Source organism: Schistocerca cancellata, chromosome 10 (assembly GCF_023864275.1).
Source record: "Schistocerca cancellata isolate TAMUIC-IGC-003103 chromosome 10, iqSchCanc2.1, whole genome shotgun sequence".
Lineage (NCBI taxonomy): Eukaryota > Metazoa > Arthropoda > Insecta > Orthoptera > Acrididae > Schistocerca > Schistocerca cancellata.
In genome coordinates this window covers 210,928,520-211,000,608 of record NC_064635.1, presented here as the reverse complement: position 1 = coordinate 211,000,608, position 72,089 = coordinate 210,928,520, and positions in this window count along the sequence as shown.

Sequence of the window (72,089 nt, the reverse complement as noted above, 5' to 3'; positions counted from 1 at the left end):
GGGGGGAGGGAGGAAGGGGGAGGGGAAGCCCGGGGGAAGAGGGGTGGAGGGAGGGGATGGGGGAAAAGGAAAGAGAAGGGAAGAGAAGAGAAGGGAGGGAGGGTGCCGAAAGGAAAGGACACCGGAAGTGGGGGTCGGGGCAGGGTCAAAGTTGATAGGAGGGGTAGATGGAGGGGACGAGGACATCATCAGGGAGGGGGAGCTGGCGGAAGCCACCTTGGGAGAGGGTAAGGAGGGTGGAGAGATGGAGACCGGGTGGGACGCGGGGATACAGGCGCGGCAGCGGGCGGGGGTGGGAGAGGATCGGGGATACGAGCGGGTGAGGAGGATCGAGTTTACGGGAGGTGTACAGTATCCGTATCCTTTCAAGGAAAAGGAGGAGGTGGGGGAAGGGGATGAGATCATACAGGATCCGCGTGGGGGAGGGGAGACGGATGCGATAGGCAAGGTGGAGAGCATGGCGTTCAAGGATTTGGAGGGATTTATAAAAGGGAGGGGGGGGGGCGGAGATCCAGGCTGGATGGGCGTAACAAAGGTTAGGGCGGATGAGGGATTTATAGGTGTGGAGGATGGTGGAGGGGTCCAGACCCCACGTGCGGCCGGAAAGGAGCTTGAGGAGACTGAGTCGGGAGCGTGCCTCGGCTTGGATTGTCCGGAGGTGGGGAGTCCAGGAGAGGCGACGGTCGAGGGTGACGCCAAGGTACTTAAGGGTGGGAGTGAGGGCGATAGGACGGCCATAGACGGTGAGATAGAAATCAAGGAGGCGGAAGGAAGGGGTGGTTTTGCCGACAATGATCGCCCGGGTTTTGGAGGGATTGTCTCACCTCAGTGAACTTTAGTATTTCAAGTGCCGGCCGACCCCCGAAACTTCTGAGCGCCGTTGGCTGCAGTGCCTTTTCTTATTTTCTGTTGTGTGTATTTGTATGGCTCATAGCCGATGGTTTTGAATCAAAATTCGTTTTTAGTGGTGTTTTAAGTCATGGGCCTTCAGTCGCTTTAAAATTAAAGTTGCTCGCTTAGATTGTTTGAGGCCTTCAGCCTAATTTAAGATAAGGCTGTGTTGTTTAAATTTATTTCACCTTGAGTTTTAAGTCAGGGGGACTCAGCCGTTTTTAAATTAAGGATCTTTGTCTTTCGAGCATCAGACTGTTTGCCTTCAGCCTAATTGAAGATAAGGCCTTCTGCCTTGTGTTTTTTTTTTTTATTTACTTTTACCTTGAGTCTTAAATGATGGGCCTTCGGACGTCTTCAAATTAACGTAGTAGCTTTTCAAGTGTTAGATTTTTGGGCCTTCAGCCAAGTTATAGAACGTCCTTAACGCTAAGCCTTTTGCCTTCTAAATATTCTCTTTGGCGTCTGAATTTTGAGTTAATGGCTTTTGGCCGTTTTTTTTTTAAATTAAAGTGTTTGTGATATTAAGGCATAACATAGTGTGGCGTATTCAGCCGATAACTAAGTTCAAGAATTCATACTGTAATGTTTGGTCAAATAAATGAAGTTCGAGTGTAACTGACAGCCGCTCATTTTGGCCGCTTTCCACAATTCCGACTACCTGTCCTGTCCTGCCGATTTAGCAGGGAGTTTGAGTGGTATACATTAATAGAACCTCAATATCCGTGAACGTGTAATAAGACACGTGTCCGCTTAGGAAGGACATCAGCCTATAAAAAGCTCACCAAATTGAAGAAACTCACTCTTGACAGACTGGCACACATCAAATATTGGAGAAATTAATTCTATTAATTTCATAGGACGGTAACACAAGCTTTTAAAACCTTTTAAAATGGTATACACGAGGACGAAGGAAGGAAGATCTGGTACTGTCGACATCGAGGTCATTAGAGACGCTCGAATTGTGTCCAGGTCGGGGAAGGGAAGCGGCAGCGTACTTGCAAAGGAAACGTCCAGACATTTGCCTCGTGCGATGTAGGGACATCGTGGAAAACCTAAACCGGGCTGGCGAGGTGCGGGTTTGAACCGTCGTCCTCCCGAATGCGAGTCCAGCGTGCTGAGCCGTGCGCCACCTCGCTCGCCCGCCAGGCAGCGCGACAACCCTCGAGCGACCCAGCCACGCTTCCACGAGGTGGCGCCTCTGTGAACCGCGCTACGCTGACAGAATTGTTTCTAGCGACCTCGTATTTTATGCCACAATATTGTAAAATGTTATTCACTGACATTTAATTCTAGCAAATGGTAACAAGAATGACACATTTTCGTGAATCTTCAATGGTCCGTTGCCTTAAAACGAATAACGCCGGTAATACGCGATTATACCGCTAAAATAACTACATACGAAAATTCTAAACAACAATTAGACGTTTCCCGTAGTTTTACTACAACAAATTGCACAAATAATGATTCGTTCTCGAGACATTCAAAGTGCTGGTGCTTAGAAACAGCATATATTCATAGGGTATGATGTACAATATAAGATCCAACGAATATGGACTTTTAATGATCACGACAAATACAATATGGAGTCTTTATTTCAACTTGTGACGTAGCGAGCGTTTGTGGTCCCTAAAGGTTCTACTTTACGTAGTTCGTTGCCAAAATGTCGCAGAACTTATTTTATGTTTCACGTGACTAAAAGGCTCGTCAGCGTGAAATACCGGTAGCACAAAGTAACGCCACAAAACTGGCAGAGCGCCACGGCAGCTTTAGGTACTGTACCTCGTCCCGCGTGCCGACGGCTAAGGAGCCGAAACCGGGCGAGGTGGTACTGCTGGAGGACGGGATGCGGCGCGAGGCCGCTGTCCAGGTCTGGATTCCGGGCAGGACAGCCCGTGTCCGGGATGCGGTCGCACACGAAGCACTGGCTCACAGCTGGCACTTCTCCACTGCGTGCAGCGCCGCGCTGATACAGTCATCCTGGAGTAATCCAGTTTCCAGTAGACGCCCGAAGTCACTGAGCTGTCTGACCGACCCATTCCGTTGTTACTGGATCTCTAACGAGAACACAATACTCCCTGCTTTCTTTTATGCTGGTGCATCATTCTCTGGTGTTATCTACTGGTCAATTCTGTATTATATACAGGTGCCTGGGTACGTTTGGGCAGATAGCGTAGTTTGGTGCCAACGGCTTTGTCGCAGTCTAACACTTGTTCCCGTTAAGCTTGGCTAACACTCGGACGGGTGATCGTACAGGTCTGCCGAGAGCTGTTGGCAAGCGGGCTGCAATCAGCCTTGTGGGGCCAGCACAGGAGCTACCCGAATGAGGAGCAGCGGCTTCGCTCACGAAAGCCGACAACGACCGGCAGAGCGGTGTGCTGACCACGTGTCCTTCCATATCCGTATCCAGTGACGCCTTCGTCTGAGGATGACACGGCGGTCTGCCGGTATCTTTGGGCCTTCCGAGTTGCGTTGCACGGAGACAGAGAGAGAGAGAAGTTTGATAGCATGACGTACACAAAAAGTTATCAGACTCATCCTGCAGTATTGTATTAGGTGCTTAGTGTTTCCGATAGAAGGTTATTTTCAAAACTTGCTATGTTTCTGTGCGTGCTTATTGATAACTTCCTTAAACCTCGATTACATTATATGAATTCACTGAATTATTTCTGTTGTGGACTGACAAGACAGCCAGTCCACAGTGACGGGTAACCGAAAGGCACGCGTTTACTAACGCAGGCTTGCTTTAGGTCTGAAACAGGATACGTAATGAATGCTATAAAGAAAAGTACGTAGCTGCTGGAATACTTAACTTTAATCCATAATTTGTATACAGCATTCTTGATGATACAAGTGAGACTCTCTCTAGAAATGGTTAATGGCGCCTTGCTAGGTCGTAGCCATGGACTTAGCTGAAGGCTATTCTAACTATCTCTCGGCAAATGAGAGAAAGGCTTCGTCAGTGTAGTCGCTAGCAAAGTCGTCCGTACAACTGGGGCGAGTGCTACTAAGTCTCTCTAGACCTGCCGTCTGGTGGCGCTCGGTCTGCAATTACTGACAGTGGCGACACGCGGGTCCGACATGTACTAATGGACCGCGGCCGATTTAAAGCTACCACCTAGCAAGTGTGGTGTCTGGCGGTGACACCACAATTTCATTCCGAAAAAATACAAACGTGAGGGTACATTAGTCGTAGTAAGCGTGCTTAAAATACACACATCAAAGAAAGTTTGCCGGCCGAAGTGGGCGTGCTGTTAAAGGCGCTGCAGTCTGGAACCGCAAGACCGCTACGGTCGGAGGTTCGAATCCTGCCTCGGGAATGGATGTTTGTGATGTCCTTAGGTTAGTTAGGTTTAACTAGTTCTAAGTTCCAGGGGACTTTTGACCTCAGCAGTTGAGTCCCATAGTGCTCAGAGCCATTTGAACCAAAGAAAGTTTTGCATTACCCCAGTTCCCAGAACTCCTGAAGATAAACGTTGACTGTGGATACCGTATCAAAGACGTAGTCCCTTTGACTGTTCAGAGATGTCACTAAACCCGCTCAAAGATGTAAACAACGATGCACGAGCAGCGCCTATTAGACGGAGAGGGTCCGACAGCCGATCAGTTCCAGTCATTCCACCAAAAACGAGGTAAACGGCTCGTATTGTTTGTAGTTCAACCATGCCTGGACAGCCAATATCGCCGTTTGCATTGTTACATTGTGCCAGGCAGGGCTTTCAACAAGGGAAGTCTCCAGGACTCTCGGAGTGAACCAAAGCGATGTTGTTCGGACATGAAGGAGATACAGAAAGACAGGAACTGTCGATGACATGCCTCGCTCAGGCCGGCCAAGCGCTACTACTGCACTGGAAGACCGCTACGTATGGAATATAGCTCGGAGGAACAATGACAATAACGCCAACAAATTGAATAATGCTTTTCGTGCAGCCACAGGATGTCGTGTTACGACTCAAACTGTGCGCAATAGGCTGCACGATGCATGACTTCACTCCCGACGTCCACGGCGAGGTCCAACTTTGCAAACACGACACCATGCAGCACGGTACAGATGCGCCCAATAACATGCCGAATGGGCCGCTCAGAATTGGCGTCGTGTTCTCTTCACCGATGAGTGTCGCTTATGCCTTCAACCAGACAATCGTCGGAGACGTGTTTGGAGGCAACCCGGACAGGTTGAACGCCTTAGACCCACTGTCCAGCGAGTGCAGCAAGGTGGAGGTTCCCTGCTGTTTTGGGGTGGAATTATGTGGGGCCGACGTACGCCGCTGGTGGTCACGGAATGCGCCGTAACGGCTGTACGATACGTGAATGCCATCCTCCGACCGATAGTGCAACCATATCGGCAGCATATTGGCGAGGCATTCGTCTTCATGGACCACAATTCACGCCCCCATCGTGCACATCTTGTGAATGATTTCCTTCAGGATAACGACATCGCTCGAGTAGAGTGGCCAGCATGTTCTCCAGACATGAACCCTATCGAGCATGCCTGGGATGGATTGAAAAGGGCTGTTTACGGTCGACGTGACACACCAACCACTCTGAGGGGTCTACGCCGAATCTCCATTGAGGAGTGGGACAATCTGGACCAACAATGCCTTGGTGAACTTGTGGATAGTACGCCACGACGAATACAGGCATGCATCAGTGCAAGAGGACATGCTACTGGGTATTATAGGTGCCAGTGTGTACAGCAATCTGGACCACCACCTTTGAAGGTCTCGCTGTATGGTGGTGCAATATGCAATGTGTGGTTTTCATAAGCAATAAAAAGGGTGGAAATGATGTTTACGTTGGTCTCTATTCCAATTTTCAATAGAAGTTACGGAACTTTCGGAACCGAGGTGATGCAAAACTTTTTTTGATGTGTGTATTTAGTGTTGCACGACATTGGATGACCGAACAGCCAACAGTCAATATTTCTTACTGGGGAAGGTGTTTACATATCAAGAGCTGATGGCCACATTACAAACTGGATGGTGATCTGCATACGTAGGAGTTGTTAACTTTCCTCTTACTGTTATTATCTTGACTTTTTAATCCTACGTAATACACTCCTGGAAATGGAAAAAAGAACACATTGACACCGGTGTGTCAGACCCACCATACTTGCTCCGGACACTGCGAGAGGGCTGTACAAGCAATGATCACACGCACGGCACAGCGGACACACCAGGAACCGCGGTGTTGGCCGTCGAATGGCGCTAGCTGCGCAGCATTTGTGCACCGCCGCCGTCAGTGTCAGCCAGTTTGCCGTGGCATACGGAGCTCCATCGCAGTCTTTAACACTGGTAGCATGCCGCGACAGCGTGGACGTGAACCGTATGTGCAGTTGACGGACTTTGAGCGAGAGCGTATAGTGGGCATGCGGGAGGCCGGGTGGACGTACCGCCGAATTGCTCAACACGTGGGGCGTGAGGTCTCCACAGTACATCGATGTTGTCGCCAGTGGTCGGCGGAAGGTGCACGTGCCCGTCGACCTGGGACCGGACCGCAGCGACGCACGGATGCACGCCAAGACCGTAGGATCCTACGCAGTGCCGTAGGGGACCGCACCGCCACTTCCCAGCAAATTAGGGACACTGTTGCTCCTGGTGTATCGGCGAGGACCATTCGCAACCGTCTCCATGAAGCTGGGCTACGGTCCCGCACACCGTTAGGCCGTCTTCCGCTCACGCCCCAACATCGTGCAGCCCGCCTCCAGTGGTGTCGCGACAGGCGTGAATGGAGGGACGAATGGAGACGTGTCGTCTTTAGCGATGAGAGTCGCTTCTGCCTTGGTGCCAATGATGGTCGTATGCGTGTTTGGCGCCGTGCAGGTGAGCGCCACAATGAGGACTGCATACGACCGAGGCACACAGGGCCAACACCCGGCATCATGGTGTGGGGAGCGATCTCCTACACTGGCCGTACACCACTGGTGATCGTCGAGGGGACACTGAATAGTGCACGGTACATCCAAACCGTCATCGAACCCATCGTTCTGCCATTCCTAGACCGGCAAGGGAACTTGCTGTTCCAACAGGACAATGCACGTCCGCATGTATCCCGTGCCACCCAACGTGCTCTAGAAGGTGTAAGTCAACTATCCTGGCCAGCAAGATCTCCGGATCTGTCCCCCATTGAGCATGTTTGGGACTGGATGAAGCGTCGTCTCACGCGGTCTGCACGTCCAGCACGAACGCTGGTCCAACTGAGGCGCCAGGTGGAAATGGCATGGCAAGCCGTTCCACAGGACAACATCCAGCATTTCTACGATCGTCTCCATGGGAGAATAGCAGCCTGCATTGCTGCGAAAGGTGGATATACACTGTACTAGTGCCGACATTGTGCATGCTCTGTTGCCTGTGTCTATGTGCCTGTGGTTCTGTCAGTGTGATCATGTGATGTATCTGACCCCAGGAATGTGTCAATAAAGTTTCCCCTTCCTGGGACAATGTATTCACGGTGTTCTTATTTCAATTTCCAGGAGTGTACATATCAATAACTTTTGTAGTATCGCGCGCTACAGCGACAAATTTATTGAAAGACAATTTCCTTATACACCCTGACTGTTAATATAATCACTGCCATTCATACCACTATCAGTCGATCTAGGCAGTTTGCCATTTTCAAGTGCTTTCTCGAGAACAGCGTTCCATATTTGTCAACGCTTCAAAAAACATCACGAACATACGAACGTAAAGACAAAGACTTCTAATGCATCGCGCAGAACGATTTTCTACGCTGGTTGATTTGACACTGTGCGGTCAACTGTAAACAGCAATTCAGTGATATGCGACGGACAGTCATCAATTGGCATCTGATCGCGCCTATGAATTTGAGACGTACACGTAGCACCTGACTGTTAGGTACCTTTCGACGTCGCGGTTAAGGTTACCACCGCAGCAGCAGAGACAGTGGGCGCTGCCCAGGTATTCACTTGCAGCTGTGAGTCGACGCGGCGTCTCGCCTTCTGCTCAGTGTTTATGACGTCACGTCTCCTGAAATGTGTGTCGTTCAGTGAGATGCGATGTTCTGGGTACATTCTGTGGCGTATGTCGATACTGTCTGCAAAGTGTACTGCATATCGAGTCAGCAGCAACGAAGTAATACATCTGAACGTCACGCACGATGTGGCAGTTGTTAAAACGTCCCCAGGTTTATGAGGTCACATTTCCTGAACTGTTAGTCGTACAATGATCTTACATGGCAGGTAGCATCAGCGGCGTAGACCGATACCGTCTGCGAAATTTATCACCAATAGCGTTAGTACTGAAGAAGTAATAAATTATAACGTCATACCTCTTGCAGTACTTTTACTGCACGAACAAGGGAAGAGTAGTGAACGATAACGTTTTTTTGTTTTCATCATTTTGTACGAACGGTGTGAGAGAAAAATTTACTTAAAGGTTTGAAATTACGTATAAAGTTTGTTGCAAGTCTCGCATACTGGACGAATAAAGCCTTGGAATTCACGTGTCACGGGTTACGCTTCTTTTTTCCTCCCCCATCCCTTTCATAGGTGGTTAGTACCCACTCCCACAGTGATTGTTGCCTAACAGTGAGGTATACGTGTACCAATTTTGGTTAAAATCGGTCCAGTTCTTTAGGAGGAGATGTGGAACGAAAACACACACACACACACAATAAGTATGAATGTATTGTTACGTATCGACCCTGTGTCACGCAGCTAGCCGCAGAATTTTGTAACTGCGAGACCTCGTTCACTTTGTGTTCCTTGCGGGAGTTTCGACAAGTGCGAAACGAAACGACAGCGTTTCGTGACGTCAGCAGGTCAGGCGGAAAGCAGGAGACCAGCGCTTTGCGCGAACTGGGTAGCAGGAGGTCAGTGAAGCAGTACGACCGCGTCACCTCGTTACGTGAAGTAAGAAACCGAGTCGCTAATGCACGAAGTCGTACTGCTTGTCGTTACTGTTCACTCTGTCGGTATAACAAATGTGTTAAGCAAACAGGGCGCGATATGGATCGGTGATACATTCGTATTAGTAAAGTCTACGCAGTCAGTACGAGTGACGTCGAGCAACACCAGCCGATATTTCACTCTACAAATACTCCGGCATTTGAGTTCAGAGAGGAGGCGGTCAGAAGGATCGACGGTGTACAGGACTCCGTGACACAGTATTAGCGCTGGGTATAAGTCTCCTGCTCGCTCGCAGCACCGCTAGCAGGCGCCGGAGAGATGTGTTCCACCGGTCACGAGTTGGCCGCGGCCTGGGGGCCCTCCCGTGTCGACTGGGGCCGCGACGCCAGCGTCCCCCACGCTCCAGCGGAGCCACGGGGCACTTGTCGACCACGACCACGCGGCAGCCGTCATCGCGGTTCGGGAATGGATCGAGGACCTCCGAGGCCGGGCAGGGTGGGCCACATACGCACGTGCCACCTTCTTCGAGTGCTTAGGGTGGAGACTTCCTGAGCAGCTGCCCGGCGTTCGCGGCGCACGCGGACGAGCAGCGGCACAGGACTGCCGCAGCATCGCTGAAGGAGAGAGAGCTGTACTGGGGGAAATAAAGGGCTGAAAGCCCCTCTTCTTCGTCCACCGGCGTACACAGGTGACAACCACCTCCTCTTCTCTGAAGATCCGGCAAGTGACGAACTGGGAGAGTCCCTCCTGACACACCATCCGTCTGCCACGCGTCCCAATAGCCGCCACCAAATATGTGGACGCTTACGTAATGTTATTTACTAACGGACTGTGCAAAATGAAGTAAAAACTTTAAAATCAAACATTTTCGAGCATTGAAATTCACGAGATGTTAAGTTGTCGCACGTAATTGCGCACTGTCTGGGCATTTATTTGTTACATTTAAAGCGTTCCGCTATACGTAACACTCGCCTAAAATTCTGTTAAAACCTTATGCTACGTCATCGGTTCGTTCATCATATTCTCCTGCTATTTTTTATGTGTACAGAGTGTCCAAACAAACACCGTCAAACTTTACCGACAGGTTCCTTACACTGAAACAAGAAGAAACTGTCTAGCAAAGAAAGGCTCTAAGGCGCATAGCTTAAGTGGTATCGACACTTACTCATCTCCAGTAGTATGAAACCCATCTCCTTCTGCTGCGAACTCTTTTGGGAGAAGGTGGTATGGACCGAAAAAAGAAAAAAACTGTCTGATAATCATGGGCTCTAAAATCCGTGCCTTAAAAGCTACCGGCACGTGCTCAATACAAGACATGTGTCTCACACTAGCCAAGAGGACCAAGTCCTCATAGCTCTTAAGATATGGATTTTGGAAGCCATGTTTACTGGAACTTTTTACTTATTTCTGTATAAGGAAGTTGTCCGTTAAGTATGTAGGTGTTTTTTTTTTGGGATACTCTGTGTATACAGACACACGTGCAAAAATGACACCGACGATAGATAGAGTCAGGTTGAAACACCCCCGTTTAATTCCTGTATTGGATTTTGGATAATTTACCGAAGCCGCCAAACAGTTAATTATTATGATTATATGACCGTGTGCTTAATGGATGAAGGCTATCGGTTTTCCTGCTGTGGTTTTTGGGGTATTTCAACCGAGTGCGGCTGTTTTGCGACTGAATAGTGGAATGATTGAAAGTTTGTCTATTATTAAGGACCACAAAGGTAGCGATGTACAAACTGATATATATTTCCTACTAACACACAAATTCTGAGGCAGTTGCTACCTTCGCCTTACACGTCTAATTACAGTTATATGTTTTTATTGGTTGCTGATTTTCAGTGCTTCGTCACACGCAATGCTGATGGCTAACATCCACAACAATCCTCACTGCAGTCCGTGGTTGTTGCTGGCCGACGCGGTTGACGCGAAACACGTAATTCGACACTTGTCACCTCCTGTTTCACATCACTCGCGAATCGGTATCGATGAGGGTCCACCCCACTACGATTAGGGGGACGCGCTCATCTGTCACACTTCGGTGATTTTACTCGACCACCATTCTTGCCCGTCTCTCCAGCACTACTTCTCACTCCCGTGCTACTCTGCACTCAACAACCGTCTCACTGCCTCCTGCAGCGCTCGTCAATCGACTCCTGTCTACTATCGACCTGGGTGTCGGATACTAGCATCTATGCTTCTGGGATCACGGATCCCATACAAGGTGCTAAGCCTCCAGCGCATGTCGACAGCCTCGAACACCTGGGCAGTGACGGCTGTTCGTCGGTGTAACTTTCTGTAAACCGGACAGCGTCGCATCAGCCCAGGCAGAACACTGTTCTGTGCAGTATACGTATTACGAATTCTTTTGTTCACGTACGTATGCAGCTTCGACAGCAACATTGTTTCAAACGAATAGCCGAAAACAACTGATCGGAGTATCACTGCGGTAACTGTTTAACAGGCAGGGTCGACAATGGCATTATCGTTGTACATAAAACATTCGCTACTGCAACAGAACTGCCCAACCGAAGTCATATTCAGTTAGGAAGCGAGCGCGTCCGAAGGAACTCGAGGAGGAATTTTGGGCATCTCGATCGAAGGCGCGGCCGATGAATAAGTGAGCGGGCGGTGGGCGGAGGGCGCCCGAGTGGACGAGCCGCCCGCCTGGGCATCGATTGCGGGTGGGGGCGGGGGCGGGGGCGGGGGCGGGCGTTGGGGGCGGGGGCGGTAGGCCGCCCCCCGGGCATTGGGTTTCGGCGGCGGCCGTCTCCACAAAGCATTCCGGACCATCGGCCGCAGGAGGTCGAAGGCACGCGTCCTACACAATCCCACAGCGGAGTGCATTAAAACGCCGTCCTGGCGCCATTCTGGGTGGTGACTGTGTCGAAAGCTCAGGAGGCATCGCTCACAGCACCGAAGCGCTGTTGTGCAACCAGTCACGGGCGTAGCTCAGAAGCACACCGTGTTTCTGGCAGTTGTCTGGCTGCTCAGATGCGGCCCACGACGAATTCCTCTCCTGCGCCAACCTCTTCATCTCGGAATAGCTGACTCTTACACACTATTTCCTAAATTATTTGCTGCATATACTCCAGTCTGAGTCTTCCCATACCGTTTATAATCTTTACAGCTCCCTCTATTAGCATGGATGTTATTTCCTCACGTCTTAACACATGTCCTATCATCCTGTTCCTTCTTCTTAGCAGATTTTCCCACGTATTCCTTTTCTCAGCGATTCTGCGGAGAACCTCCTTATTCCTTACCTTACCAGTCCACACAATTTTCGTCATTCTCCTGTAGAATCACGTCTGAATTCTTAGACTCTCTGCTGTTTCGGTTTTCCCAGAGCCCATGTTTCGCTATGCTTGAGACGCACATTCTCAGGAATTTCTTCCTCAAAGTACACATCTCTTGGCTCGGAATGCCCTTCCCGCCAGCTTTTGATGTCCCGTTCGCTTCATGCGTCATGGATTATTTTGCTTCCAAGGTAAACAGAATTCCTTAACTTTGTCTGTTTCGTAGTCCCCAATATTGATGTCAAGTTTTTCGCTGTTCTCGTTTGTGCTACTTCTCATTACTCGCGTCCTTTTTCGGTTTGCTCGCAATCCATATTCTACACGCACTACATTGTCCATTCCATTCAACACGCCTTGGAATTGTTCCCTACTTTCGCTAATGATATCACTGTCATAAGCGAATGTTATCATCGATATCCTCACAAACTGACTTTAATCACGCTTCTCCAACGTATAGATTAAACAGTAGGGGTGGAAGGCTAAATCCCTGTCTTACACCCTTTTTATACCCGACCACTTCGTTATTCCCTGTTGGTTCTTGTATATATCGTACATTAATCCGTCTATCCTCATAGCTCACACCTATTTCTCTCCGAATTTCGAGCATCTTATATCATTTTAGTTGCTGAAAGCTTTTTTTTTAGGTCGATAAATCCTATAAACGTGACTGGATTTTTAAGCCTTGCTTTTATTATCAAATGCGACGTCCGGACTGCCTCTCTGGCGCCTTTAGCTTTCCCCAAAACAAACTGATACGTCACGAAACAGATCCTGAGTTTTCTTTTCCATTCAAATTAATTACTGAATGAAAATATAAATCTTGACCTTCAAGCTGCGTTCATAAATTTAAACACTGTTACAGTCGTAACTACACAGAAAATAGCATCACTGTAGCGGTATATATTTTTTTTAAAATTATCTACATATTTACCCCGATAAGAACAAAGCCGTTAACCGATCTCATATGTGTATCGAGACATTCGACGAACGACAGTCAACACCTTTAATTAAAAACCTGAAAAATAAAGTTACGTTTTCTTATCGGTACGGTAACACACTGAAATCCCCGCTCCTCATTACCGTAGCAGGCCGCTAGATGGAGCGAAAACAATATGGTGTAGAGTATTGATGACGTGGAGTATCGCTACGATACTTCTATTTCTAGCTGTCAAGCGGAAGAAAGCTGCAACAGGCAGATCCTTAAGATACAGTGGTTTGCTGCCTTTAGAACTTATCTAGAGTCCATGGGGCTTGCCAGATCTAGCACTCTTTTGCCAGGTTCCGCCGCATTACGCCACAGTTGACGTATAGGCTGTGGACACATTTTTGTATTCTAATTTGATGAAACACAGTGAAACAACTTGTTTTACTGACTTGTTTTTTGCTTCCTTGTCTCTCTCCAGAACTGTTCTCGAGTCCCTAACAGTTTTAGTTGTCGGATCAGAGTACGCTTTCGATTCTAGGTTTTGAATACTCAGATTTGCAACTATGTTCCTTCTCAATATTAGCTTACACGTGTTGCCGAGGCTTGGGTTTCGATGGTCTCAGAATTTATAGCTATATGTTTTATACGGTTTACGTAGGTCTAAAGGTAAAACACGGCACATACTACAGGGGGGCGTACGTTCCCACACGATACTCACATTGCCAAGCTTGCCATTCTTCCAGGATTTTCAATACATTGTATCAGTTTCAGTTTGCCGTTTGACATACTACAATGTAACTATTCTCACTTTCTCTACAAGCTACAATTTTTTTTCTACAACCTCAACTGTAACATCACGTTTACATGTTGCGTATTCCCCCTATCTTTTAACGGATGTTCCTTAGTTCGTCACCCGTGTTTCCACAGGGCTTGCTGAAGTTTAGCACTTTTTGACTCGGCGATAATACATTTTTGTGTTGATGACATGAGTTTCATTACTCTGGTTTAGCCGATCTACACTCCTGGAAATGGAAAAAAGAACACATTGACACTGGTGTGTCAGACCCACCATACTTGCTCCGGACACTGCGAGAGGGCTGTACAAGCAATGATCACACGCACGGCACAGCGGACACACCAGGAACCGCGGTGTTGGCCGTCGAATGGCGCTAGCTGCGCAGCATTTGTGCACTGCCGCCGTCAGTGTCAGCCAGTTTGCCGTGGCATACGGAGCTCCAACGCAGTCTTTAACACTGGTAGCATGCCGCGACAGCGTGGACGTGAACCGTATGTGCAGTTGACGGACTTTGAGCGAGGGCGTATAGTGGGCATGCGGGAGGCCGGGTGGACGTACCGCCGAATTGCTCAACACGTGGGGCGTGAGGTCTCCACAGTACATCGATGTTGTCGCCAGTGGTCGGCGGAAGGTGCACGTGCCCATCGACCTGGCACCGGACCGCAGCGACGCACCGATGTACGCCAAGACCGTAGGATCCTACGCAGTGCCGTAGGGGACCGCACCGCCACTTCCCAGCAAATTAGGGACACTGTTGCTCCTGGGGTATCGGCGAGGACCATTCGCAACCGTCTCCATGAAGCTGGGCTACGGTCCCGCACACCGTTAGGCCGTCTTCCGCTCACGCCCCAACATCGTGCAGCCCGCCTCCAGTGGTGTCGCGACAGGCGTGAATGGAGGGACGAATGGAGACGTGTCGTCTTCAGCGATGAGAGTCGCTTCTGCCTCGGTGCCAATGATGGTCGTATGCGTGTTTGGCGCCGTGCAGGTGAGCGCCACAATCAGGACTGCATACGACCGAGGCACACAGGGCCAACACCCGGCATCGTGGTGTGGGGAGCGATCTCCTACACTGGCCGTACACCACTGGTGATCGTCGAGGGGACACTGAATAGTGCACGGTACATCCAAACCGTCATCGAACCCATCGTTCTACCATTCCTAGACCGGCAAGGGAACTTGCTGTTCCAACAGGACAATGCACGTCCGCATGTATCCCGTGCCACCCAACGTGCTCTAGAAGGTGTAAGTCAACTACCCTGGCCAGCAAGATCTCCGGATCTGTCCCCCATCGAGCATGTTTGGGACTGGATGAAGCGTCGTCTCACGCGGTCTGCACGTCCAGCACGAACGCTGGTCAACTGAGGCGCCAGGTGGAAATGGCATGGCAAGCCGTTCCACAGGACTACATCCAGCATCTCTACGATCGTCTCCATGGGAGAATAGCAGCCTGCATTGCTGCGAAAGGTGGATATACACTGTACTAGTGCCGACATTGTGCATGCTCTGTTGCCTGTGTCTATGTGCCTGTGGTTCTGTCAGTATGATCATGTGATGTATCTGACCCCAGGAATGTGTCAATAAAGTTTCCCCTTCCTGGGACAATGAATTCACGGTGTTCTTATTTCAATTTCCAGGAGTGTATATTGGAACGGTTTATGTATTATTAATATTTTTCCAGCAGAGGTATGCTGTTTATACAGGTTGTTTGCAGTCTGATGCATTTCCTTTTCTGATCCTCCCTTTTCGGTTCATGTCAGTGTCTTAAGTCACATACAGGTAGGTTGAGTCTACACCATGACCACTGTTGGTGCCTTGTGCAACCAGTTCCTTTCTTTTATTATTGGTCTACATAAAGTAGACATAAAGTAGATTCCCAATAATAGTTGCAGACTAATGTACGACATATTTGAGAGCTTTAAAATTTCTGATCGTTTGTTTCATTTACAATTACAGTATGGTCCTTGTTAGCATCTGTGTTTGCCTGTACATCAGCATAAATTAACATAACTTCCTTGTTATGCCTTAACACTGATATTATGCAGTGCTTTCATGTGCACTGAAACTATGGGAAACAACTTTACGAACCGTACATAATAGTAGGTTGTGATTCATGCAATTTCGCTTACTGTACCAGGTGTATAACGACACGTGACATTGTTTTAGTGGTCTTCGACGTATAAAGGAATATTTCTTCACACATACGTCTTATTTGATTATTAACGTCAACTCTCCAGGTTGCACTGGAACCGCGCGATTCTACTATTCATGGCGCAGCGTGCATGTTTTATGTTTCATTTTAGTACCCTTGCGGTTTTCCCAAGTCTTGTACGATGTAAAGTTAACAATGCCTTGACCTACTCACTGGCTTACTTTCATTCTTTGAGTTGTAACCATGATGCTTGCTACATTACATTTGTTGACGATGTGGTATTCATATAGTGGGTTCCTTCCCCCTTAACCTGACTTTATAGTACATCACGGATGTCTGTTTTCGCGCTTCAGCGCCTTTCTTAGTTGATGTTATGTTGTTTCCAATTACGCACTTGTACCTCTTATCCCTTGCTACTACCCGACATAGTGTGTCTGGGATATTCCTTGACAATCACATTCTAATTCAAACACCTACTTACGACGTTACTGACTGAAATACACTGAGATGCACGAAGTCGTGGGACAGCGACATGCACACATCCAGATGGCGCTAATATCGCATACACAAGGTATAACAGGGCCAACGGCCTCGCCGCAGTGGTAACGCCGGTTCCCGTCAGATCGCCGAAGTTAAGCGCCGTCGGGCTGCGCTAGCACTTGGATGGGTGACCACACGGTCTGCCTTGTGAGGTAAAACTGAGGAGGCACTTGATTGAGAAGTAGCGGCTCCGGTCTCGTAAACTGACGTACGGCCGGGAGAATGGCGTGCTGACCACACGCCCCTCCATATCCGCATCCAGTGGCGCCTGTAACTCAGGATGACACGGCGGCCGGTCGGTACCGTTGGGCCTCCCCAGGCCTGTTCGAACGGAGTTCAGTTTAGTAAGGTTTAAAAGGCCAGTGCACTGGCGCAGTTGTCATTTGTACTCGGCTCATTCAGGTTAAAATGTGTCCGATGTGATTATGGCCGCACGACAGGAATTAAGAAACTTTGTTGTGGTCTTCAGTCCTGAGACTGGTTTGATGCAGCTCTCCATGCTACTCTATCCTGTGATTAAGAAACTATGAACGCGTATTTCGGAAATAGAGAATTCATTATTCTGAGATCCACAGAGTCAAGAGCGTGCCTAGAACACCAAGTTTCAGGCTCACCACGACCTTCACATAACGATCGAGAGCAGTGGTCTTTGCATAGAGTTGTCGGTACTCACAGACAAGCAACACCGCGTTAAATAGCCACAGAAATCGATGTGAGATGTACGACGGACGTATCTGTTAAGTCAGTGCGGCGAAATGTGCTGTTAATGGGCTATGGCAGCAGACGACCGACTCGGGTGCCTTTACTAACAGCACGATATAAGCCGAAGCAGCTCTCCTGGGCTTCTGACCGTATCGGCTCGACCCTACACGACTGGGAGACCGTGGCCTGCCCAGGTGAGCCACGACTTCAGTTGGTAGAGTTCGAGTGTGGCGCAGACCCCACGAAGCCATTGTCAACAATACAGTGTGGCAAGCTGGTCGTTGCACACCAATCTTCTGGTCTGACTGAACCAGTCGTTCGACTATTTGTAGCCACACAAACGACGATGGAATTTTTATGGATGACAATGGGCCGTGTCACTGGGCCACAATTGTTCGCGAATCGTTTGAAGAACAATCTGGGAGAGTCGAGCGAATGGATTCTTGTAGATTGGGAAGAGAGCCAACCCGGTTTTGAGAGGAAGCCGAAAGGCACGCGTTTTAGCTCACGCAGGCTGGCGTGAGGTCTGGAACAGGTCAAGGAAATTAGACTAGCAAAAAAGGACGTAGCTGCTGGAATACATAACTTTAATCCATAAATGGTGAACATCGCTCTTGACGATACATGTTTTACAACATCAATAGTAACTGGTAATGGCGCCTTGCTAGGTCGTAGCAAATGACGTAGCTGAAGGCTATGCTAACTATCGTCTCGGCAAATGAGAGCGTATTTTGTCAGTGAACCATCGCTAGCAAAGTCGGCTGTACAACTGGGGCGAGTGCTAGGAAGTCTCTCTAGACCTGCCGTGTGGCGGCGCTCGGTCTGCAATCACTGATAGTGGTGACACGCGGGTCCGACGTATACTAACGGACCGCGGCCGATTTAAATCATATGGCTCTGAGCACTAAGGGACTCAACTTCTGAGGTCATCAGTCCCCTAGAACTTAGAACTAGTTAAACCTAACTAACCTAAGGACATCACACACATCCATGCCCGAGGCAGGATTCGAACCTGCGACCGTAGCGGTCTCGCGGTTCCAGACTGCAGCGCCAGAACCGCGCGGCCACTGCGGCCGGCTGCGGCCGATTTAAAGGCTACCACCTAGCAAGTGTGGTGTCTGGCGGTGACACCACATGGACCAGCTGACATTACTCTCATCCAGCGTTTAAGGGGCATAATCAGGTACAAAATCTTGCAACGGCAACACTTTCGCAATTACAGACGTCGCTGCAGTAGGCCGCGCTCGAGGAGCTCCTGTACACGGTGGTAGGGGGCGTCCCGCCACTCTTGCCGCCTCACTGTATTTCATCGTACACCCTAACGTAGATATTTGCTTTAGGGTTCATTGGATGACGTAGTTGGAAAACGTATGATCTATTGATTGCCCTCGTTACAGCCTTCACTGTTTCCTTGCATTCTGTTCTGTTGGACAGCATGTAGACGTTTCTACAGAGTTCTCGATTCTATACGAACTAGATATGCATTTTACATCTACTGGATACATTCGTTTGTCCATCTTCACTGCCATCACCTGTAACGTGTTGCTTACATATTTTTGTTAAATTACGACACAGCTAATTACATATAACTAGTTCTGTACCACATGTATGGATATTAATGAATAACTTTTGCTTTCCTACGCGCCTTTACATACCCCACACCAGAATCTGGTATTTACTACGCTTTGCTCGTTTCTTTTCTGATCGTAGGTCACACTATTCTCTGCGTTACCTGTGTAAGTGCTTCGTGTCTTTAGTTTTCTGACTCAGGTGAATCTTTTTTGATATACTGTGACTATAACGGGTGCATTTCTTCAGACTTACAGCACACTGTATCACACCTGCCTGCCAGCAGAGTTCGCACTTCCTGATAATGTTGTTCGCGACGGCTTGCCTATGATATTTTAACACTTCCTATATAGTGGCAATTGCTTACGGTGTATTAAATTAGATTCACAATTTGTTTCATTAGAAAGTTTTTATTAAATAGGCGGTACCTTATGAATCTGTGACTGATACATTATTTTCACGTAACAGTAAATTCTAGTTTTTATTAGTATATGTTACATTGTGATACAGGTAATTAACGTGAAGTTCACATCTGATAAATGGTTTTACATTTTACTACTACACGACAACATATGAAAAATATTTCAGCTTCACATTGTACTCATCAGTATACGACTGTGATTGTTTTGCTGCAAGCGATTCACGGATACTGACATTAGCATTTCATACTAGTTGTATGTCAACATGTGACATCGTAGTTATCTACCCGACACGTAATTTTGACATGCGATCAGTTGGTTCACTTTGCTGTTGAACAAAATATATTTATCTTGTCCCCTGGTTTCTATTCATATAGTGTGCGACAGTTCTCTCGTTTTAGTCCTTAATTTATGATGGACATTGAGGTCACATCTTGTGTAGTTTGAGTTTTGTTGAATGTTTAGTTAGAGCCACCGCACAAGTAATGATGGCCGATGTTAGGATTTATCGATAGTGAATGTTATATACCAATGGGTGAGCAAGTCCGTCTGAAAGTGACATTATAAATGCCTAAATTGTGCTAGGAAACGTGCTCTCTCCCTGATCAAACAACAGAAGTAAAAGCTTCGTGTCGCTTGCTCACCTGCTGCTAATTAACGCCTGGTAGCGCACTGACGGTTTCTTCGCATTGCTAGAAATGACTTGGCTGATCACCCAGGATGACCAACTCCGGAACTCAGAAATACACAGCCAAGACATCGAGTCCACCCCACAGGGCACACGCCTGCCTGCCGCCGCCTACACGTTGAGCGAGCCAGAGCCAGTAATTATTCAACATTTACGCCCTTTAGCCAGTCCGAATGAAAAACAGAACGTAGCCACTTTCTGCTCCCGCTAATAAGTTGCTGCTTCCTGGCAGGACTTTTCATTTCCAGGCCACGGATGGTGGAAAGTTACTTGTTCTTCTTCCTTTGACACATTAGGCCTATCGCCTATTACGGTACTCCATATCTCGTATGGCGTTCCTAAAGTTCTCACTGCACTGCCTTTATAGCTGTCAGCCTTTACCAACAGTCTTCCTCCACACCTACTCTCAGTACATTGCTTTCATTTTCTGTTATTCTATTTTTTGCTTCAGTTTGGATATTCCTACATTTTTTCTAATATCTTCAACTCTTTAACGATCATCTGTTGTACATCTTTTCAGTCTTCTTAGAAACATCGTTTCTTGAACACGTATTCTGCTTTCTTGGTAGTCTTGTGATCCATGCTTCACTTCCATAATAAGTGTTGAGACCGCTACGGTTTTGTAAAACTTCGTCTGGGATTACTTTTTTAGCTTTATTCTGCAAATTTTTAAGAGTCTTTCTACATGCGGAAGTAAATTTAATTCGTTTTTGGTCAATGTCGTCGATGTGTTCGTATTTGATTGTCGAATGCTAGATATTGAAAATGTTTAGCTTGCTCCGAGGTTTTATTACTCAGCATTGCTTTCGATCTTACTGGTTGTATACCTTTACATTGCGCATCACTTCCGTTTTATGTACAGATAATTTTAGGTTGTACTCTGAGACTATCTACTGAAATTTAGACAATCATCTGCAGGTCATCTTCACTCTCTGCTACCAGTGTTAGGCCATCTCCGTATGGGATTGCATTTACTATAGGGAAGGAATCCATTTCTATACACCATTTTCCGTTTACTGATCACTTCATCTATGAGTATATTAAAGAATATCTGCACTAGAGAACGTAAACTTGGTTGGCAGGTGATTTCGTGAGAGGAAAATCCTCAGAGCAACGTACGAAATCCACCTCCTTTGACGCATCAGTGTGCATTGCAATTTACTGCTGTAAAAAATACTGCTGAAAATGGATTTAAACGCGACACTGGATGCGCTTGTGCTAGGCTAGTACGTCGCGTCTCCGTGCGTGTGCGCTGGTAACGTTCCGTCCCAGCAGGCAGGAGGATTTACGGGCAGCCCAAGCCAGCTCCGCCAGTTCCGGCGCGGCGGGCGACACCTGAGAACACAACACGACGCGCAGCCGGCAGGGCTCTGCGGCTTCGCCCCCCCCCCCCCCCCACCCACCGGTCACAGGGACGGGCGGCCCTGATCCGCGCCGTTGCCCGGACGCTTCCACGTATTCGCGCCTGCGTGCAATTGCGTGACGATCAGTTTCGCTTTAGGAAAATTAAGGTACCAGAGAGGCATTTCTCACGTTGCGATTGATCATCAAAGCAAGACCTGAAAAAATCGAGACGCGTTCGTAGGACTTGTTGACCTACAAAAATGAAAAAGGTGCAACGCGTTCCAAATTCCCAGGAAAATACTTGTAAGCTACAAGGTAAGGTGAGTTATATACAAATTCTACAAGCAAGAGGGAATGATAAGAACAGAAGACGAAGAACGAAATGGTAAGGTTAGTAAGGACGTAGCATAGCGCTGCGGTCTTTCTCCCCTACTGTTCAGTTTACATATTGAAAAAGCAATCATGGAAATGAAACAAAGGTTCGAGACTGGGGTTACTATGCATGATTCCCGATGAAATTTCTATCCTCAGTAAAAAATGGTTCAAATGGCTCTGAGCGCTATGGGACTTAACAGCTATGGTCATCAGTCCCCTAGAACTACTTAAACCTAACTCACCTAAGGACATCACACAACACCCAGGCATCACGAGGCAGAGAAAATCCCTGACTCCGCCGGGAATCGAACCCGGGAACCCGGGCGTGGGAAGCGAGAACGCTACCGCACGACCACGAGCTGCGGCCCTATCCTCAGTAAAGATGGAGAAAAATTACAGTATCTGTTGTGCGGAATGAACACCCTAAATAAGCACCGAACCCGGATTAAGAGTAAACCGAAGAAAGATGATAGTAATAAGAACTAGGAGAAATGAGAACAGCGAGAAACTTAACATCGGAGTTGCTGATCACGAAGTAGATCAAACTACCTAGGCAGCAAAATAACCCACGTCGGACGGAGCGAGGAGGACATATAAAGGAGACTAGCAGCGACAAAGAGAGCGTTCTTCACCAAGAGCAATCACCTGTTATCAAACATTGAAAGGTCTCTGTTGGATTCCTTTCATGTTAATTTCTTAAATCTGTTGTCATTTATGGCATAAATTCCTCTTCTAAATTTACTGTGGTGTTTCTGACTATCTGGGAGGAGACTGAGCAGTGAAACGTGTTACTTTTACACATAAACAAGAACGATCTGTCACACTACTACACTTTAAAACACAGTTTATATGTAATTCATGTCGCACAGTCTCATACGGAACCTACATCCGCTTTCTTTTATATACTGTATATGATAAGATACTGTCATCCCCCTTCCCTTCTGTGTGAGAGGATGAATGAGCAAATTATGTACTTCTAGTTGCATGCTTGAGGGTAGCAGACAAGCCTGTCTGCTAGAGAACAGTAGGACCAACGTCGGAACAGGTAGCTACGCTTTCTAAAAGCAAAGAGGTTTTATCCTTAGTATGGTCCTGTCCGTCATTTATCATGTTGGTATAGGAAGCTGCCCCTCTGGCCACTTCCGTTTTGTATTTGTGAGCCACCCTCAGAAAGGGACCAGGTCAGTCTGTCCGTGGCGAGCGTCTGAAGTGGTAAGATCTCCGGCTAAGCGCGTGTCTGCTACGTCCGTAGGACAATGGATTTCTTAAGTTCAGCCTAACTGAAAATTTAATCACCTTTATTTCAGGTTTAGTTCTAAAATATCTAATGTTATCTTAAACTGCAACGCAGTGTATTTCGAGTGTGAAGTTCAGAATATCTTCCAGTAGTTACTTTGTCACTACTTTGTGAGTAAAGTGGAACCACGTGTTGATCAGTAACTCTAACTAAGATCATCAATCTTAAATGTGAATGCGCGTGAGATTATAACGTCTCGTCTTGACAATATTTTTCAATTTAGCAACTTTTCTTTATGTTCAACCCACGTGGGGTGTAATTTTTGAGACCAGTACCACGTGCTTATACAATTGTTTGACCCATCAGGCCCGCATCTCGTGGTCGTGCGGTAGCGTTCTCGCTTCCCACGCCCGGGTTCCCGGGTTCGATTCCCGGCGGGGTCAGGGATTTTCTCTGCCTCGTGATGGCTGGGTGTTGTGTGCTGTCCTTAGGTTAGTTAGGTTTAAGTAGTTCTATGTTCTAGGGGACTGATGACCATAGTTGTTAAGTCCCATAGTGCTCAGAGCCATTTGATTTTTTTGACCCATCAGGTTAATAGTAAGACGTTAGTAACCAGTTCGAGGTTTTTCTTTTGTAAATTGCTTTTCGATCTAATTTATTTTAATTATCAAAATTATTGTGGAGTTACACTCTTTCTGTAAACCAAGTTGACCACGTGAAGCATGTGGTGTAATCATCAAAGTAGCCCTCAGCTATTCTTTTCGGGAAGATTTCACAGAGAGTTAGTATGTATTTAGTATACCAGTGTGTGGTAATTACATGACAGACAGGATTGCGCTACGAACGTAACTTCTTTGGGTGAAAATTGAATCGGTTGGTTGTGGTTAATTTCCTCTTGCATATGTTTCAACGTTCTTCGTGTCTTATTTTATGAATGCAGTGTTGTATGTAGTCTCCCAATCTTGGCTCCCTATTTGATGTGTTCCGTAAGATTACAAACTCACATTTACACAATCCTACATAAGTCACGTTTAATATGCTGAAATTTCAATGATCAATGTTAAAATAAATTTCCAAATATAAACTGATTTATTTCTTTTTATTTAAATTCTCTTTTATATATATATATCACCGGCTGTCGTATGACTATTAAAAGATTATAATTAATGTTAGTCTGGTTTGGAATTTGGTAAGCTAGACTCGATACCTGGTGAAACAGTTGCTCAGTAATGCAAGGTTAACTTCCCCAGACAGCTCACAGCTTTTTAAGCAGCTTTTATTGTCTATCAGCACCGCTTTCATAGCAAATTAAAGCAACAACGTTACAACATACGTTTTAATTTCAGGGAGAAATTTCTGAGAATGTACGTTTCCAGCACAGTGGTAGTGCAACAAGGGCTGTCCGAAAACCGGAAAAAAAGACAGTCGAAGTATTTGAGTTGTGGTAATACAAGCAGATGTTGAAAATTAAATGGATTCGTAAAGTAGGAAATGAGAAGGTTCTCCGCAAAATGGGCGAGACAAGGAATATATAGAAAACACTGACTGGAAGAAGGAACAGGGCGACAGGCGATCTGTTAAGACATCAGAGAATAAAGTCCATGATGCTAGAGGGAGCTGTAGAGGGTAAAAACTGTAGAGGAAGACAGATATTGCAATACATCATGGAAATCATGGACATAGGACGTAGGTTGCAAGTGCTACTTTATGATGAAAAATTTGGCACATGAGAGGAATTTGTGACGAAAATCATGAAACCAGTTTTATTTTCTACTTTTTGCCATTCCCATCCTAGCAGAATTCCACACAGTCCGTGCCACTGCTGCGAAGTCTCGCCTCGCCTCCCAACGTGGGACTCAAAACACAGCGCGGTGTTGGCCGTTTTACTAATCTAACTCTAGTCAGGTGGCATACGTCAATGACGCCACAATGCGTCCATACACAGCTTAAAGTCTGTAGATTACGCTAATGCAGTCGTGTTAATTACACTGTTCGAACTGTTGCTGTAACAAAGCACTGCGAACAACTTCGATTGTGAACCTCGTATGATCAAATCTGGTAACTACGTAAGGTCTTCGTAAAATGGGCTACACGTAATGTCCCACCCTAAGACCATCGCGCAGCAAGAGTGGCGTGTTGTCGGATGAGAGCACATGTTCCGGGTCACTTGCACACACACACGTGTGCCACGGGACATCACAGTGTGGAAGTCAAATGGCGCAGTAGGTGGTAACGTATTGAACAGTTTAGGTACGCGGGACAGTACGCCTGTTGTGAGAAAAACCTCTAAACTGAACAGAGATTCAATGTGAAATCATGGCGGTATATGGACAAATGCAATATCGCCTGCGGCCGTAGCGAGATAGTGACCACAATTGATGGAGGACGCACAGACGTAGATGTAGATGATGATGATGATGATGATGATGGGGAAATCCAGATGTTCCATCTTGCGATTTCCATCTTTTCGGCAAGCTGAAAGAGCAGCTGTGTGGAAAGAAAGTTTCCAACGATGAGGGCGTTCACACAGTTCCGTAAGCAACGAGCGGGTTTCTACCGTCGAGGAACTGAACGACTGGTACTTTCCGAACGTTGTTTACACAGACTTGATGTGTTAAAAAAAAAAAACAGTGTCATGTATCTGTGTTACTTTGATGTGTAGTGCGGCATTTAATAAAAGCTGTTTCCGGTTACCTAACACAATCAGTCAGAGGAGAGCTCATTTATAATTTTGTATTGTAATCTTCTTTTGAATACCAATTTATTTCCCGAGATTGAAATGTGAACGCAATTACGGGAGTACTGGTTTCGGCGAAATGTCTTGCCATCCTCAGGTCCATAAAACTGGGCAGTGGTAGCTACACTATATAATGCTTGCACCACTCTTGTTACATGAGGATTATACAGTACGAATAAAAAAGTCTAGGCATTATACCTGGCATGTCACAGTACTGACTCGACATTTTCATGCATATAGTATAGTCCTCATGTGACAGAATGGTGTAAGCACTGTAGGATGTAACGAACACTGCCCGGTTTTATGGATCTGATGATGATAATACATAGCGCTGAAGCTAGTAGTTAAGTATTTGTGTTTAATAGCAATCTAGGCCAATAAATTGGTTTTCAAAAGACGACTACAATACATAAGTTATTTGGTCTTCCATAATAATGTGTAGCTTACTTTATGAACTTCCCTCATACATTCCTGCGACCAGACTGATGATGATGATGATGATGTTTGCTTTGTGGGGCGCTCAACTGTGCGGTCATCAGCGCCCGCACCAAATCCCAATTTTTTTCACAGTCCAGTCTGGTGAATGATGAGGATGATGATGATGATGAAATGATGAGGACAGCGCGTGCACCCAGTCCCCGGCCACCGTCCCAACATGACAAATGGTTTCCAACAGCACAACACCCCTGGTGACACGACGAACAATGTACCTCATTGCTTTCCCGTTGCTCATTTCTTCAAGCGTCATTTCTGTGCTTTCTTTGAGGTCATCTTTCCACTTTCTCTTTTGTTTTCTCCACATTTTTGACCCCTTCCGAGCATTACGGTTTTTTTTGTAAATCTTCTGCTCTCGTGACCTGTCCAAATTACATTGGTGTCATCTGGAGTAGTTTGGACTCTATATTTTCCGTCCATGAAATTCTCAGCATACTTCTCGAAAGCTGCATTTCAAAAGGATCGATTTTTCGTACGATCCGCGATCCAGCTTTTCCATTGTCCACGACTGACGTCCGTAAAAACTGTAGGAAAGAGGTAAATTTCAGTCGTCTTTATTCTGATCGGTACTGACAGTTTCCTTTCATCAACCAACCTGCTTAAATTAATTGTAGCAGCTTTTCCAAGTTGTAGTCCCGCTCTCCTTGTAGCTTCAAAGTTTTTGCATATTCTCGCTGTATTTTAACTGCTGTTTCTCGGCTTTGGTTCAGTTTAAGGTACTCTGCTATTCCCAAAAAGGTTAGTAGTTACCACTTTTTTTTTCTTTTTTCAAAGGAAGACGCGCTAGTAGTTAGGCGATGCTTCCTAACGACCCGGAAGCAGCAGAGGAAACAGGAGAGGCCAGTGTTTCCTGCCGCTGACGACACTCGAGGCGGCTTAACTAGAGCCTGCTTGCTAATGGGAGACCCAGCAGTCAGCCCCGGTCGCTTCCGGCCACCGCAAACAGCGCAACACGACACACTGGACGGCGCAGCCAGCTTCCACACTGTGTGGGGCGTGGTAGCAGAACTACGAAAGCGCCAGTACGATTTATGTAAGGCGTGACTGGCAGACTGGAAGAAACGATCTACGTCTACATTCATACTCCACATGCCACAGTACGGCTCCCGGTGGAGGGTACCTCGAACCAGTCATTTCGTTTTCTGCTCCACTCGCAAATAGTGCGAGAGAAAATCAACAGTCTACAAGCCGTGGTGGTGGTGGTTAGTGTTTAACGTCCCGTCGCCGAGGTCATTAGAGACGGAGCGCAAGGTCGGGTTAGGGAAGGATTGGGGAAGGAAATCGGCCGTGCCCTTTCAAAGGAACCATCCCTGTATTTGCCTGAAACGATTTAGGGAAATCACGGAAAACCTAAATCAGGATGGCCGGAGACGGGATTGAACCATCGTCCTCCCGAATGCGAGTCCAGTGTCTACAAGCCGTAAACTCTCTCATTTTACCTTCTTAGTCTCTACGCGAAATGTAGGTTACTTCAGTGGAATCGTTCTGCTGTCGGCCTCAAATGCCAATCCTCTATAATTAATAATGCCTCGCGAAAAGAACGTCGTCTTCCCTCCAATGAATCCCATTTGAGCTCGTAAAGCATCTCCGTAATACTTGCGTGGTTGATAGGATCTACCGCAAACAGCACGCCTCTGCATTGCCTCGACGTCTTCCTCTCAATATGACGTGAAGGGCGTCCCAAACACTCGAACACCACTGACTCTGCACCTTCCCGAAACTCTGCCAACCAAATCACGCCGAACATTCGCCTTCCCTACTAGCGACCTGACGCGGTCATTCCACACTCCACTCCGCACGGCTACGCCTTTGCAGCATTGCGCCCAGATACTTAATCCGTGTGACTGTGTCAAGAAGCACCCTACAAATGCTGTACTCTACCGTTACCCGATTTTCTTTCCTACTCGCCCACATCAACATAATTTTTTTCTAAATATAAAGCAAGCCGTTATTCATCATACCAAGAAGAAGTTCTGTCTAAGTAATCTTGTATCCTGCTACAGTCGTTCAACGAAGACACCTTCCTGGTGTTTGGGTTCTGGACAAATGTAGGAACACGCGAAATAATGTTCACCCTACGATTTATCCTAAAAGACAGTCTGAAGAAGGCTAAATGCACATTTACCTAGATTTCGAATAAACTTCTGATAACATAGACTGAAATACGCAGTCTGAAATTCTGAAGGTAAATACCGGGAGCGAAAGTTTATTCGTAACATATGTAGAACACAGGCTGCAGTTACAAGAGCCGAAGGACATGAAATGGAGATAGATAGCAGTTGAGAATCGTTGAGACAGGGTTGTAGACTAATACAGCTGTCAATCTGTACATGGAGCAAGCAGTAAATAAAACGAAAGAGGAATTTCGAAAGGGAATCAGAGTGCACCTAAAAGAATCAAATCTTTGAGGTTTGTCGATGACATCGTAATTCTGCTAAAGACATCAAGGAAAGTAAAAGGAGAATAATGGAATGTACCCAAATTAAATCAGGCGATGCTGAGGGAAATAGATTAGGAAATTAAATATTCAAAGTCGATGAACTTCACCGTTTGGACAGCAACCTCATGATAGTCGAAATAGAGAGGTAATTATAGCAATTAACTATTTAACATATTTGAAATTTTCTTTTGTATTTTGCATGCTTACTGCGTCTTGTACAGAACACTTATCTTGCGCACAAGCTGTAACATAGTCGCCAATGAAACAGATCCAGGAAGTGTATATATTTCTTTCTTTTAATCTGTGATCAAACTTGTTGTCCTTATAGTATCGATTTCAGACAGTGGTGACCAGTGTAACAGCTAAGGTGATAAAAGACAGTTGGAACACTTTGACGTTAATGGAGTGCGGAGGGATAAAGGTTGTGAATTCGTTACATGTGATTTAAAACTGTAACAAATCACAGCTATAAACACCAGTTACAGAAAATTAACATTGACGGAAACCACTGTTATCGGAAAGCAATAGTTCAGCTTATCCATACAGTTCACTGAATGCCCATCGCCCGCAATAGGCGTGCTGCAGTTCAAAGATAAGTGACGGAACGAGGAGAACACCGCCTCCGCTAAAGTGAGTGGTACGCTTAATGTAACGTAAAAATCATTTACATAATACTGCAAAAGTGAACTGAAATTGGCACGAATTACTCAATAAGATGGCAAAAGCCGTGAAATCTTCAGGTGCAAAATTCAGAAATGGCAAGTTTATCGAAAGGAGAATCCGAAGAAGAAAAATGCAGCAACATTGTCTGTAGAAAGAAAGGAAGCCCACAGGAAGAGAATGAAAGAAATATGGGCACAAAGGAAGGTAAATGCTACCTCTAAGTACTTTGCGCAGTTTCAATGGCCTGATTCGCAAATAAAAATTATGAACCTGATTCGCTGCTCAGCAGGCAGTGTCATCTTCGACTTCAGAGGCGTCACTCGCAATTAGACGGTGTAGTCCTCAGTGCCAGGACCACATCTCCACGGTACTTTAGCCCGTGCAAGCTCTTCCCCTCTTCATTATTACCGCAATCTACATCCACTGCAACCTGCTTACTGCAGTAAAACCTCGCCCTCTATAGTAAGTAACCCCCCCCCCCTCCATAAACACAAACCAAACACACACGCGCACACACGCAACTAAAAAACTGATGATTCCTTGATGTTTCAGGGATGTGTCTCATCTATTTGTTATTTATTCGCTCTATGAGACTATCTTCAGTATTATTCTACCGTAATGTGAAACGCTTCATTCATAGCACAAAAACGGCGAATATATACATCGTGTCCGGTAAAGTAACATAATAAATATGTCATGAAGTATAGCACGACACATTCCATCATGTCATCCAACATGGCATTTGTCACATAGTGCAATATGACACAACGTGTCATTAAAGTTTAGGATGCATGCATCCCCACTCTGGGATATGCCCTATTATAGACGTTCCCCCCGCTCCCAAATACTTCCTATTGTAGGTGCATCCCACTCTCTAGAAGTACATGAATTTGTGTCTGTTTGTTGTTATACGCCTAGCCATAGATGTAACAGGGGATGGATCTTGGAGAGAAATGCCCCCTCGGGGAAAAAATAAACCCTGATCCCACCCATAGATCAAAATAATGTTTTATCGTCTCCTGGAGAGAAATTCAAAAAAGTGGTTCAAACGGCTGTGAGCACTATGGGACTTAACTTCTGAGGTCATCAGTCCCCTAGAACTTAGAACTACTTAAGCCTAACTAACCTAAGGACATCAGACACACCCATGCCCGAGTCAGGATTCGAACCTGCGACCGTAGCGGTAGCGCGGTTCCAGACTATAGCGCCTAGAACCGGTCGGCCACAGTGGCCGGCTAAGTCGAAAAGATAATTCCCTTCTTTCACATCCCTAACTCTTTCCAGGGCTTTTTCTCCTTTCTTGTGCTATGATAACAGAATGTGTCATTCTGGTTTTAGTCTACGATAGTTCTGACATTAGACTGCCATAGCTTGGCAACCGATGAAAACTTTTGTTGGCTGATGCGACATAGGTTTTGTTATTGTGCTTCCAACTATGTCGCTTATATCGTTTCAACGCATAAAACTTTCACAAAATAGAACGACCATTAATCACACGTATTTATCTACTTTGTTAAAAAATTAGAACCAATTCGCATAAGTGTGAAGCATGGAAGCAGCGCGAGTAAAAAAACTCACAAAAAACATGTTTTTGCGCGTAAAATGAGAAAGAAGAGAACTTTTTGAAATTGAGTTTTCAATTTTATGGTAACAGCACTTTTTTTTTGTTCACCTCAAGCCGTTTCGTTTATGTGCCACATTTAGCTCGCATTTAAACCATCGTATCTCGACAACGGATGAAGATTATTGGATAAAAAGCTTTCGTGCGAAGTTTTAACCGATTCGTAGAAGCTTGAAGTATAGAAGTGGCCACGTTTGAAAAACCTTCCAGAAAAATATATTTTTGGATGTCTGCACATAAAATGCGAACGGTGCACATGCAAATGATGTCATTAGCTGATTATTAATTTCAACTCAATTTAAATATTTTGCAACGGAATTAGGCAATTCGTATAATTTGCCAGCTACGTTTCGTCGTTCAAATGTTGCTTAAACTGTAAGATAGCTACATAAGACAGATGTTCGAATGGCTATGCAAATGGCCGCTGGTCCGGACCAAACCAAAAACTAGCTACCCCACGTTCTCGGGTCAAACAGGAACCCAGCACCGAGACCCCCTCACCCACGCCGCGATTCCACGAGCGCCCTAACCACAGCTCCACATTTCAAAACATTCTACCTTCTTCTCGCCTGAGGTACCTATCGTCTACGCTCTACTTCCACACAAGGAAAACCCCTTCATAACTTAAAACTTGAGTTTATATTAGATTGTAAGAAATTTATATTAAATTTTAACAAATTCCGCTTTTACAGAAACTCTTTTCTTGCGATTCCTAGTCTACTTCGGCCATCATCAGTTATTTTGCTACGCAAATAAAAAAGCTCATAGATTATTTTTGGTGTCTCGTACCCTAATCTGATTCATTCAGAATCGTCTCATTCACTTCTCAGTACACCCGTGTTTTACTTTTGTTCACGTTCATCATGTAACCTCTTTCAAGAAACTGTCCATTCCATGCAACTGCTCTTCCAATCGTTTGATGCGTCTGACAGAATTACAAATGTCATCGGCAAACCTCTATTTCTTCTTCGTGAACTTAAATTGCCTATTCATACATGTCTCTGGTTTCCTTTACTGCTCGGCTGAACTTACAAACTGAACAACATCGGGGACACGCTAAAAAAGTGTCTCACTCCTTCGCAATTATGCCATTCCTTTCATGTCGTTCGGTTTTTGCAGTTCAGTCTCGTCGCAGTACAATTTTAAATTACCTTACGGTCCCTGTATTTCATCACTGCTATTTTCAAAATTTCAAAGATTGTTTCCTGATGAGGACATCTTACTGCACGATGTCTAATTCCATATCATTGTCAATATATTTTAGATAAATGACAGTATCGTCGTAAATATTGAAATCCTTTATTTTACAGATCGATTTTGGCCACTGAATATGGTCACATAGTTACCGAAACCCATCTGTAAAATAAAGGATTTCAATATTTACGACGATACTGTCATTAATCCGATATATATTGTACTCAGTGGTTCGTACGCAGATATGGGAATAAGGAACTATTTTACCTACGGGATACGTGGATTCGAAAATCCTTTTCGTGTGAAAATAAAATTCACTACACTTCACTTTGTTAAACAAAGTCGGTTTGGTGGCGCAGTGGTTAGCACACTGGACTCGCATTCGGGAGAACGACGGTTCAGTCCCACGTCCGGCCATCCCGATGGTTTTCCGTGAGTTCCCTAAATCGCTGCAGGCAAATGCCGGGACGGTTCCTTTCAGAGGACACGGCCGACTTCCTTCCCTAATCCGACGAGACCGATGACGTCGCTGTCTGGTCTTCTCCCACAAAACAACGCAACCCGAGGAATGTCGGTCTTTGGAAAGTCGTCGAAATACACGTGTCGGTGGGTCCTGTCATTCTGTTGTGGATTGGCAAGACAGCCAACCCACTATGAGGAAGTCGAAAGGCACGCGTTTAAGCTCACGCAGGCTGGCGTGAGGTCTGGAACAGGACAAGGTAATTAGACTTTGGAAAAATTGACGTGGCTGGTGGAATACTTAACTTTAATCCATAAATGGTGAACGTCGCTCTTGACGGAACATTATTCATAATATCAATAGTAACTGGTAATGGCGCCTTGCTAGGTCGTAGCAAATGACGTAGCTGAAGGCTATGCTAACTATCGTCTCGGCAAATGAGAGCGTATTTTGTCAGTGAACCATCGCTAGCAAAGTCGGCTGTACAACTGGGGCGAGTGCTAGGAAGACACTCTAGACCTGCCGTGTGGCGGCTCTCGGTCTGCAATCACTGATAGTGGCGACACGCGGGTCCGACGTATACTAGCGGACCGCGGCCGATTTAAAGGCTACCACCTAGCAAGTGTGGTGTCTGGCGGTGACACCACACATTCCACACTGCCACAGACAAGATGGGTGCGAACCAGGATTGTGCGACTGACCTGAAGTATTTATAACTGGTTTCTCCCCTCGTGGCATCGCCGGCGAACGCGTCAACGTGTGGGAGGGAGGGAGGGCGTCGAGTACCCCAGCGGCCGCGTCGACCGCCGCGCACCGTGTGGTGTGTGAGTCAGTGTTTAGGGCCGAGGCGAGCCGCGCTAACTGCCCGCGACGTCATCCACGTCTGTGTTCCGCAAGTCTCCGTGTGACGGGCGTCGTAGTGTGCTTCTCCTAACTCTCTCTCTCTATCTATCTATCTATCTCTCTCTCTCTCTCTCCCTCTCCTATCTGCGGAAAAAGGCAACTGACTCTAAACATTAAAAAATTAGAGGTCCTCCACAGAAGTTCTAAAATCATTTCAGTTACACGATATATTACGCAAATTTAAATGTTGTCCGTTCAACTAAATAACTGGGGATTACGGTTATGAGCAGCTTAAATTGGAACGACAACATAGTAAACGTTGTTGTGAAGGCGAACCAAAGACTGAGTAATATTGGTGGAATACTTAGAGCAGACGTAACAGGTGTACAGAAGAGACCGCCTACACAAGGCTTGCCCGTTCTGTGTCGGAGAACTGCTGTCCGGTAGGGCACCCGTGCCAGAGAGGATGGATGGACGACAACGATGATGTTCAGTGACGAGCGGCTCGTTTTGTATTATCGAGAAATAAGGGAGGCAGTTTCACGGATTTGATAACGCGAGTTAGGGTGGTAACAGTTAAACAAAGCCGTTTCTCGTTGCGATGAAATCATTTCAGGAAATTTCAATAACCAGCTTCCTCCTGCGACAGCGAAAATATTTGTTGCCTCGCACCTAGACTGGAAGTAATGGCCATCGTAGTCCATCCTCCTAAAATAACAGAAATCAGAGGTCGCATGGGGAAATTTAGGAGTTTGCTTTCCCCACCTGCTGTTCGACAGTGGAATGGTAGAGAGATAGTATGGAACTGGATTTCTGAATCCTGTGCCACGCACGTAACTATGAATTGCATAGATGCTGATGTAGACGGAGATGTTCCATGCGCCAGGTGTGTGAGCCTCCGCATGACTTTGATTTCTCTAATTTTCTGATCGCAAGCCGACAAATTCCTCTTACCTCGTATCAAAACTAAATATACGTCAAGTTAAATGCACCGGCATTTATTTAAGGGGCTCCGGAACGCCCTATACTTGCAATGTTAAAATAACGCTTATAAATTACATCTTTCCTCACAAAGTATTTGAGGTAGGAAGTTGAACATTTTACAGATTATTTATTGGAATATCGGCTACAACTTAACACAGGGATTTTACAAAATTTTAGTTCAGTTATTAAAGATGATTTTTTTTCAATTGTAATGAAAATTCACAACATTTTTTGCAATTTTTTATTTATATATTCAAAAATATACAGTTTTTTGGAAAAAGGCTGTGTTAAATTATGCAGAAGGTACTGTGTAACATTTACTGAAAGTTTGAAACAAATATGTTTGGAGGATCCTTAGAAAACATGTAATTAGTATGAGAAAATAAAAGTTTTGGGAATCGAGCGACAAAGATTGGATTAACTTTTTAGTGCATTCCACGTCCATAGGATGGATTATCTTCATCCTCTGCAAACTCCTCCTCCAGCTTCCTCTTGCTCCTCCTCCTGTTTACTCTTGCTTGTGTTTCTAGACTCTTTACAGCCCTGTCTGCAGCCCGAAGGCGTTCCTTGTCTAAAGCAAGCATCGCTCGTACCATGTTAGAACCTATCTTCATTCCCATATTTCTAAATACCTTGCACCTTACAATGTTGCCATCATTGAAAGTCGCAACAGCATCATACACACCAAAGTGAAGTGTTTCTATTCCAACAAATACAGTCTTGGGGATTCTCGACCATATAACACTATTTACACTTTCATTGGGGTTTTGAGTTTTTCCGTGAATACACTTTTTCAACAGTTCAGGTGCTGCTAAGTCTCTGAAAATAGGTTTTATCACCTCCATTATTGCATGAGGCAGACTATGCTTATGAGTGTACAGTTCACCAGTTAGCAATCCTTTGTTATATTTACACCAACTGTCTTCTTCTTTGGGACACAAGCTATGTTGGGGATTTTCATCGGTTGAAGAAGTATGAAAAAAAAGAGCCCAAACAGCCTTCTTCATTTCGTCGACACTTTGTGTATTTTGCCTAATAGCCATTCCATAATAGTTCTGTATTTTGTCAATTACACTGTCAGTTAACCTTCCCTTCCCATCCAACCCTTTACCATCACTGAGTTTTTGTTTTTTGTACGAAGCTTTCAGTCGCCGAAGTCTTGTTCCCATTCGCTTCTGTACGTGTCCAATACACTCAAATTTCTGCACTACAACATCATCACCATAGGGCTTCAGTCCTTGAACGGACGTTAATATTGACACCATTTGACAGCAGTTTAACAGCGCCACAGTGGGTCACGCCCATGAAGAACACATTTCAAAAAAAGTTTAAAAATAGTTGTAGTCTTCGGAATTGAATAAATTATATATCTATTAAAAGGTAATAGTCTGCAGATTCAGAAAACGCAAAAAAGTAAAAATTGAACTTTTCATGATTTTGAGCCTTTCCGGAGCCCCTTAAGATGAGGCGGATTCACAAGAGATGGCACGGTAAACTCCCCACTACGCGGGTGCTAACTCGCGACCAGTCGTGGAGGTGAAACACCAGGGTCGCTTCAGTGCCCTGAGGAAGTCCGTTGAAATATGGTCGAAACATTGACTTTACAGTTTATAATTAAAGAATAAAGCGTTACCACACCCACAAAATATTTGAACATCACTTAGTACACAGGACACGGGAATGACTTGTATTTTTTCTAATTACTAGGAACGCTGCGCTCCTCTAGAGACCGACGGTACACTGCTGCTAGAAAAAGGGTTAAGTTATTCGGCATACTCTGCGTAGAATCGAACTTGTATCCCTTCAAGTCCTCTGTTGAGCGATTTCAATTGTTTTTATATTCCTTCGACACTTGTTTCGATATGTCATTTTGTCATTCGTGAGACAGTTTAAGGGAGGGACTACAGTATGTTCTTCCTCTGTGAAGAAAAATTGTTTTTGTGCTTCACTTAGGATTTTCCGTCAAGTCGATAGAGAGAAATTTACTTGCATATTCATTGAACGCTACGCGCATTGCCCTCCTTATTATGATTTTGGCTTCATTAAGGTTTTCTTTGTCCGTGATGCTTTGCCTACTTTTAATTTTGCAGTGAAGCTCTCTTTGCTTTCGTAGCAGCTACCTAACATGGTTGTTGAACCACGGCGGGTCTTTCCCATCCCTCACGATTTTGCTCGGCACATATCGGTCTAAAGCGTATAGCACGACCTCTGTAACTGTGTCCATTGGTGCTCAACATTGCCAGTGCTGGAGATGACCTGTCAGGTGACCTGAAATCTGTCTCTTGTCGCTCTCTTGTCATACCGTTTACATATATAATGGCCTTATGATTGCTCATTTCAGGTTTCACGCCAAGTCTAAAACTTCGGGTCTGTTTGTTACCAGAAGGTGTACGATGTTATCTTCACGAGTCGGTTCGCTCAAGGCAGCTTTCGGATAAGGCACTAAGATCGATTTCATATGATTGTCTGCCCAACTACTGGTCCTAATCACTTGAGTCTCCCAATCTGCAGCTGGTAGGTTAAAATCGCCACCTATAACTACGACATGACCAGGAAATTTACACCAAATAAACTCGGAGTTTCCCCTCAAATGTACGGTCACTACTGCTACTGAGGGAGGGGGTGTATAAAAGCACCCGATGACCATGGTCAGCCCATATTCAGCACTCCGACACCCCGAAAACAAGTCCTACGATGCCATCGTAATGGCGACAGGAGAATTTACGGAAGTAATAGACTGTCTGTCTGTAACAAAAAAAAAGGAAGTTAGGGAAAGATCTTAAAAATGGTTCATAATGTGCCATTTACAAACATAAATCATTTTATGAAAATGATCTTAGCACATTTAGCGCAATTGATACTTACTGAATTTACAATACTGTGAATTAATTACTCACAAAAGGAAACTGTTTTGTTGAAATTAGTAGAGGTAATGTAAAATGTATCTGAAAATACAGTGCATAAGAACTACACACATAACGCCGGCCGCGGTGGTCTAGCGCTTCTGGCGCTGCAGTCCGGAACCGCGGGACTGCTACGGTCGCAGGTTCGAATCCTGCCTTGGGCATGGGTGTGCGTGATGTCCTTAGGTTAGTTAGGTTTAAGTAGTTCTAAGTTCTAGGGGACTTATGACCTAAGATGTTGAGTCCCATAGTGCTCAGAGCCAACTACACACATAATAAAAAGTTTTGCATCTCCCCGGTTCCCAAAACACCTGAAGACAGACGTTGACTGTGGATATTGTACTACAGACACAGTCCCTCTGACTGTTCAGAGATGTCACAAACCATCCCAAAGATGTAAAGAAACATGCATGAGGAGCGCCTATTAGACGGAGGGGGTCCGACAGCCGATCAGTTCCAGTCATTTCACCAGGAAGGAGGCACACAGCTCGTATTGTCTGCAGTTTAACCATGCCTAGACGATCAATACGGCGGTTCGATCGCATCCACATTGTTACTTTGTGCCAGGAAGAGCTCTCAACAAGGGAACTGTCCAGGACTCTCGGAGTGAATCAAAGCGATGTTGTTCGGATGTGGAGGAGATACAGAGAGACAGGAACCGTCCACGACATGCCTCGCTCAGGGCGCCCAGGGGCTACTACTGCAGTGGATGTCCGCTACCTACGGATTATGGCTCGGAGGAACCCTGACAGCAACGCCACCATGTTGAATAATGCTTTTCGTGCAGCCATAAGACTCAAACTGTGCGCAATAGGCTGCATGATGCGCAACTTCATTCCCGACGTCCCTGAGGAGGTCCATCTTGGCAACCACGACACCATGCAGCGCAGTACAGATGGGCCCAACAACATGTAGAATGTACCGCTCAGGATTGGCATCACGTTCTCTTCATCGATATGTCGCAAATACCTTCAACCAGACAATAGTCGGAGACATGTTTGGAGGCCATCCGGTCAGGCTGAACGCCTTAGGCATACTGTCCAGCGAGTGCAGCAAGGTGGATGATCCCTGCTGTTGTGGGGTGGCATTATGTAGCGCCGACGTACGCTACTGATGGTCATGGAATGCGCCGTAACGGCTGTGCGATGTGTGAATGACATTCTCCGACCGATAGTGCATCCACATCGGCAGCATATTGGCGAGGCATTCGTCTTCATGGACGACAATTCACGCCCCCATCGTGCACATCTTGTGAATGACTTCCTTCAGGATAACGACATCGCTCGACGAGAGTGGCCAGCATATTCTCCGTACATGAACCCTATCGACAATGGCTGGGATAGCTTGAAAAGGGCTGTTTATGGACGACGTGACCCACCAACCACTCTGAGGGGTCTACGCCGAATCGCCATTGAGGAGTGGGACAATCTGGACCAACAGTGGCTTGATGAACTTGTGGATAGTATGCCACGACGAATACAGGCATACATCAATGCAAGAGGACGTGCTACTGGGTATTAGAGGTACCGGTGTGTACAGCAATCTGGACCACCACCTCTGAAGGTCTCGCTGTCTGGTGGTACAACATGCAATGTGTGGTTTTCATGAGTAATAAAAACGGCGTAAATGATGTTTATGTTGATCTCTATTCCAATTTTTTGTGCAGGTTCCGAAACTCTCGGAACCGGGATGGTGCAAAACTTTTTTTGATGTGTGTAAAATATGGTGAGGTGGTGCATGATCAAGATGACTTCAGCAGCAATTTAGTCAATCAGTATGCAGTTACATTAAAATGGTCACTGACGCCGAGGGTGCATTAATTTTTCGTTGTACCGTGACCACAGAATGATTTTTTAAAAAGTCAACCCATTTTATTCGTAATTTTCGTCTTTGCACTGTTTGTGTCGGCCTCTTAAGTTCTTTGTCCATTCTTTTCTACAGCTTTTCTAAGTCTCCTTACGATCATACAGGACTTTATAAAGCTGCACCGTTTGCATGAGATACCACATAGGTCCAAGATATGTGCAAGCGCTTGGCCCCTGAATGTGGCGGCAACCCATCTGGCAGCGGTGTTTCGCTGTAGCACTTATCTCCAGGGGATTCCTTGTCTAGAATAAGGGCCTTCGGGTTAATTATTCGGTGCAGGGAAGGACAAAAGAATGGAAAAGAACAGACTACCTTTTCCTAGGCAGGCCTTTATCGACATCATTCACCTTTCGTTCGCCTGCCACTTTCACATTGCTATTAATTACAATGTTGATCTCGAAACTTTACTAGCACGAACTGTACCCGTGTAGTGGAAGGTCATCATCATCATCATCATCTTCTTCTTCTTCTTCTTCTTCTTCCTCATCATCTCCCTGTACTTCTTCTTCCTGAATGCCAAACATTGCTATGGTCAGCAATATAATATTTAAGTATTTATATGCGTGAAACCTTCAGGTTCGTCACTTTGTACTGTGTGTCTTGCAAGGCGACATTAACGACTGACCGTCTTAATGCTTATGGGACCCGAAGGTCGCTCTGACATCAATATAATGAAGCAGTGTGGCATCATTAAAAATGGCCTTTGGACAGAAGAAGAGTAAAACAGGTTTACTATTCGTCCTGATTAGCTTAAATTTTTAAAATGAATGTTTCGGACGTGGATTGAAAATTTGGCTAATAGTCGGATGGTTTACTCTAGTAACCGATACAGTCAGATCAGAGGATGGTTCATGTTGACCCGAAACCGGTCGTTTAAAAAATTAATCCAGTCAAGACAGGTAATAAATCTGTTTAAAAATCAGTGTTTGCAGATTTTTTCTCCAAGGACATTATGTGTATGTTTGAAAAGATAGGAAGATTCCGGAACGTTTTTAAATTTATTTGTACGGTCTATAGTTGAGGATGTAACAAAAAAACTGGTAATTATAATATGCTGCTTCGAGTCTCGTAAGTAGCAACATTTTTAATTTTATGCAAATTCCATATTTTTAAACAAATAGAAATATTAATTAACAAATATTGAATCAATTTTTAATAATATTTTTATTAACTCGTTGCAGAGAAATATATTAAAATTTCTCACAGGCAAGAGAAATGCATTTTTAAATGGAGAAAAGAAACTGTGTGGGCAGTTCAGATCTGCGCCGCAGATTTTTCGTTACACTTTTGGGATAAAATCGTAACAAGTGTTTCATATTAATATGTAATTTAATTACCAATCTCTGTAATACAACGATTGCAGTGTAGTGTACCGGCTACCCAAGAAATAAATCATAAGTTTACACTTTCACTGACTGCTGTATGCCCGATGGTCCTGCTACGAAATCGCTTTGCGCCGTCTTCTCGTTTCGTTTTCGACGCTGCCGTTGCTCTCAGATTCTGGACTTTGTAGGCTTTTTAGATTCTTTTCGACACGAGCCTGTGATCTGACTTATGACTCTTGCGAGGCAAGTTTCCTTGTTATTTTCAGTTTAATGCCAATTTTCACTTTTATTCAGGCGAATGTTTTTCTCTTAGTTTGTGTCCTAGTACAGCTCGGTAAGGTGTCCCAGCTGAACGCGTATCCAGGCTACACCAATTTATAGCTCTACGCAAAAGGTGATGCATTAAACAACACGCATGTGCATACATTGCTGCGATGACGTCACAGGCCAACATACTGCGCGACAAACACCTACAGGCATCGTCTATCTGTTGTGGGTTCAACTATTGTTTACGCTTTGTTAGTCTCGTAGTTACTAGCGATTCAAACTTGACGGTGTTTTGTCACAAAAGAAAATTCGGCCGACGAGCGAATGGACGTTTTCACGTGTGAAAATTTATTTACATCAGTAATACTGTTCGATCTCTAGAGTTAAAAATGTATGTCTTCTATATGGCATTTTTATCTCTACATCAATTTTTAAATCCGTGTGAAGATTGTCATTTCCATGTGATTAGGAATTGAAAATAAACAGATTTTATATTTATTTAAAATTGACCGATACTTGTTTATATGTTTTTTTAATAAATACTGAATTGAAATCGAGGAGAAAAGTTAGTTACAGTGAGATTTGAACCACTGACTTTACAATTACAGTACGTGTATGCTACACCCTTGGTCACGTGTTCTCTCCGTTGCTGTACTGGTTAACTGTAGATGGTTGGTTGCTCGAAACAGATAGCTAATAAAGATGCATTTCATTACCAGTGCTTGATGATTCATAAATACGACTTTTTTCAAGTCAGAAGAGAGGCATTGTGCCTCAAGGAAGTCGCAATGTCAGTCAATATACGTCTCGCTAGCTGGAAAGAAAACGGTCAGAAGAATTAGAGGTCGTTATGAGATTTCCCGTCAGTCAGTGTGTCCACGCATCTCTCAGTAGTATTACAGGAAACGGAGGGAAACGAGTGTGCTGCTAAAATTCGGTTCGTACGCACGGTGTAAACGTAGATGAAGCTGTAGAAGTTAAACTGACGTAATAGATTTATGCCTGCCACAGATGGGAAGAACACAAAAAATGCTCGTGGAAAACGGACGTGTGTGAATCGTGTAATTTTGCCTGGAGAAGAGGAGGAGAAATAGCGTACACAACGTGGCGAACAGGTACGTCTGGTGGGTAGCGTGTATTGAAGGCGCTCCGTTGACCATATACTAGGTAGCGGCGTGAAGTTACGATCCACTCGTTCAATCTAGTAGTCCACTAGAGTCTCGCTAATCCAGCTATTCCTTGCACATACAGACGCCAGATTACCGGAAATGTAGGATTATTTGAGAGTGTCTGGAATTTTCTTCAAACCCCAGTGACTGACAGCTGCCGTAAGGCATGTCGGTTTTTGCTGTTTGGTAGCTTGTTGCAAACAAGTTACAAGTTGTGTGTTGAATTCAGTTGCTTTTTCCTTCATTATCGGGCCACTCATTGTAATTACTTCACTGCGTTGCTGTAAGAACCATGTATAAATAGCTACGCCCTGTTCTTCATTCTCAGTCTTTAGTTATTCGTCCAACTTTGCACTCTGCAGCAAGGTCTTTCTTCGAAGAACTTAGGTTCAACTTATCTAAAATTTCGAGTTTCTGCAGATGTCTAGTGTAACGTTCTTCTTTTTAGAAGCCATGCTACTAGACTCCAAAGAAATCCATAATTTCAATCTGAATAACACTGTTTAATATAGTAATTAACAACACGGTTGCGCATAATGATCCATCGTTGTGTAAGTCATTTCTGCTTGAGTGGCTAGTGGCCGGACTACTGCGGACCGCATCTGCGAGAGTTTAGTGTATACCTATACAGCTGCAGAGCTATAAAAGCAAACACTAACCAAAATAATGTGACCAGTTGCAATATTTTATCAAATCAGATTTTTTATACATATCCATGAAATGAAGTAATTTGCAGATTTAGCGAAATATTTTTGAAAAGTCATCTGTGATACAATAAAATTCTTAATATAGGATGAAATATGTGGGATGAAACTGTTTTAACAACTTGTACAGAAACTGGACTGCCGTAAGGATTTTAGGACATGAAACTCGCAGGATATGAAGTAGAAGCAGCTGCTGATACGAGAGTGAGGGTTGCAGCTATTCGTGTCCCACGTTATTCAGTCTGTAGCTGTGAAGGATACGAAGGAGAAATGTAAGTTCAGTTTGAGTTTTGCCGTTGACATTGCCAGACTCACAAAAAGGACTTAGAAGAGCATTTGAATGCAACTGATAGTTCGTGTGCACCTTACAACTCATTTTAAAGACACTAATATTACACAAGGGTAAAGGAATGTTGTCGAATTAAACCAGGTAAATCAGGTGATGCTGAGAAAACTAGATTAGGAAATGGGATGCTGAAAGTAGTAATCGATGAGATTAATTTTTTGGGCACCAAAATAGCTGACGACAGCCGAAGTAGAGGGCGTAGTGTGTGCGTGCGTGCGGGCGTGGGTGCGTGCGCTTTCGATGCTACTCTTGGGAACTGCAGTGGTTGTACAGTGACAGCTGTTGTGGAGATAAGAGGGTTAGAATTGGTCGCCATCACATCTTTGTGATCACCACATCTTCTGTCTCTATCGCGGAAGTGTATTTTTCATGGGAAAAATTCGAGTTTGTTCTATAATGTTCTCTAGCTTTTCTGAATATGCCCGAATGTTTCAGAATGTTCTAGAAGATTCCCGAACGTCATAGAAAACATTGTAAACGGTGCAAAAAAAAATGGTTCTAATAGCTCTGAGCCCTATGGGACTTAACTTCCGAGCCCCTAGAACTTAGAACTACTTAAACCTAACTAACCTAAGGACATCACACACATCCATGCCCGAGGCAGGATTCGAACCTGCGACCGTAGCGGTCGCGCGGTTCCACACTGTAGCGCCTAGAACCGCTCGGCCACTCTGGCCGGCTAAACGGTGCATATCACATTGATCCGCACTCCAGCAAAATCGTCTTAACCGATGACTTCCTGTAGCAGAGACAAGGGGAGAGCCCATCGACAAAATGCATCAGCTTATAGAGAGAAACGATGTAAACAAGGAGTGCTTGCGCGAGAACACAGTTTTAGTGACAAAAATGGCTTAGTTCAACAGACAAATCAGTGAATACGAAATATGATACAAGGGGAAGAAGAAATATTTAAAACAAGTGCTTCAATGATGAGCCAAAACGAAAAAGAGTTCCATTTATTTTTGTTGTGTCTAGACAAGACAGTCTAGACACAGGGTGAGGTTACCGAAAGGGCACGCGTCAACTCACGCCGACTGGCGTGAATTCTGGAACAGGATACGTAATTAATGTTATAAAGAAAAGTACGTATCGTCTGTTTACTTAACTTTAATTCATCCTTGTGGTACATCGCTCTTGACTATACAAATGAGACTCTCTCCAGATATGGTTAATGGCGCCTTGCTAGGTCGTAGCCATGGACTTAGCTGAAGGCTATTCTAACTGTCTCTCGGCAAATGAGAGAAAGGCTTCGTCAGTGTAGTCGCTAGCAAAGTCGTCGTACAACTGGGGCGAGTGCTAGTCCGCCTCTCTAGACCTGCCGTGTGGTGGCGCTCGGTCTGCAAATACTGACAGTGGCGACACGCGGGTCCGACATGTACTAATGGACCGCGGCCGATTTAAAGCTACCACCTAGCAAGTGTGGTGTCTGGCGGTGACACCACAATTTTAACTTCTGCTTTAAAACGCTCCGATTTCCGGTAAGACCGTTGATAAAACACTGGCAGACATTCCAGTATTCGGAAGTGAATTCAAAAGAATCTTGTTTCTCTCGCGGACAAGAGGCTGACCCTGAACATATTTTGAAACGGACGTCTTGATTCCCATTAGCTGCCGCCATGCTTATCCCACAGAGGACGTACTGATTCCCTTTAGTTGCGACCTTATTTCTCCTCAGCGTAAGTGTTGATTCCAATCGCTATCAACAGTACCATAACATTTCCCTTACAATTCTACACGGACATAGGACTGTCTACATTCAGTAGGGATCGTTAAAAATAACTGAATTGACTGGATTTTCCCCCACCATGTCTGCCCGAGATGAACTCTGCAGCCCTTCATATTCGTTTGGGGCCAAACGTAAGCGATTGCTTGTAGACTTGCCGTCTCAGAGTCAAAGTACGTAATGTCCGTATCGTACATAATGTCCGTATTGGTGTTACTTGCAACTGAAGACAAAGCTTCCTTATATGCTCCATTTTTTCTTGGGTAGCAAACAAAATTCATGAACGTCTCATCAGTAAGTAAATATAAATTGCTTTGGCAGGAGAAACTAAGAAAACTCTTTTAATAGACGTTCAGAAATAACAAAACTTCACCTCTGCTTGTGTGGAAAAACATTTCTCGGCAGTGTTTCAAGTAATTCTGGTAAGTTATTGTGGAACTTGCAAATTCACGTAATCGATTGGCATTAATGTTTTTCCGTATAGGAACCAAATATTCAGTTGCGAGACAGTCAACATCAACGTTAACTGACTTGATGTGCATAAGTTTGGAGGGGCGCTCACACAAAATTTTCAGCCTTGCACTTCACAATATTGGTGTAATATATCGGAGTCGTCTTTTTCGTGACTGTGGACTAACTACGAAGAGGAAATGCCATTTGAGGAATTTTATTTCACAAAACACTACATCTTCTTCTCGTACACTTGTTTCTATCAACGTCATCGACGAGCAACTTCTGGAAACAGAAGTTATAACCGTGCGTCATCAAAAGGTTCCTGCCATTTTCACTTGTCACTGTACCTCAATCGCTGACATACGGAGCTCAGTGACCACTCGCGAGGCTCGCTGTCCTGTGTGCGCGGCGGTGCACCGGAAGAGCGAAGCCCCGCCGGCCGAAAATCACCGAGGATACACTTACCGGAAGTGGGAATCAAATCGTTCACTACTCGTGCGCAGGGCGACGTGAAACGGCAGCAGCCGGACAAGTATACCTAGCCAGTTCGCGTGTTGAACTACGACAAAACAAGGCAGTAAAACGTAAAGTGGAGTTTATAACAGAACTAGGAAACCCTACAATGCTTCGCAATGGCTAAATATGCCTTAGAATTGGTATATGTCCTAATATTCTCCCCACTCCCTCTGTCCATCTCCTCCTCTTCCCCCCCACCACTTTTTGTCTCTCTCCTTCCAACGCCCTCTGTCCATCTCCCCCCTCCTCCCCTCTTTTTGTCCATCTCTTCCTCCCTCTTTTTGTACCTCTCCATGTGACTCTCTCTGCCCTTCTCCTCCTCTTCCCCCTCTTTTTGTACCTCCCTCTCCACACAACTCTCTGTTCATTTCCCCCCACTTTTTGTCCTCCTCCTCCTCTTCCCCCCCTTTAATCCATATCCCTCTCCTCCCCACTCTCTCTGCCCATCTCCTCCTCCCCCCTGTCTGCCTGATTTGCTGAGTTGTAACGTGCTTGCCTGCCATACTGTGGGCCTGGGTTCGATTACCGGCTGGGTTGCTGGTTTTCTCTGCTCGTGGACTGGGTATGGTGTTGTCATCATCATCATCATCATCTCATCATCACCGACGCGTAAGTCGCCCAATGTGGCGTCACCTGAAATACAACTTACCCGTGGCGGCCGAACCTCCCCGGAAGGGGATCGTGCCATAAATTTTTTTCCTCCTCCCCCCTTGTCCGTCTGTCTTTCTCTCTCTCACCTTGACTCTTGTTTATTGTTATTGCAAACGAAACCTAAATTGGGAATGAAATCGCTTAAAATGAATGCGTAAATCGGTTGGGTTCGTTAACATCAGGGGTAAGGGAGAGACCTGTCCATCTTCTTGGACTGTGATTATATTAGCTTAAATGACAGTGTGAACGAGTACGATTGCAAAATTTCGTAATAGTATTCTAATCGTAAGTCGATCATCCGCAAATTCAACATTCCTCTTATCTCTTCAGACTCGCTGCGACGGAAGTAAACAAAACAGCACACTTCTGTGTGTACAGTTTTTGTTTAAAATTATACATATGCATGAAGAATGTGTGTGGGAGAAGCAATTTGTCTGATGGTTTAAATGAATGATATCTGAAATAAAACTTAGTGCGTGAAGGAAAACGAAATCGCTCATTTTCACCTTACAGCATTTTCTCTCTCAACAGAAATTCTGTACAATATCCTAGAATGGTAGTAGAATATTGTGCACAAATTAGGTGTATTCGTCAAGAGCTTTACATGATTTGTGTTGTAATTCCTCGCACTTTATATATTGTAAATTTTTAAAGGAGTGTACAAATTTGATGAAGTAGATTGGTCAAGAACATTACTTGGCCTTTGCTGAGAGCATTTATATATATTAATTAAAAGAAGTTGTAGCCTATGTTTATTAGAGTATCGCGTAAAAATTTGAAGTAAATAGTTCTTTTCGAGATTTTTGGTAAGAACGTGAAACTCCAACTCCTCTTCATAAAGTAGTACAGATGAATAAGTTACATGCTATACCAGCGAGATGATCAACTGCACATTTTCTTCCAATTAAAAAGATAAGGGAAAAAAAGCGAAACCGGTCATTTTCGCTTGCACTGAAAAATTTGTGGTAAGGACTATGCGGTCAAACTTCTGAAGTCATGGGTCCCTAGGCTTACGCACTACTTAATCTAACTTAAACTAACTTACGCTAAGGACAACACACGCACCCATGTCCGAGGGAGGACTCGAACCTCCGTCGGGGCGTATATTGAAAGCTTAGGCAGTATTTACACTACTGGTCATTAAAAATGCTACACCACGATGATGACGTGCTACAGACGCGAAATTAATCGACAGGAAGAAGATGCTGTGATATGCAAATGATTAGCTTTTCAGAGCATTCACACAAGGTTGGCGCCGGTGGCGACACCTACAACGTGCTGATATGAGGAAAGTTTCCGACCGATGTCTCATACACAAACAGCAGTTGACCGGCGTTGCCTGGTGAAACGTTGTTGTGATGCCTCGCGTAAGGAGGAGAAATGCGTACCATCATGTTTCCGACTTTGATAAAGGTTGGAATGTAGCCTAACGCGATTGCGGTGTATTGTATCATTGGATTTTTGTGTAAGGATATTACTGCCACGAAGGTACTTTCATTATACAGCGTATTAAACCTGTGGCGCAAGATTTTCAATGCAGTTGATGTCTTGTACTGGTCATTTCTCTGGCGTTTTCACTCACTCACGAGGCTGTTATAACGTCCCCTTAGAAAAATTTATACACGACTGTGCTGATAAACCTCTTACACTATTTGCTTTTCAAACAGCTGAGCAAAACTAAACGTACTCAAACATTCACTAAAGTGACACACAATATTTTTAGCGCAACGCAATCTGACTATCAAAGATCCCTGCAAAAGAATGGCCCTGAGTAACATTAACCTATACCTTTCACAAATAACTTACCTCACAAAAATCTTCATTACTCGAACTACTGCAATACAGCGAGCGCCACTACTGCCAGCTAAATAAAAGATTCAAACTACGGAAGGCACTAACTACTGATAGGGATAGTTAGCAAATGAAAGATATTAATAGAGAACAAACAATGTATTTACCTTAATAGTCATAATATATATAGCAGTTCATGACAAATTACAAAACTCCGCCATCTCTCTCCCCACATCCACCACTGCTGGCGGCTCACCTCCAACTGCGCAACGCTACGCGCTGTTCACATCCAGCTGCCGCTGCCCAACACTACAATGGCAGACAACAATGCAAACTAGCCACAGACTGCACACAGCACAGCCAGTGATTTTCATATAGAGCGCTACGTAACGTTGCCAATAAGAAAACATAAACAGCCTACTTACATAAAGAAAACATAAACAGCCTACTTACATAAAGAAAACATAAACAGCCTACTTACACTGTGAACGGACGCAGTGCTCTACACAAGTAGGGAGTGGGCACTGCGGTGGACTCTGTGCGCTTTCAGCATCAGGACTGATAGATAACGCCAAAGAAGCGACTGTCAACAGCTTCCCACTTTCGTGGACGGTATGCACCACACGGTTAAAGACTGTTGCTGCTCGCGTTGGTCGAGATCCAATGACTGTTAGCAGAATATGGAATCGGTGGGTTCAGGAAGGTAATACGGAACGCCGTGCTGGATCCCAACGGCCTCGTATCACTAGCAGTCGAGATGACAGGCATCTTTTCCGCATGGCTGTAACGGATCGTGCAGCCACGTCTCGATCCCTGGTCAACAGATGGGGACGTTTGCAAGACAACAACCATCTGCACGAACAGTTCGACGACGTTTGCAGCAGCATGGACTATCAGCTCGGAGACCGTGGCTGCGGTTACCCTTGACGCTGCATCACAGACATCAGCGCCTACGGTGGTGTACTCGACGACGAACCTGGGTGCACGAATGGCAAAACGTCATTTTTTCGGATGAATCCAGTTTTTGTTTACAGCATCATGATGGTCGCATCCGTATTGGTGACATCACGGTGAACGCACATTGGAAGCTTGTATTCACGTTCGCCATACTGGCGTGTCACCCGGAATGATGGTATGGGGCCGGCCGCGGTGGTCTAGCGGTTCTAGGCGCTCAGTCCGGAACCGCGCGACTGCTACGGTCGCAGGTTCGAATACTGCCTCGGGCATGGATGTGTGTGATGTCCTTAGTTTAGCTAGGTTTAAGTCGACTGATGGACACAGCTGTTAAGTCCCATAGTGCTCAGAGCCATTTGAACCATTTTTTTGATGGTATGGGGTGCCATTGTTTGCACGTCTCGGTCACCTCTTGTTCGCATTGTCGGCACTTTGAACAGTGGACGTTACATTTGAGATGTGTTACGACCCGTGGCTCTACCTTTCATTCGATCCCTGCGAAACCCTACATTTCAGCAGGATAATGCACGACCACATGTTGCAGGTCCTGTACGGGCGTTTCTGGATACAGAAAACGTTCTGCCGCTGCCCTGGCAAGCACATTCTCCACATCTCTCACCAATTGAGAACGTCTGGTCAATGGTGGCCGAGCAACTGGCTCGTCACAAAACGCCAGTCACTACACTTGATGAACTGTGGTATCGTGTTGAAGCTGCATGGGCAGCAGCTATACCTGTACACGCCATCCAAGCTGTTTGACTCAATGCCCAGGCGTATCAAGGCCGTTATTACGGCCAGAGGTGGTTGTTCTGTGTACTGATTTCTCAGGATCTATGCACCCAAATTGCGTGAAAATGTAATCACATGTGAGTTCTAGTATAATATATTTGTCCAATGAATACCCGTTTATCATCTGCATTTGTTCTTGGTGTAGTAATTTTAATGGCAAGTTGTGTAATTTTTCATGACTTTCACCTTGTTCGGAAGTGAAACGTGGACGGTTAACAGTTAAGACAAGAAGAGAATAGAAGCTCTCGAAATGTGGTGCCACAGGAGAACGCTGGAGTTTAGACGGATAGACCGAACTGTTGATGAGGAGGTACTGAACCGACTTGGGGAAAAAACAAATTTGTAACGCAACATGTCTGAGAATAGAGACCAGTTGATAGGCATCGAGGAAGCGTGAATTTAGCAACGGAGGGGTGTGAGTGGACAAAATGTAGAGGTAGTAAGAAGATTGATGAAGGTGTTGGGTGCCGTAGATATGACGAGGTGGAGAGGGTCGCACAGGGTAGACCAGGATGGAGAGCATCGCAAGTACAACAACCGCCGTGACATTTCGTAAACAGAAATTCGTTATTCTGACACTACTTCGTACAAATAACAAAAGCAGTGGGAGGGTGGGAGGGGGCGGGGAGCTTGAGATGTGTCGTCTGGGATCTCTCATCGCCGTCTTCTTCTTTTGTCTCCCCCTGTTATTCTTTTGCTTCTCACTCCTACAATCTTGTCTCTCTTTTTCCTCCACCGCGTACTCTTCTTTTTCGTCTTTTTTTTCGACATCGTACTCTTCTTGTTCTTTCTCCTCCTCGCCTGTACACCCCCGAGGTGACGGAAATGAAGTGCAGTACTCACACGACTTGTTTTGTTTCAGGCGCGGAGGGTGAACGGCGCCCATGAGGAATCTTCCATCTTCACTATCAAGGTAAAGTACGCCGCGTTTTCTGATCTCACTGCATTACGATGTTTGGGTTAATCAATGAAAATTCATTTCGTTTCATTTACTCGATCGCAGACAATTTTTACCGTGCGTTTGTCGCCTACTGCCCACTAGATGTACCGAAATTACATATTTTATAACATACAAGGGAATTAACCGAACCTATTCTTATAAATGGCCATACTATTTACACCGTATGCAAAATCGAATTACAGAAATATATTTCATCAAAATATACAAGGTATTAGAGATAAAGTTAGTGAACTGCTTATAGATGTTGACTCTGAAATTATTGGTATATCTGAACACTTCCTTTACCAGGATACAGGTTGGCTGGTTGCTTTTCGAGGAGCTCTTTGCGGTGTGGGGGAGTAGCCATGTATGTGAAAAACGGCATCGCATTTGAGTCAATTGATGTTTCAAAATACTGCACTGAAAAGGTGTTTGAATGTTGTGCAGGTGTGGTTAAATTTAACGGAGCTAAACTTGTAACTGTTGTTTATAGATCCCCAGACTCCGATTTCACAACATTTTTGCTAAAGCTAGAGGAGGTTCTTGGTTCACTTTATAGGAAATACAAAAAGTTAGTTATATGTGGTGACTTCAATATTAATTGTGTAAGTGATTGTCCAAGGAAGAGGATGCTGGTAGACCTCTTTAATTCATATAATCTTATGCAAACCGTATTCTTTCCAACGAGAGTGCAAGGGAACAGTAGAACAACCATAGACAACATTTTTGTTCATTCCTCATTACTAGAAGGGCATTCTGTTAGCAAAAAGGTGAATGGCCTTTCAGATCATGATGCTCAAGTTTTAACTTTAAAAGATTTTTATGCTGCAACACGTGTTAAATATAGTCATCAGCTGTTCAGGAAAGCTGATCCAGTTGCTGTAGAGACCTTTGTAAACCTTATAAAGGAACAGGAGTGGCAAGATGTTTATAGCGCTGATGCAGTAGACGATAAATATAATGCTTTTCTCAAGACTTTTCTCATGCTCTTTGAAAGCTGCTTTCCGTTAGAACGTTTAAAACAGGGTACTAGCACAAACAGGCAGCCTGGGTGGCTGACTAGAGGGATAAGAATATCGTGTAGAACAAAGTGGCAATTATATCAAAACGTTAGAAACAGTCAAAATATAAATGCAGCAGCCTATTACAAACAGTATTATAAGGTGCTTAAAAATGTTATTAGGAAGGCAAAAAGTATGTGGTATGCAGATAGAATAGCTAAGTCTCAGGATAAAATTAAAACCATATGGTCAGTCGTAAAGGAAATGGCTGGTCTGCAGAGACAGGTCGAGGATATAGAATCAGTGTGTAGTGAGAATGTCCGTGTTACTGATAAGTCGCATGTATGTACAGTATTTAATAATCACTTTCTGAATATAGCAGGTGAACTAAATAGAAACCTAGTCCCAACAGGGAATCATATAGCGCTCTTAGAAAAAAGTGTTCCAAGACTGTTACCTGAAATGCTCCTCCATGATACTGACAAGAGGGAGATTGAGTTAATAATTAAATCACTAAAGACCAAGAACTCTCATGGATATGATGGGGTATCTAGCAGAATACTGAAGTATTGTTCTATGTATGTTAGCCCAGTTCTCAGCCATATCTGTAACTTTTCCTTTAGGAGTGGTCGGTTTCCTGACCGATTAAAGTACTCGGTAGTGAAGCCACTTTATAAAAAGGGAGACATTGATAATGTTGACAATTTTAGACCTATTTCTATGCCATCGGTGTTTGCTAAAGTTATCGAGAATGTTGTATATACAAGGTTACTGGAGCATTTAAATTCACATAATTTGCTGTCAAATGTTCAGTTTGGTTTTAGAAATGGTTTAACAACTGAAAATGCTATATTCTCTTTTCTCTGTGATGTTTTGGACGGATTAAATAAAAGGTTGCGAACGCTAGGTGTTTTCTTTGATTTAACGAAGGCTTTTGACTGTGTTGACCACAAAATATTACTGCAGAAGTTGGACCATTATGGAGTAAGGGGAGTAGCTTACAATTGGTTCGCCTCTTACTTTAAGAACAGAAAGCAGAAGGTAATTCTCCGCAATATTGAGAGTGGTAGTGATGTTAAGTCCCAATGGGGCACTGTTAAGTGGGGCGTTCCCCAAGGGTCGGTGCTGGGGCCACTGCTGTTTCTTATTTATATAAATGATATGCCTTCTAGTATTACAGGCGATTCAAAAATATTTCTGTTTGCTGATGACACCAGCTTGATAGTGAAGGATCTTGTGTGTAATATTGAAACAGTGACAAATAATGTAATTCATGAAATAAGTTCGTGGCTTGTGGAAAATAATTTGATGCTAAATCACAGTAAGACTCAGTTTTTACAGTTTCTAGCTCAAAATTCAACAAGAACCGATATTTTGATCAGACACAATGGGCATATTATAAGCGAGACGGAACAGTTCAAATTCCTAGGCGTTCGGATAGATAGTAAGCTGTTGTGGAAAGCCCATGTCCAGGATCTTGTTCAGAAGCTAAATGCTGCTTTATTTACCATTAGAACAGTATCTGAAATAAGTGACACTTCAACACGAAAAGTAGTCTACTTCGCATATTTTTATGCGCTTATGACGTATGGTATTATTTTTTGGGATAATTCTTCTGATTCAAAAAGGGTATTTTTGGCTCAAAAACGGGTTGTTCGAGCTATATGTGGTGTAAGTTCGATAACCTCTTGTCGACCCCTATTCAAAAATCTGGGAATTCTGACATTGCCCTCACAGTATATATTTTCTTTAATGTCGTTTGTTGTTAGCAATATTAGCCTATTCTCAAGAGTTAGTAGCTTTCACTCAGTTAATACTAGGCAGAAATCAAATATGCATGTAGAATGCACTTCCTTGACTCTTGTGTAGAAAGGAGTGCAGTATTCTGCTGCATCCATTTTCAATAAGCTACCACAAGAACTCAAAAATCTTAGCAGTAGCCCAAATTCTTTTAAGTCTAAACTGAAGAGTTTCCTCATGGCTCACTCCTTCTATTCTGTGGAGGAGCTCCTGGAAGAGCTAAAAAATTAAGCAAATTCCAGTGTTATATTGTTGATTGTCTTCATTTAAACTTACGACTTGTCACCTGAATATGTTTTTTTTATATTTCATTTTATCTGTTTCTAATATCGTGTTATAATTTCATGTATTGACTCGTTCCATGACCATGGAGACTTCTCCTTAATTTGGTTCCACGGAATAATAAATAAATAAATAAATAAATAAATAAATAAATAAAATTATATATGCCGAATAACGTTCAATCGTACGGAGTTCACACAAGATTTTATTAAATAACAATGACAGTCTTTAACCCTGTGGTGCATACCGTCCAGTAAATTGAGGAAATAGGTTGTTCTTAATGTTTTTCATAAATTTACAGAAAAAAATCGGCTTTGAAGTTTCTGGAGGGGGACTATCCGATCACATGAGATACAAACCCACACACAATGAATAGCGGAATCGGTAGCGTAATAGGTCTATGGGCAGGTGCAGTTAAAATGGCTCTGAGCACTATGGGACTTAACATCTATGGTCATCAGTCCCTAGAACTTAGAACTAATTAAACCTAACCAACCTAAGGACACGACACACATCCATGCCCCAGGCAGGATTCGAACCTGCGACCGTAGCAGTCGCGCAGTTCTGGACTGAGCGCCTAGAACCGCTCGGCCACCACGACCGGCGTGCAGTTCAAGGATCGTGGTTTAATTCTCGTCTTAGTCATTTTTTTTTCATTCAATTTGAAATACTTACGTTCCGTAATTGTAAAATCCATAATTATTTTTTATGCATAACGCACGTCCCTTTGTTCCTAGTTACATATTGCACGCGTAATTCCTTTTTTCACGTCAAACATAAATTGTTCATTATCGATATTTTATGAAAGATTGCTTAAATTCAGAAAACATAATTTCTTTTTTAGGCTAAAAATGAAAAACCAAATGTTTTTTATTCGGTCTACGTCCATTATTTTATACTACCGATGAAGTCTCGCACGAACCAGAGGAGAAAATGCGGCGCCTGGTTGGCTTCCTGGAGTCTGTTGTTGATCGACTCTTCATCAACGCAGCACATGACAGTACCATAACTGAAATGTATTTCTCGGATTCGAGTAAGGAAGGAGCTGAGAGGTAGTTAATACCTTCAATGGCAACAGTATTTAACAATGCGGTGAAGTCCCTGCAGTAAGCTTTTGCACTACCCCGTGTTCGGAATCTTCGTCGCTCTTGTTTGTTTGTAACTGGAATACTGTGCAAGTTGAGAAGGAGAGCAAATCCTCGCTTTGCCTCTGCTCATTTAACAAGCGTGCGGTAGTGCTGCACTTCCGCCGAATATTATTTCATTGTCTTTAAAAATTAAATGACATTTGAAGATATATTATTTGTCTGCTTGTGTCTTTTCACGTTTTGAACTGCAACTGCTCACTTTATTGCAGGTTAGTTGGACCAGCTGACTGACCAATGCTGTCCAAGTTAAATGCGCCGGTGAAGCTGTTGTCTCGCATTATCGCTCAGTCTATATGTGTGTAATACAGCATAAAGCGTATCTTTACGATCGCACTTGACTGTACCGGGTAGAGCTTGACTTACGTTGAACGTGAAACGAAATCCAATGAGATTCAATCGCGGAAGAATACATGGCGTAATGTATTACGTAGATACGCAGTAGGCCGGGGAAGTGGTGGGGGGTTGTTCAGGGCGCTGTACGGGAAGAGCCGTTCTAAACTGAGGCCTACGCCCATATTTTTGGTAAATATTAAGCGGGGCCCCTGCACGCCCTTACTTGCATGTTGACCATTCAAAAAGATCTGTCACCTCTTCTTTGGGTAGTATCTAAAAAGAATTGTGCGGAAATATAGCGATTTATTTAAAAAAAAATGGTTCAAATGGCTCTGAGCACTATGGGACTCAACATCTTAGGTCATAAGTCCCCTAGAACTTAGAAGTACTTAAACCTAACTAACCTAAGGACATCACACACACCCATGCCCGAGGCAGGATTCGAACCTGCGACCGTAGCAGTCCCGCGGTTCCGGACTGCAGCGCCAGAACCGGTAGACCACCGCGGCCGGCTGATTTATTTTCGCGTGGTTTGTTAACCATTTGTAACTTTCAGAGTAGAGTCACGACTGGGGAACTCTGAGTAAAACCTACGCATTTCACTTTTTTCCGTGTTAAAATTTGCTTCTTTTGCCAAAACACAGCGGAATTTACACAGTCTCACCTCTCTAACAGACACAATTGCGAGAGAATTGTGAAACAGTGCTTTGGTTTATTAGGTGAGGAACTGAGGAAAAGTAATGTCAGTACCTTACGAAAAAGGACATCCTCGGTAAAAAATTGAACGTATAATGAAGTTGTTCCAAAACCGATAACATTTCTCGTTTCACCAGCTATCGATTGTCCTTAAAAGTTACATTTTTTCATCGGAACAAACTGTAGTTATTGTAATAACATAGAAGATAATGAAGTTTTGCATAATAACCATACTGCAAAATACTGCCCTCTTTGTGCGCCATCGTTTGCTAAAATCTCATTTACATATCTGAAACGATTTATGAAACGTGAGGAATGTTGTGGACATTTCGCTCTTGCTTTATCGCTGGCGCTGTGCGCTACGTCAAGTCATTTTCTCGAGACTGGTGACAAGTAGAGACCTCCAGCGAAGTCTGTAGAAAAATTCAATATGTTAGCTAAATTTCTCACGCAGTAAGATATTATATAATGTGCGCCAGACGCAAAATGATATCGACCCCTATTTTTGATTGCAAGCTGTCCGCCCCAGGTAGCTGCGTGGTCAGCGCGACAGAATGTCAATCCTAACGGTCCCGGTTCGATTCCCGGCTGGGTCGGAGATTTCCTCCTCTCAGGAACTGTGTGCTGTGGTGTCCTAATCGTCATCATTTCATCCCCATCGACGCGCAAGTCGGCGAAGTGGCGTCAAATTGAAAGACTTGCACCCAGCGAACGGTCTACCCGACTGGAGGCCCTATTTTGCAGAAACTATTCGGTAAAAAATCATTTGTGCTTTGCTTGTAGCTACACTCCTGGAAATTGAAATAAGAACACCGTGAATTCATTGTCCCAGGAAGGGGAAACTTTATTGACACATTCCTGGGATCAGATACATCACATGATCACACTGACAGAATCACAGGCACATAGACACAGGCAACATAGCATGCACAATGTCGGCACTAGTACAGTGTATATCCACCTTTCGCAGCAATGCAGGCTGCTATTCTCCCATGGAGACGATCGTAGAGATGCTGGATGTAGTCCTGTGGAACGGCTTGCCATGCCATTTCCACCTGGCGCCTCAGTTGGACCAGCGTTCGTGCTGGACGTGCAGACCGCGTGAGACGACGCTTCATCCATTCCCAAACATGCTCAATGGGGGACACATCCGGAGATCTTGCTGGCCAGGGTAGTTGCCTTACACCTTCTAGAGCACGTTGGGTGGCATGGGATACATGCGGACGTGCATTGTCCTGTTGGAACAGCAAGTTCCCTTGCCGGTCTAGGAATGGTAGAACGATGGGTTCGATGACGGTTTGGATGTACCGTGCACTATTCAGTGTCCCCTCGACGATCACCAGTGGTGTACGGCCAGTGTAGGAGATCGCTCCCCACACCATGATGCCGGGTGTTGGCCCTGTGTGCCTCGGTCGTATGCAGTCCTCATTGTGGCGCTCACCTGCACGGCGCCAAACACGCATACGACCATCATTGGCACCAAGGCAGAAGCGACTCTCATCGCTGAAGACGACACGTCTCCATTCGTCCCTCCATTCACGCCTGTCGCGACACCACTGGAGGCGGGCTGCACGATGTTGGGGCGTGAGCGGAAGACGGCCTAACGGTGTGCGGGACCGTAGCCCAGCTTCATGGAGACGGTTGCGAATGGTCCTCGCCGATACCCCAGGAGCAACAGTGTCCCTAATTTGCTGGGAAGTGGCGGTGCGGTCCCCTACGGCACTGCGTAGGATCCTACGGTCTCGGCGTGCATCCGTGCGTCGCTGCGGTCCGTTCCCAGGTCGACGGGCACGTGCACCTTCCGCCGACCACTGGCGACAACATCGATGTACTGTGGAGACCTCACGCCCCACGTGTTGAGCAATTCGGCGGTACGTCCACCCGGCCTCCCGCATGCCCACTATACGCCCTCGCTCAAAGTCCGTCAACTGCACATACGGTTCACGTCCACGCTGTCGCGGCATGCTACCAGTGTTAAAGACTGCGATGGAGCTCCGTATGCCACGGCAAACTGGCTGACACTGACGACGGCGGTGCACAAATGCTGCGCAGCTAGCGCCATTCGACGGCCAACACCGCGGTTCCTGGTGTGTCCGCTGTGCCGTGCGTGTGATCATTGCTTGTACAGCCCTCTCGCAGTGTCCGGAGCAAGTATGGTGGGTCTGAGACACCGGTGTCAATGTGTTCTTTTTTCCATTTCCAGGAGTGTATTTGAACTTGATCGGTCAGGTTTTCAGTGCGCGATTAATTAATAGTGTGCCTCCGGGAGTTCCGATGAGCTGTTGTTTCCTCTTCGCACTGAGAAGACAAAAAGTTACGGAATAGCGATACGCACGTACACAGATGACGGTGGTATCGCGTGCACGGGGTGTGAAAGGGCGGTGCATTGGCGGAGCTGTCGTTTGAACCCACGTGCAGGATGTCAAATGTTCCGAATGCAAGTAACAGACTTTGAACGCGAAATGGTAGTTGGAGCTAAGCGCATGGGGCATTCCATTTCGGAAATCGTTTGGGTATTCAATATTCCGAGATGCGTAGTGTCGAGAGTGTGCCAACAACAGCTTTCAGGTATTACCTCTCAACGTCTCACCATCTACAGCGCAGTGCCGACGGCCTTCGGTCAATGACCGAGAGCAGCGGCGTTCGCGTAGGGCTGTCAGTGGCGCAAAGTGGTTCAAATGGCTGTAAGCAATATGGGACTTAACATCTGAGGTCATCAGTCCCCTACACTTTAGAACTACTGAAACCTAACTAACCTAAGGACATCACACACATCCGTGACCGAGGCAGGATTCGAACCTGCGACACTAGCAGCTGCGCGGTTCCGGACGGAGGGGCCTAGAACCGCTAGACCACCGCGGCCGGCTAAGCGACTTGGGGATATATCATACTTTTCCCAAGGTTTTGAATAGTTCTCGAGACAATTTGCTGTTTCTGTAGATGATATTCATCCCAGTTTACAAATGGAATTAATAGATCTGCACTGTAGATTCTAAAGCATAATTCTCGTCTGAGAAACAAGTTCCTTTTGGCAAGACGTTTAATAGATATTTATCACGACTTTCCACAGCAAGAGTTTCCTCGTCTCCATCGTGAAGCCGCGAAGATAATGTCAATGTGTGGCTCGACGTACGTTTGTGAGAGATTTTTTTCTGTTATGAAAATTAATAAGACTCGGTTAAGAGCAAACATCAGTAATGAAAATTTACGTAACTGCTTGCGTGTGTCTTATGTAGAAATTTTGTTCCAGACATTAAACGTATTGTAAACTCCACCTGTGATAACTAAATAAAACGTATCGTAGGTAAAAGGCACTCTTTCAAACCGTGATTTCTTTCAAGCACTCCTACTAACCTTATTCCTTCATTCAATAAATCAAGCCAGGAAACGAAACGCATTACAGAGGAAGAAGCGGAGAGACGGTATGGTGGGGAGTGGAGAGAAGCGGGTGGCCAGCTTGCCCCTGTGTGCACGCAGAACACGCGTTAACTGCACGCGTGCAAGTGCACCGCACACGTGCAGGATTCCTGCCCGCCCCTGACATAGATGTTCGGCTACTCGGACACCATTTGCAGCCGTACACGGACTTCATTTTCCCAAAAAACGATGGAATTTTTATGGGTGACAATACACCGTGTCAGTGGACGACAGCTGTTCGCGACGGACTTGAAGAACATTCTGGACAATTGAAGTGAATGATTTGGTGACCCAGATCGCCCGACAGGAATCACCCGGAAAACTTACGGGACTTAATCGGGAGCACAGAATCCTGCACCGGTAACACTTGTGCAGCTGTGGACGGCTGCGGAGGCAGCATGGCTGAGTGTTTCTGCAGGGACTGGCAGCGACCCGCCGCACTGCGCCGGACAGCGCCGGGGCGGTCCAAGGCAGGGGCGCGCCCCTGTGCGGCTCAGGCGAGCGACCCAGCTGCCAGTGCCGTGGGTCAGGCGAGCGACCCAGCTGCCAGTGCCGTGGCTCAGACGAGCGACCCAGCCGCCAGTGCCGTGGCTCAGACGAGCGACCCAGCCGCCAGTGTCGTGGCTCAGACGAGCGACCCAGCCGCCAGTGCCATGGCTCAGACGAGCGACCCAGCCGCCAGTGCCGTGGGTCAGGCGAGCGACCCAGCTGCCAGTGCCGTGGCTCAGACGAGTGACCCAGCCGCCAGTGCCGTGGCTCAGACGAGCGACCCAGCCGCCAGTGCCGTGGCTCAGACGAGTGACCCAGCCGCCGGTGCCGTGGCTCAGACGAGCGACCCAGCCGCCGGTGCCGTGGCTCAGACGAGCAACCCAGTCGCCAGTGCCGTGGTTCAGACGAGTGACCCAGCCGCCAGTGCCGTGGCTCAGACGAGTGACCCAGTCGCCAGTGCCGTGGTTCAGACGAGTGACCCAGCCGCCAGTGCCGTGGCTCAGACGAGCGACCCAGCCGCCAGTGCCGTGGCTCAGACGAGTGACCCAGCCGCCAGTGCCGTGGCTCAGACGAGCGACCCAGCCGCCGGTGCCGTGGCTCAGACGAGCAACCCAGTCGCCAGTGCCGTGGTTCAGACGAGTGACCCAGCCGCCAGTGCCGTGGCTCAGACGAGTGACCCAGTCGCCAGTGCCGTGGTTCAGACGAGTGACCCAGCCGCCAGTGCCGTGGCTCAGACGAGCGACCCAGCCGCCAGTGCCGTGGCTCAGACGAGTGACCCAGCCGCCAGTGCCGTGGCTCAGACGAGCGACCCAGCCGCCGGTGCCGTGGCTAAGACGAGCCCGCTGCCGCCAGTGCCGTGGCTCAGACGAGCCCGCTGCCGCGCTGACAGCTGCTGCTGGCCTGGCCGAGTTCCACTCCCGACGCCCGCTGCCTCCTTTGAGGGTGTAGTGTTATTCCGTGAATTGCAAATTCTGTCGGCGTTTTCCGGCTTCGATACATGTTGTCGCCGGGGCGAGGTTTTAATGAATTGAGCGCCGGATCAGAAGCCTTGTTTAAATTAAAACCTTCTCAAGTCTTCATTAGGTTTCCAGACATCTTTGTGTACGTAGAGTCCTTACTTACGCTCTCCCAGATATATGGCGTCTGCACCACGATGCTGGTCAAATCGCGTTTTATTTCGTGATTACATTTTAGACAGCGCTCGGCGACGACTAATTAGCTTCGTTGTTTCAGTCGAGTATGCGGCTGATGTTCCTAGCATCTGTCCTCCACTGCTCGAGCAGTCTGCCTCACGTAATACACGTAACATTTGCATCGAATGCGATACACACCCGGTTTTCCCTGACCTATATCTACAAAGTAGTGGTTTTATCCACGTTTTCGGGATCGAAATATACTGGATGCGCTTTTTCCGTCGGAGTCAACTGATATTTCCGGACTCTGGGCCAGCCTAAGGGAATAAGCGAACCTCGGCTTCCGATTTTTCAGCCCCTATCTCTTTTTCAGGCGTTCTTGACGCTGACGGCAGAGCCCGCTCGACGTCACGATCTGACCACCCGTTCCTTCGCCCCACTATTAGTAACGTCCAGAAGTAGATCATTAATATGTTTCAACTGATTTTTAGCAGATCTCGAGACTGTGGTTTCCCCGTGTTACATATTTGACCACCTCTGTTCCCTAGAAATTTCGACAATCCTGTCGTTCTAGATCGACTTACCCAATACTAAGATGTAAATAATTTGTGTCATTTGTTCTATTCGATTTAGAAATAGGTCATTTCATAAATATGTTTCTGCCGTTCGTAAGCTTCCACCAGCTCTCCCTACTGCAAGTCTTTTTCCGCGTCGCTACACACAACACAGCAATAATTTAGTATAGACACAGTTTCGTATACATCGAGCACCGCAAGTAACTCTTTGTCCTGTTGTGAAACAAAAAATGTATCAAGCAAATGTTTTTTGGCTACCAGGGAACCAGCACCGTTGCCTTCCTTGTAATTCTGTTCGTTATGAAAATACGAAAAACGATACGTTTTTTTTTTTCAAAATAGAACTCTATATTTTTTGCTCTCGGAATCATTAAAAAAGCACGCGAGTTCGTGCCATTCCGGTCCGGACGCTGCCAGCAGGAGCAGACGCGTTGTAACGTCATCTCCTGACCTGACGGTGCGTAAGAGGCCTTCCTGTGGGCACCGTCTAGCAGAGGGGGGTCCCATTGTGGAGGCGGGCGCTGGAGTTCTCCTAGCGCTCCTAAATCGATGGTGGCCGATCTCAAGGGCGAGTGATTTTTCGCCGCTATTTACCGACACCCGTTGTGGAGAAACTCAGAAAGGTCCTGCGTCATCTTACAAGCGCTGTTAGTGTAATATCTTGTCCAGTCGTCTAATGCAGGGGGCCTAGGAAGCTGTTTTCTCAGATCGCTAGCCAACAATTCAAGTACATCCTATTAATGGAGTTTATTACAGTAAGTTAAATTGACAATACTTAATTTGGCGTATTCACAAAGGATTGTCGCAAGCAAATGGCGACATGTAAACAATCAATGCCTTTCGGTCCATACAACTCGAACGCAAACAAAACAGTCCAGTTGGCCAGTGAGCCTCTGTGGATTTACTGCGATGGTATTTCAGAAGTACGGAAGTACAAAAGCAGATTGCAGTTATAAGAGTCGAGGGGCATGAAAGGGAAGCAGCGGTTGGGAAGGGAGTGAGACAGGGTTGTAGCCACCCCTCGATGTTATTCAGTCTGTATATTGAGCAAGCAATAAAGGAACAAAAGAAAAATGCGGAGTAGGAATTAAAATCCATGGAGAAGAAATTAAAACTGAGGTTCGCCGATGACATTGTAATTCTGTCAGAGACAGCAAAGGACCGGGAAGAACAGCTGTACAGGATGGACAGTGTCTTGAAAGGAGGATATAAGATGAACATCAACAAAAGAAAAACGAGGATAATGGAATGTAGTCGAATTAAGTCGGGTGATGCTGCGGGAATTAGATTAGGAAATGAGACACTTAAAGCAGTAAAGGAGTTTTGCTATTTGGGGAGCAAAATAACTGATGATGGTCGAAGTAGAGAGGATATCAAATGTAGACTGGCAATGGCAAGGAAAGAATAAGAAACCATGCAAAAAACCTTGGCTTACTAAAGGAATAAAAATATCTTGTAACCACAAAAGGGAACTGTATCTAACAACACGAAATAATAAGGACCCAGAAACAGCCAAATATTATAAAAACTACTGTGCTACACTAAGAAAGGTTATTAAAAAGTCCAGAAGCATGTGCATCATGTCTGAGATTAATACCTCTGATAACAACATTAAAACAATTTGGAATATGAAACTTCCTGGCAGATTAAAACTGTGTGCCGGACCGAGACTCGAACTCGGGACCTTTGCCTTTCGCGGGCAAGTGCTCTACCAATTGAGCTACCTAAGCACGACTCACGCCCCGACCTCACAGCTTTACTTCTACCAGTACCTCGTCTCCTACCTTTCAAACTTTACAGAAGCTCTCTGGAATTTGGAATATTATTACAAGGGAGACAGGGCAACCAAGAGTACAGGATGACGACGCTACCATCAAAGCGAATGGAAACTTGATAAACAACAACCCGGAAGTCGAAAACATTTTGAATAATTATTTTTAAATGTTGTAGAGAAAATAGGATCTCAATGTTCATTAGAAGAAGCAAGGCAGTTAATGGAACAGGCCTTACCCACACCATTTGATAGAATTGGAATTCCACCCACCTCTCTTTCTCAAATTAGGAAAAAAAACTCTCTCAAGAATAAAAGCTCACGTGGAACTTCTGACATTTCCAGCATGATAATAAAAGCTATTTCCCAACAAGTAAGTGGGATTCTTAGCCACATATGTGATAGCTCTCTGAAGCATGGTATTTTCCCAGATAGACTGAAGTATGCCTTTGTTAAAGCACTGCATAAAAAACGGGATACGTCTGATGTCAACAACTACCGCCCAATCTCTCTTCTGACTACCTTATCGAAAATTCTCGAAAAAGTAATGTATTGTAGAGTAGCTTCACACCTTTGTAAAAATAAAGTTTTAACAAAATGTCAATTTGGTTTCCAGAAGGGTTTTTCAACGTAAAATGCTATATATACTTTCACAGATGCAATATTAAATGCTCTGAGTAACCGGAAGTCACCCATTGGGATTTTTTGTGATCTATCAAAGGCTTTTGATTGTGTAAATCATGGAATACTTCTAGATCAAGTAATGTGGTATGGGACAGTGCTCAAATGGTTTAAATGACACCTAACTGGAAGAGTGCAGAAAGTTGAAATAAGCAGTTCACATAATATGCAAAAAACTGCTGGGGAACAATCAAGAATGGGGTGCCACAAGGTTCGGTCCTGGGTCCTCTGCTGTTCTTAATATATATTAATAACTTGCCATTCTATATTCACGAAGATGCAAAGCTGGTACTTTTTGCCGATGATACAAGTATAGCTATCACACCCAACAGACAAGAATTAACTGGTGAAATTGTAAACGATGTTTTTCAGAAAATCATTAAGTGGTACTCTGCAAATGGGCTCTCATTAAACTTTGACAAAACACAGTATATACAGTTCCACACAGTAAATGGAATGACACCATTAATAAATATAGACTTCGATCAGAAATCGGTAGCTAAGGTAGAATATTCAAAATTTCTAGGTGTATGCATTGATGAGGAGTTGAACTGGAAAAAACACGCTGAGGATCTGCTGAAACGTTTGAGTTCAGCTACTAATGCAATTAGGGTCATTGCAAATTTTGGCGATATACAACTTAGCAAATTAGCTTACCATGCCTATTTTCATTCTCTGCTTTCGTATGGCATCATATTCTGGGGTAAATCATCATTGAGTAAAAGAGTGTTCATTCCAGAGAAGCGTGTAATCAGAATATTTGCTGGGGCTCATCCGAGATCATCCTGCAGACACTTATTTAAAGAGGTAGATATCTTCACTGTAGCCTCACAATATATATATTCACTTGTGAAATTTGTTACTAACAATCCGAATGAATTCAAAAGTAATAGCAGTGTACATGGCTACAACATTAGGAGAAAGGATGATCTTCACTACTCAAGGTTAAATCTAACTTTGGCTCAGAAGGGGGTAAAATAAGATGCCACAAAAGTCTTTGGTCACTTACCTAATCACATCAAAAGTCTGACAGATAGCCATATAGCATTTAAAAGGAAATTAAAAGAATTTCTTAATGGCAACTCCTTCTACTCATTAGATGAATTTTTGGATATAGTAAGTGGGTAATTTCCCCAACCCCCACAAAAAAATTAAAAATATTGTCATGTAATATTTTGTGTAATTTAATATCTTGTATATACGCCTTTTATTAACCTGACACGTTCTTCAAATTACGAAGTGTCGTATTCATGATCTATGGAACAAGTACTAATCTAATCTAATCTTTCTGAAGAAGAGAAATTTGTTAACATCGAGTATAGATTTACGTGTCAGGAAGTCGTTTCTGAAAGTATTTGTATGGAGTGTAGCCATGTATGGAAGTGAAAAATGGACGATAAATAGTTAGGACAAGAAGAGAATAGAAGCTTTCGAAATGTGGTGCTACAGAAGAATGAGATCACATAACTAATGAAGAGGTACTGAATAGAATTGGGGAGAAGAGGAGTTTGTGGCACAACTTGACAAGAAGAAGGGACCGGTTGGTAGGACATGTTCTGAGGCATCACGGTATCACAAATTTAGCATTGGAGGGTAGCGTGGAGGGTAAAACTCGTAGAGGGAGACCAAGAGATGACTACACTAAGCAGATTCAGAAGGATGTAGGTTGCAGTAGGTACTGGGAGATCAAGAAGCTTGCACAGGATAGAATGGCATGGAGAGCTGCATCAAACCAGTCTCAGGACTGAAGACCACAACAACAACAACATTTCAGAAGTCGGGAAAGGGTGATCATTCTTGATCAGCTGAGCTATTTCCCGCAGTACGGAAAACGGAGATTCCGAGAAGCGCGTTTTTTCGGATGAATCCATGTTCTGTTTACAGCATCATGATGGTCTCACCCGTGTTTGGCGACATCGCGGTGAACGCACATTGGAAGCGTGTATTCGTCACCGCCATACTGGCGTATAACACTGTGTGATGGTATGGGGTGCCATTGGTTACACGTCTCGGTCACCTCTTGTTCGCATTGACGGCACTTTCAGCAGTGGACGATACATTTCAGATGTGTTACGACCCGTGGCTCTACCCTCCATTCGATCCCTGCGAAACCCTACATTTCAGCAGGATAATGCACGACCGCATGTTGCAGGTCCTGTATGGGCCTTTCTGGATAGAGAAAATGTTCGACTGCTGCCCTGGCGAGCACATTCTCCAGATCTCTCACCAACTGAAAACGTCTGGTCAATGGTGGCCGAGCAACTGGCTTGTCATAATACGCCAGTCACTACTCTTGATGAATTGTGGTATCGTGTTGAAGCTGCATGAGCAGCCGTACCTGTACACGCCATCCAAGCTCTGTTTGACTCAATGCCCAGGCGTATCAAGGCCGTTATTACGGCCAGAGGTGGTTGTTCTGCGTATTGATTCCTCAGGATCTATGCACCCAAATTGCGTGAATATGTAATCACATGTCAGTTTTAGTATAATATATTAGTCCAATGAATAACCGTTTATCATCTGCATTTGTTCTTGGTGCAGCAATTTTAATGGCCAATAGTGTAAATGTTTACTCGTAACCGGGTCTTAGGATAAAGCAGTTAGAAACATAAAAATTAAATTACACACACGGTATATAGCAATTGTATTGCCTCTACTTGACAGAACATAATTTAAAACGAATATAACATAAAGTACATCCCATACCCGAGCATTAGCATGATTTATGTAATGTACATAAGATGCGTCGTCGTAGTTATTATAAGGGCCTCTGTACTGTGCGTGGCATAAGCTGTCCTCTTGGCTTGGAGAGGGTGTGGTTCAGCACCTCACCTCGGTTGTACGAAACCCAACTCGAACAATTCACGCGACATCCCGAAAGCCACAAATAAAGGCAATCAGTTGGATGCGTTATTTCTTTATATCCAAAAAAAACATGCTGTTATATGGGAATAATTGTTGTGCTCTTGCGCTTAAGACTGATCTGATGTAGCTGTCCACGCTAATCTCTTCCGTGCATGCTTCTTCATTTTAGCTTACCTAATCCACTTACATCTTCTTACGGTAGTCAAGCTTTCAACAATTTTCACCCCTTCATTACCATATCGACAATGTCGTGATGTCTCAGGATGTATCCTATTAACCGATCCCTTCTTTCAGTCAAGTTGTGCTACAAATGTCTTTTTCCAGTGCGATTCAATAACTAACCGTTCATTGCTGAATATAATCCTCTAATCTTTAACATTCTTCTGTAGCACTGTATTTAAAATGTTTGCTTCTCTTCTCGTCTGTTTATCGTCCACATTTCGCTTCCGTGCATGGCTACGTTCCAGATAAATACCACCAGAAGAACATTCCTATTGCATTTGTGTTCAGTCTTAACAATTTTCTCTTCTTTACGAAATAAAAATTCCTTAATTTAAATTCCTTAATGCCTAGACCGTACACATCCACATACGCGCACACATACACACACTCGTCCGTCTTGTGTGAGTCCACACCCTAATCATTATTAGCTGTAATCATCCAGTTCCATGCATTAGTATTGCGGACCAACAAGACTATGACATTATGTAGTTACAAACTTCATCGCGAGCGAGCCAGGTTGTAAACGATAATCTCGTGAGATGATGGTAAATAGGAAGGCATTGGTAAAAATTGCATCCGAAGCACATATTTTGCAATTGCACAACAAGTATTTGCACAAGTAGCAGTGGTGGATGTGGGAAGTGAGATGGCGGAGTTTTGAGAGCGGATGATCTGGACGTGTGTCCATCAGAAAGAGTAAATTTGTAATATTGGATATCATGAACTGCTATATATATGATGACCTTAGAACATTATTAAGGTAAATACATTGTTTGTTCTATATCAAAATCTTTCATTTGCTAACTATGCCTGTCAGTAGTTAGTGCCTTCAGTAGTTAGAATCTTTTATTCAGCTGGCAACATTGGCGCACGCTGTATTGCAGTAGTTTGAGAAACGAAGATTTTTGTGAGGTAAGTGATTCATGAAAGGTATATATTGTTAGTCAGGGCCATTCTTTTGTAGGGATTATTGAAAGTCAGATTGCGTTTCGCTAAAAATATTGTGTCAGTTTAGTGATGATCAGAATAAGTAAAGAGAGAAATGTCTCAGTACGTTCAGCTTTGCTCAGCAGTTTGAAAATCAAATAACGTAAGGGGTTTATCAGCACAGTCATTCATTAATTTTTCTAAGGGGACGTTTCAAAGTTGAAGACTAAAAGTAAAATGCTAGACGTCCAACCACACAGGCACGACACATCAAAGTTTCGCCATTATTCTTCAACCTGTGCAAATTTTATGACCATGACTCTTCTCTACGCCAAGCTGGAATACTCCTGTGTAAGCCAGGCTATGGAACAGCTGGCAACTCTTGTAACGGTTGCAGATACTGTTTTAACTTTAGCACTTGCTGTACAGTTGCAAATAATGGGCTTTTGAAGCAATTTTTACTAATACAACCGGCCATTTGCCTTCCTTGTCTCGCGGGATTATTTTTAAATCCTGACTCGCTCGCCATGAAGGGTGTGGCTACGTAATATTGTAGTCTTGTTAGTCCACAAAATATCGTAGTCTTGTTAGTCCAAAATACGAACCCATGTAATTGGATGACTACAGCTAATGTCCACGGTGTAGACGAACGGAAGACTTTTACAGAAAGCAACCGAAACTAGTGCTTTAATTCTTGGGCGTGTCTGACAAAAATGTAGAAAATGAGAGGGGTGGCAGAGTGGGTCAGAGCGAGCATATTTCAGATAGGAACCCTTAGCGTACCGCGCCGGGCGTCGTCGAAGAGCGGCGCGCGTCGCAGAGACGGCGAGCACACAACGTGCCATCCGAGCCGTTATGGTTACAGGTCTGCACGGTAACGGTTTCAGTGTGTTTGTGTTTGTGGCATTAAGGTAAATGAGACGTCGGTTTTTATGACCTTTGTTTGCACACGCTGTAGGAGACACAGTTGCGGGTATTCCAGGCGGGACTACACTACGGGTTTGCCGCCTCTTGCAGGGATGTGAACGCGTTGCCTTCGATGGGTAGTGCATAGAGGGCAGCGGCTCCTGTGCTCACTGTGGAGTCTGGTTTGCCATGCGTCAGTTTGTTATCAAACGGGAACACTCTCGCGTTTGTTGCCGCGTGGAGCGGACAGCAAATGGAGCACTACTCTTGAGAGGAAAAAGCAGGCATGCACTGAGCTTAAGGGGCGGTGGGTGGAACTGCTTACGCCAGGGGCGGGCAGGAATTCTGCACGTGTGCGGTGCACATGCACGTGTGCATTTAACAGGTGTTCTGCGTAGAGATGGGGGATCCGCTCTTGAACTAATTCATAGAGTTGAATCTTTCAAAGGAGTGAACAATCAGTGATTCAGAAAAAAAGAACGGTAGCTCCAAACGTTTCCCACGGCAGAGAGAGAGAGAGAGAGAGAGAGAGAGACGGAGCATATCAGCAGCGCCTCTGCTGGTCAGAGCACAGTGCACGCCACACAACACAGCCAGCGCCGGCCTCTGCCCTGCTTCTACCTTGGCTGCCTGCATTGTGCAGTGCCCCATTGATTTTGTGTTTCACATATGCCGTGCCGTCTCTGTGCGTCGTCTGCCGCTTGCAGTGTCTGGTGCAGCTTAACTTCGCATCGCACTCTGTCGGCGATCATTTCAGTCGCACGTCCTGCCCTCTGGGCAGTTGATGCGAGCAACAGGACAGAGAGCCACCTAGCGGATAACATAGGAACTACTTGCAACAACCTGCTCACAAGGGAACGGACGATTTGTCTCGGAGCGGGTGAGTTCACCGCTCCCCCCACCCTCGGAACTCGCCCGCTCAATGCTCACCCCACCGTCTCTACTCTAGCCAGAGCGTTGAGCAAAGCGACTCAGGTGTCACTCTGGTCTCTGCGATCTCAGCTCATGCAGTAATACAGCTCGCGGCTCGACCTACTCGACTCAGCGCCTCTGCATCAGAGTCCGTCCCCACTGGATATTGTTCTTCGTAGTAATACCGCTATGTATATTACATTATTATGTTATGTATACATCATTTGTTTTTATTTTATTTTTATTTGTTTAAACTGAATAGATTAGGTTCCTGATGACTCCTCTTACTATAGGATTTTTATTATGGACACTCGAATTTACGCTTTAATTACGAGCGAACCGATAAACGTATCGCAAAATGTGATACACCAATATTTTCCTTGTGTTATTCTGCGTAAGGCTATATGCAGCACTTTCGTTTTACAGTCAAATTTATATTTTTTTTTCTTATTCTGGTACGGATTTTGCGATTTTAGGCGTCTTCGGAAGGAAACGTTCACTTTAAAAATATATGGCTTGCGATGTATTTGTATGAGGTTAATGAAATTTTAATACATTATAGCCAAATATATTGTTAATGTAAATCTCAAGTTACAACATTTTCCGATCACCCAAAAAACCACGATAGTGCAAAATAAATCAATAATCAAAAACTTTGTCATATCGAGGAAATAAGATCAAAATACAGGTATAGTACTGGAATAAACCAAGTTTAAAGGGCAATGTGCCTTCCATTTATTTTCTATTGTAAATGAGTGGTGAGTCATGAAAAAGAGCTAATTCATTTCAGGGAGTGAACAGTTCTGATCCAATCTCTGAAAAGAACAGTTTTGCCCATCTCTAGTTCTGTGTGCACACAGGGGCAAGCTGGCCACCCGCTTCTCACCCCTCCCCACCATACCGTCTCTCCGCTTCTTCCCCCTGTAATGCGTTTTGTTTCCTGGCCTGCTTTATAAAATGAAGGAATAAGGTTAGTAGGAGTGCTTGAAAGTAATCATGGTTTGAAAGAGTACCTATTACCTACGATACGTTTTATTTAATTATCACAGGTGGAGTTTACAATACTTTTAATGTCTGGAACAAAATTTCTACATACAGACAAACGCGAACAGTTACGTAAATTTTCATTACTGATGTTTGCTCTTAACCGAGAATTATTAATTTTCATAACAGAAAAAAATGTCTCACAAAAGTATGTCGAGCCCAACATTGACTATCTTCATGGCTTCACGATGGAGACGAGGAAACTCTTGCTGTGGAAAGTCGTGATAAAAATCTATTACACATCTTGCCAAAAGGAACTTGTCTCTCAGACGAGAATTACACTGTAGATCTATTAATTCCATTTGCAAACTGAGATGAATATCATCTACAGAATCCAGATTCTCTCGAGAACTATTCAAAACCTTGGGATAAGTAAGATATATCCCGAAATCGCTTAAGAAATTCCTCTTTTATTGCACTAAGAACGGCAATTAATATTAAACTTCCGCTGACCAGCCAGAATACTGTCACATATTATACATTTCCAATTTTCACGTTTTTCCACAGAGAACAAATGATTCTCCCATTCCTTTTTAAAAGATAGCAAATATCCAATTCTCCGTTTCCTTTATTCACTCTGCATGTTCCGGTTATTGAAATACAACGTTCACTACGTAGTGGTCGCTTCGCTTCAACGTCCGCAGCTTATCGTGGTACTACACTGCCGCAACCTGCAGGCTGTCGGCACTGTCCCATTCGACGATTGCACGCGAGCAGCACACGTGCAGCGCTGTGTGCTCATGAGCCGCGTGCAACGTTTGCCCGCCCCTGGCTTACGCTGTCCAAAGTTTGTACGTTCAGCATTTTCAGTATCGTCGAATGGCAGATCCACGCACAATTAACTGCATTCCACAGGTCGCTACGAGAGATATGTTCACCTGAATGGCGCATGTGCATTTAAGGCCCACTTCGAAACCCGGTCTATTCATTTTGTTTGACAGGTGCGAAGGTCTGACGGACGCGGACGTCAACGCACAGTACGTACACCAGGGCTCCGGGAGGGGGCGTTGCCACTGCTGGGAAACACACCCGCAGTAAGCTCGCGGCGTTTTACCGATGAGGCATCCTTTACACTAGGGTTACGTCCAACAGCCACCATCGACACCTGGGAGCACAGGAAAATACGCACGCCTCCATTGTTGCCAACATTTGGGCAAGCTCGGTAGGCGACAATCTAGTCTCTCCATACTTGGAAACGTTCCCTTAGAACAATTATACACGACTGTGCTGATAAACCTCTTACACTATT